This window comes from Muscardinus avellanarius, assembly GCF_963383645.1.
Source record: "Muscardinus avellanarius genome assembly, chromosome: 8".
NCBI classification, from domain to species: domain Eukaryota; kingdom Metazoa; phylum Chordata; class Mammalia; order Rodentia; family Gliridae; genus Muscardinus; species Muscardinus avellanarius.
In genome coordinates, this window is record NC_137794.1 from 3,573,270 (window position 1) to 3,643,031 (window position 69,762).

A 69,762-nucleotide genomic window follows, 5' to 3' on the forward strand; every position below is an offset into this window, starting at 1 on the left:
GAAAACCCCTGTAAAGGCCTCATGTGCTGAGGTCAGGACCACTGGGACAACTTCTCGTTGTTATTCAACTATGCCAGAGAACAGAACCCAATCACAGGAGTGCAATCTATGCAGTCCTAGTCCTAGTCCTGGTAGGGAGACCATATTAGAATTCCACCTGCCATGCTTACAATTAAACATTGTTCCACGGTGTCCTATAAGACGTGACGTGTTCTGGCCGCTAGCTACCATCTCCCTAGCCATTTACACCTGCTTAATTTTTCTCAAAATGACGAATGTGTCCCAGCACCAGAGACTTTGCCCTGGGTGCTGGCTCAGCCCGGAGTGCTCTCTCCTAAGATATGCACATGGCATTTCCCTTTGTTGACTCTTTCTAAAATAGAAACGGTTCCTCCCTGACCTGTTCAGTGTCTTCCCCTCCTGGCTTTATTTATTCTGTATAGCATGTATCATCACTATCTGATATACTCATCTGTCTACTGCTTATTGTCCGTGTCCTCTGATTAGGACGTGGACTCAGTGAGGACAGGGCTTTGCTTATTCGCTATCTGATCTTAGGTCCCTAGAGTAGTCACTCGGTACATAGTAGGCAGTGCACAGAATGATCGGCAGTGCTTTTAGACCTACTAAGAAAAGGTGAAACGGAAGGTTTATTTTGGAGTACAAACTAGATGAAAGATTATTTCTGTATTCTTTTTTTTTATAGTTTTTTTTTTTTTTTTTGCGGTACTGGGCATGGAACCCAGGGGCATTCTACCTCCGAGCTACACCCCAACCCTATTTTTTATTTTGAAACAGGGTCTCACTGAGTTGCAAAGGGCCTCACTAAGTAGTAGCTGAGGCTGGCCACGAACCGTGATCCTTGTGTCTCCACCTCCCAAATCCTGGGATTCCAAGCATGAGTCACCATGCCTGGCTTAGCTTAATTTTTTAATGAATTTAAAACCTCTGATTAAAGCAAGTTAAACACAGAGTAAGCAGAAAAAAAAAAAAGGCAGTAATAAAGATCAGAGAAAAATTAATGAAGTAGAAAACAGAAAAACATTAAAGAAAATCAATGAGCCAAAAAGCTATTTGCTCCAGAAAATAAATAAAACTGATAAAATTAAACTGAGGTTTATCTGGCTGATAAACCTCCAGCCAGACTGATGAGGAAAAAGAGAGAAGATGCAAGTTACCAGACTAAGAATGAAAGATTATAAAGGAATATTGTCAACATTTTTTTTTTTTTTTTTTTTGGTACTGGAAACTGAACCCAGAGGCATTTTACCTCCAAGCTACACCTCTAGCCCAATTTTATTTCTTATTTGGAAACAGGGTCTCACTAGATTGCTGAGAGCCTCACAAAGTTGCGGAGGGTAGATTTGAACCTGCGATCCTTCTGTCTCAACCCCGCAAGTACTGGGATTACAGACATGTGCTGGCTTATCATGATCAATTTTATTCCAACAAAATCTGTAACTATGATGAAATAAATGAATTCCTTGAAAGATGCAACCTATGAAAGTTTACTCGAGAAGAAATAGATAACCTGAATGGGCCTCTATCTATTTTTCAAAAATTGAATTTGAGCCGGGCGTGGTGGCGCACGCTTGTAATCCCCGCGCTTGGGAGGCAGAGACAGGAGGATCGCGCAGGTTTGAAGCCAGCCGCGTGCGCTGGCTTAGGAGACCCTGTTTCCAAATAAAAATGTAAAAATAGATCTGGGAGTGTAGCCCGGAGGTAGAAGGGCTTCCAGGAACCCCAGTCCCACCCCCACCCCCCAAAAATTGAATTTGTAGTTAAAAGCCTACAAAGAAAACTCCAGGGTCAGATGGCTTTACTGATGAATACTGCCAAACATTTAAGCAAGAAATTTTCTTTTTTTCACGTTACAGGGATCAAACTCAGGCCCCGGGGCCTCGGGGAAGGCTAGGAAAGTGCTCTTGCATTGAGCTGTACCTCCAGCCTATATCATAGCAACTCTGCACAAACTTTTCTAGAAAATTATAGGAGAGGGAATACTTCCCAACTCACTAGATAAGGCCAGCATTTTTCTGATACCAAAATCAGACAAAGATCATAAGAACAAAAAATGGAAGACCAACATCCCTTGTGAGCATAGATGCAAAATTCTAAACACAATTCTGTCAACTGAATCTAACTTTGTTTCTCTATGTATGTGTATTAAAATATATAAATACATATAGTACATATATATACATGTATATATACATGCAAATATATCAAGACCCAGTAGAATTTATCCTAGAAATGCAAGATTAGTAGAACATTTCAAAAATCAGTCAGTATAGTTTCTCATGGTAACAAATTTAGAAAGAAAGAAAAAACTAGCTGGGCGTGGCGGCATGCGCCTCTAGTCCCAGCCACTCAGGAGGCTGCTAGCGTATCGATAAATCAAGACCCTGTCTCAAGAAAGAAAGAAAAAGAAAGAACGCGAAAAGAAGAGAAAAACCACGTGCGTATCCCAATAGATGTAGAAAAAGCATTCGACAAAATCCAACATTCATTCTTGATTTTAAAAACTTCAGTGAAGTAGGAATACAGGGTAACTTCCACGAGGCTGAGATAGGAGGGTCGCAGATTTGGGTAATTTAGCAAGACCCTGCCTGTTCCAAAATAAAAGGGGCTGGGGGCATAGCTCAGTGGCAGGACCCCTCTGGGTTCAGTCTCTGGTACCATACACACAGAAAGGAAGGAAGGAAGGAAGGAAGGGAGGAAGGAAGGAAGGGGAGAGAAAGAAAGAAAGAAAGAAACTTCTATAACTTAATAAACACCCTCTAGCCTTCCTTCCTTCCTTTCTTCCTTTTTTGCAGCAGTGGGGATGAAACCCAGAGGCATTCTATCTCCGTGCTACATCCCCAGCCCTATTTTTTATTCTTTATTTTTTTAATTCTTTATTTTTTATTTTTTGCAGGTCTGGGGATGGAACCCAGAAGCATTTGACCTCCAAGATACACCCCCTATCCAATTTTTTATTCTTTATTTTGGAACAGGGTCTCACTGAATTGCAGAGGGCCTCACTAAGTAGCTGAGGCTGTCCGCGAACCGCGATCCTCAGGTCTCAGCCTCCCGTTGCTGGGATGACAAGCGTGCGCCACCACGCCCAGTTCTTTTATTCTCTATTTTGAAACAAGATCTTACTAAGTTGCGGAGAGCCTCACTAAGTAGCTGAGTCTGTCCATGAACCATGATCCTCCTGTCTCAGCCTCCCAAATGCTGGGATCACAAGCATGTGCCAAAAGCTGGCTGGGCATGGCGGCACACACTTAGTACTTGGGAGGCTGAGACATGAGAATCACAGGTCCAAGGACAGCCTCTGCAACATAGCAAGACCCTTCTTGCAAACAACTACAACAAAAATAAATAAATAAATAAATAAATAAATAAATAAATAAATAAAAGGCCTGGGGTGTAGCTTTGACATAGAATGCCTTTGAGTTCAATCCCCAGTACCACCAAAAAAAGAAAATAAAAATAAATAACTAAAAAAAAAAATAAACACCCTCTACAAAAAATCTCACAAGGTCAGGAGTAAGACAAGGATGTCCATTCTTACTGCTTCTCTTCGGCATCACATCAAAGGTTTCAACCAGTGCAATAAAGTAAGAAAAATAAATACAAGGGGTTCAGATGGGAGAGGAAGATGTAAAATCGTTATTATTTGCAGTTGATAGGATGATGTAGAAAATCTGCTAGGATCTATAAAGAAGCTACTAGAACTAATAAATAAATTTACTAAGGTTATAAGACATAAAATTAATATACAAAAGCCAATTATATTTCTATATATGAACAATGAACACTTGGAAATTAAACAATATTTATTTATTTATTTATTTATTTATTTATTTATTATTTATGGTGGTAGAGATGGAACCCAGGGGCATTCAACCTTTGAGCTGCACCCCTAGCCCTATTTTTATTCTTTATTTTGAAACAGAGTCTCACTAAGTTGCAGAGGGCTTTACTAAGTTGCTGAGCCTGGCTGAGAACCTGGGACCCTCCTGTCTCAGCCTCCCAAGTACTGGGATGACAAGTGTGTGCCATCCCGCCCAGATCTTTAGTTTTCATTTTGAAACAGGGTCTTGATAAGATGATGAGGGTCTCACTAAGTTGCTGAGGCTGGCCTTGAACCTGAGATTCTGCTGTCTCTTTCTCCCAAGTATCATTTGCAGGCATGCGCCGTCATGCACGGTTAAATTTCTAACTTTTAAAATTCTGCCATCGCATTTGATTTTTCAGGGTCTCTCTGTTGTTCTCTAGTCCAAAAATTTACTATTCTGTTTTTGTCTCATTTTTGCAGCGTTTCCCTTCACCATTCTCAAGATATGTTAATGTGTTGTTATTTTTACGCTTTCTTCTTGCTGTGCAGACTCAACGTCTAAGTCACGTTTGGTTTGTTTTGCTCTGTGGCTTCTGCATTAGGAGATTTCTGCAGGCGTCTCGCAATCCTTAGTTGTTTCCAAAGCTGGTTGGAAGGTGTGTGTGTGTGTGTGTGTGTGTGTGTGTGTGTGTGTGCGTGTGTGTGCATGTGTGTGCGTGCGTGTGTGTATGTGTGCATCCCGCGTGGCCTGTAATCTATGAACTTCATACTAGCATAACATTTTGAAGCCTCCAATGTTAGTGTCTTTGGGTCTTTTTTTGTTTTTTAATTCAGTCTGCTAAGATTCCTTAGCACCTTCCAGTTTCCTGCCCGAAGGACAAAAGCCAGCATCCTGGGAGAAGGGCTGGACCGCAGCATCCACTATGTGGACATTTTCAATAAGGTCCCCGCCTTTAGTGCCCTGGATCCAGGTCCCTTACCCAGAGACCTCTGCTTCTCCCTTGTCAGAGAATAAACCCCTGGTCATTTTCTGGCTGTGAGGATAGGAGGGGGTTTACCTAGGCTCAGACTGCTTTCCTCTTTCCTTTCTTTTCTTTTTTTCTCTTCTCTTTCTCCCTTCTTCTTTCTTTTTGCAGTACTGGGGATGGAACCAGTACTGGATTCTACCTCCGAGCTACACCTTCAGCCCATTTTTTTTATTCTTTATTTTGAAACAGGGTCTCACTAAGTTGCAGAGGGCTTCATTAAGTAGTTGAGGCTGTCAGCAAACTGAGATCCTCCTGTCTCAGCCTCCCAAGTACTGGAATTACAAGCATGTGCCACCACGCCCAACTACCTTCCTTCCTTCCTTCCTTCCTTCCTTCCTTCCTTCCTGTAGTACTAGGGATTGAACCCACGGTCATTCTACCTCTGAGCTACATTGCTAGCCTATTTAATTTCATTAAAAAATTTTTTTTGTGTGTGTGGTACTGGGGATGGAACCCAGGGGCCTTCTACCTCTGGGCTACACTCCCAGACCTATTTTATATATTATTTGGAAACAGGGTCTCTTAAGCCAGCTGAGGCTGGCTTCGAACCTGCACGATCCTCCTGTCTCCGCCTCCCAAGAGCAGGGATTACAAGCCTGCACCACCACGCCTGGCTTTCATTTTTAATTTTGAAACACAGTCTGGCTAAGCTGCCCAGGCTGGCCTCAGACCTGGGATCCTCCTGTCTCGGCCTCCCACGTACTGGGGTTCCAGGTGGCCACACACCTGGCCCCACCTGGCTTCTGCGTTTGCTCTGTCCTCTTCGGCTCCACTTCTGAGGCGGCTGGTGTCCCTGATCCCTGGGCTCTCGGGAGTCTGGGGCTGTAAAGGAGCCGGCTGTGGATTCCCACTGTGGCGCTGCTGGCTGAACCTTTCCTTGAGGCAATATTTTATCATAACTGCTGGCGATGGGGAAGTGCGAGCCCGGCCAGCGAGGGCTTCTTACTCTCTGTCACCTGCTTTCTACTCTCCAGAATTCCGCCGGCTCCTGTTTACCCTGTCCTTCCCATTCTACCTTTACACACAAAACCAAAACAAAAGAAAATTTTAGTAACATTTCAACTCTGCTGCGGTGGAGTTTCAGGAAGGAACAAGAGCAGATGTGGGTGCTCAGACTGCCATCTTTTCCTGGAGTCCTTTATTATTAGAGGCTTTTACTATTACCAGTTAGATGTAGTCATACCAAAACAGAAACAAAACCAAGCCGGGTGTGGTGGCGCACGCTTGTAATCCCCGCGCTTGGGAGGCGGAGACAGGAGGATCGTGTAGGTTTGAAGCCAGCCGCGCTGGCATAAGAGACTCTGTTTCCAAATTTTAAAGAAGTATAAAAATAGGGAGTGTAGCTCTGAGGTAGAAGGGTTTCCAGGAACCCCAGTACCACCACCAAAAAAAAAGAAAAAAAAAAAAAAAAAAGAAGTCAGGCGTGGTGGCGCATGCTTGTAATCCCAGTATTTGGGAGGCTGAGATAGGAGGATCACAGTTTGCAGACAGCCTCAGCTACTTAGTGAGGCCCTCCGCAAGTCAGTGAGACCCGGTTTCAAAATAAAGAATACAAAATAGGGCAGGAGGTATAGCTCTGAGGTCAAATGCCCCTGGGTTCCATCCCCAGACCCGCAAAAAAAAAAAAAAAAAAAAAAAAAAAAAGTATAAAATAGGTCTAGGAGTGTAGCCTGGAGGTAGACAGGCTTCCAGGAACCCCAGTGCCACCAAAAAAAAAAAAAACAAAACAACAAAAAAAAAATAGGACTGAGGGTATAGCCCGGAGGTAGAAGGCCTTTGGGTTCAATTCCTAGTACTGCAAAAAGAAAAAATTATGAATCAATAAATGATCTGCCTCTGATTCTTTATTACATGAAAAAAGTCATCTTCGATGCTGTCAAATGCCTCCTCCTTGGGAACTAAATAGCATGTGGAATGACCCAAAGTTGTGCAGTGCTAAACCACGTGACCCAGGGCAGCGAGCACACCAAACAGGTAATAATAGCACTTTTTCTTTTCTTTTTGTCTTAAACAAGGTGTGGCACCAAATTATGAGATTGATTTCCTTGTTTGGTGTAAAACGAAGTCTGAGGTCAAGTCCCAGAAAGAAGTAAAGTTAGAAAAGGTTTCCAGCCAACCTGGTTTTATCAGCCTGGCTGTAGCGGGTTCATTTTTTTTCCCCCCTAGTACTGAGGATGGAACCCAGGGGCATTCTACCTCTGAGTTACATCCCCAGCCCTATTTTTTATTCTTTATTTGGAAACAGGGTCTCACTGAGTTGCAAAGGGCCTCACTAAGTAGCCGAGGCTGTCTGTGAGCCGAGATCCTCCTGTCTCAGTCTCCCGAGTGCTGGGATTACAAGCATGTGCCACCACACCTGGCTGCGGGCTCACTTTTTGATGGTGTGGGATTTCTCAGGTGATCTGGGGCCTGCCCTTCCCTCTCACCGCCGGATCCACTCCCCTGCCTTCCGGGCTGTGATGTGTGATGGTTTTGTGCCTCTGAGTCGCTGTGTGGGGACGGGGGTCGAGAGGATGGGCATCCCAGGGGGCAGGAGGGACGGGCCCTGGGAGAAGCAGCTCCCGTGTGGCCATCATGGGCTCGGGCACCTCTGCCAGGCTGGACAGGATGGACCCATAGCCCTGACATCTATCACAGCCACGCTGCTGTGTGTTGGTCACCTCTGCCAGTCACGCACACCCCTGAGGCCTCCCACGGCACCCACGGCCGCCGCCCTGTCTCCCTCGTTTTCCACACAAGACGCCAAGTCATGGAGAGACAAGCACGCTGTGGAGATCCCACGCCAGTTTATTCCCGGAGCGACACACAGAGGGCAATGAAGGAAGGTAAGGGGGGCATCCCCATGGCAGAGTTCATTATGACAGCTGGGTACTGGAGGGGCCAAGTGTGGAAACCAGCCAGGGAGGGCTTTTCTGCTAGTTATTCCATTTATAGCAGTACCTCTTTGTGTGTGTGTGTGTGTGTGTGTGTGTGTGTGTGTGTGTAACTGGGTTGGAACCCAGGGGCTTTCCTACCTCCAGGCTATACTCCCAGCCCTATTTTATACTTTATTTTTTATTTTATTTTATTTTTTGGTGGTACTGGGGATGGAACCCAGGGGCCATCTACCTCTGGGCTACACTCCCAGACCTATTTTATATTTTATTTGGAAACAGGGTCTCTTCAACCAGCTGAGGCTGGCTTCGAACCTGCGCAGTCCTCCTGTCTCAGCCTCCCAAGCAGGGGGGGATTACAAGCATGTGCCACCACGCCTGGCTCCTCCTCCTCCTCCTCCTCCTCTTTCGCCTCCTCCGCCTCCGCCTCCGCCTCTGCCTCCTCCTCCTCCTCTTCCTCCTTCTCCTTTTTTAATCAACAATTTAGCAGTGTGTGTGTCTGTTGTCACTGGGGATTGAACCCAGAGGCATTCAACCTCCAAGCTACACCCCAACCCTGTTTTATTTTTTATTTGGAACAGAGTCTCACTAAGTTGCTGAGGCTGTCCTCCAGCCTGTGATCCTCTTGTGTCAGCCTCCCAAGTACAAGGATGATAGGTGCCTGTCATGGCGCCAGGCTCCACATCCCTCTTTAACCTGCAGTTCGCCTCTGGGTTTCTTCAGTTAGCCAGCATTGTTACTAGAGATGGTGTCCTTCCGTGTGGTGTCAGAGGTCGCCAGTAGCTAACACGTGTTACAGTATCTCTATAGATGCCCACCTGCTCCAAGGCTGGGGATGTGGCTTGGTGGCAGAGTGCTTACCTAGCACTCCTGAGGCCCTGGCTTCAATCTTCAGTACTGCAAAAAAAAAAAAAAAAAAAAAAAAGTATATTAGCTGGGTGTGGTGGGCACGCTTGTAATCCCAGCATTCAGGAGGCGGAGACAGGAGGATCGTGGTTCGTGGACAGCCTCAGCAACTTAGTGAGGCCCTCTGCAACTTAGTGAGACCCTGTTTCAAAAATAAAGAATAGAGCCTGGCGTGGTGGTGCACGCTTGTAATCCCCGCGCTTGGGAGGCAGAGACAGGAGGATCGTGCAGGTTCGAAGCCAGCCGCGCGTGCTGGCTTGGGAGACCCTGTTTTCAAACAAAAATGTAAAAGTAGGTCTGGGAGTGTAGCCCGGAGGTAGAAGGGCTTCCAGGAACCCCAGTACCACCAAAAAAAAAAAAAAAAAAAAAGAATAAAAAATAGGGCAGGGGGTGGAGCTCGAAGGTTAATGCCCCTGGATTCCATCCCCAGTACTACAAAAAAAAAAAAAAAAAAAAAAAAGTACAGCGAGGGGCTGGGAGAGACCACACTCGCCTAACTTGTATTACAACAATTATAATTGCTCTAGCTCTTCATTAGTTAGCGTTTATTTCTTACCGTGCCTAATTTATGTTACACTTCAGCACGGCATGAATGCCTAGGACAGAGCACTGTCTACATGGACAGGGTTAAGGCACCCACTGTGGGTCAGGGAATGTGCCCTCTATGGATAAGGGGGGCCACTGTCATACTGCTGACTCCATTTAATTATTACAAAAATTGCCAACTGGGCTGGGTGTGGTGGCACACACCTGCAATCCTAGTACTTGGGAGCTTGAGACCCGAGGCTTGTAGGCTGAGGCCAGTCTCAGCAACTTAGTGAGACTCTGTTTCAAAATAAAAAATAAAGCCAGGCGTGGTGGTGGCACATGCTTGCATCCCAGCATTTGGGAGGCCGAGACAGGAGGATCGTGGTTCTTGGCCAGCCTCAGCTACTTAGTGAGGCCCTTTGCAACTCAGTGAGACCCTGTTTCCAAATAAAGAATAAAAATAGGGCTGGGAGCCGGGCGTGGTGGCGCACGCTTGTAATCCCAGCATTTGGGAGGCTGAGACCCGGAGGATCGCGGTTCGCCGACAGCCTCAGCTACTTAGTGAGGCCCTCCGCAACTCAGTGAGACCCTGTTTCAAAATAAAGAATGAAAAATTGCGCAGGGGATGTAGCTCGGAGGTAGAATGCCCCTGGGTTCCATCCCAGACCCGCAAAAAAAAAAAAAAAAAATAGGGCTGGGGTATAACTCTGAGGTAGAATGCCCCTGGGTTCCCTCCCCAGTAACACAAAAAACAAAACAAAACAAAACAAATAGGGCTGGAGGTGTAGCTCAGGTAAAACATCCCTGGGTTTAATCTCCAGTGCGACACACACACACACACACACACACACACACACACCTAAATTGTTGATCAACAAAGGGAAGAGAAAATAAAAGCTTCTCCTATAGACAATTAAAGTAAAGCTAGGGTTGGCAGGAACGTTGTGGGGATTGAATACTCAAAGTTTCTGACTCACTCTGGGATGAGCGCTTTCCCGACCATTTGTTAGAAACCGTACAAAGCCCAGTGAGTAAGCAAGACCACCCGGGCGACGGAGGCGCTGGCTTGTCTGGAGCAGCGAGGGACGGGATTCCAGCCCCAACAGTCTAGATTTGAAATCTTGAAAGCGTTCAGGCAAAGTTCTGCTGTTTGCTTACTTTATTGTTATTTCCTTCTTTGAGTACAGAAAAGAAGTCCCGTGGAGTTGATGGTCCCTTCCTTTCTTTAAACCGCAGTGGCTAAGGGTGCCAGCTTTGGGCCAGACAGCCGTGTGTGCAGGCCCTGCCCTGGTGCCCGTTTGCCCAATGACTTCGGGCAGGTTCCTGGACTCTCCTCCCCATGGTTTGCGGCTGTGATCGACCTCACAGGGCTGGCACACAGACTCACCAGGCAGCGCAAGGCAGCATAGCAGCCATGATTGTCAGGACCACTCACAGAGAGTCTATGGGACCGGGGTGGAGCTCAGTGTAGGATGCTTGCCTTGGGAGCCTTCTACAAAAGCAAAAACACCACCCAAACCCGCCACAAACAAGGAGTCGAATGTGGATGTCTACACTGCGGGCCTCTATCAGTACTTAGGCCGGTGAAAGGATAGAAAAATACACAGGTTTCTATGTGAAAGTGCTCAGAGTGCTCACACGTGCACGCACACATGCACGTGCACGCGCGTGCACATGCACATATGCACACACACGCGCACGCTCAATTTCACAAAATTAGATACATCAGACACAGTTTCAGGCCACAGGGACTTTGGGGAGATTCCTGATCAGAAGAAATCCCAGATGGCTCCTTTTTTTTTAATCTCTCTCTCTTCTTTTGTGGTACTGGGGATTGAACCCAGGGATGTCCTACCTCCGAGCTACATCCCCCAGCCCTTTTCTTATTGTTAATTTTGAAACAGGGTCTTGCTAAGTTGTTAAAGCTGGCCTTTATCAGCAGGCCTCCTGTCTCACCCTCCTAAGTATTGGGATTACAGGTGTGTGCCATCATACCCATCTCATTTCTTGTTTTATTTATTTATTTATTTATTTATTTATTTATTTATGTACTGGGGATGGAACCCAGGGCCCGTCTATCTCTGAGCTACATCTCCAGACCCATTTTTATATATTATTTGGAAACAGGGTCTCACTAAGTTGCCAATAGCCTCACTAAGCTGCTGAAACTGGCTTTGAACCTGTGTTCCTCCTGTCTCAGCCTCCCAAGTACTGGGATTACAAGCCTGCACCCCCAAGTCCAGCTTGGCTTCTTGTTTTATTTTATTTATTTATTATTTGTTTATTTTGCGGTTCTAGGGGTGGAACCCAGGGGCTTTTCTACCTCTGGGCTATACTCCCAGACCTATTTTATATTTTATTTGAAGACAGGGTCTCACTAACTTGCTGAGAGCCTCACTAAGTAGCTGAGACTGGCTTTGAACCTGTGTGATCCTCCTGTCTCAGCCTCCCAAGTGTTGGGATTACAAGCGTGTGCCACTATGCCCAGCGTGGCTTCTTGTTTTAAAAGACAAGTTTTCAGCCGGGGTGGTGGCGCACGATTGTAATCCCAGCATTAGGGAGGCTGAGACAGGAGGATCGCGGTTCGTGAACAGCCTCAGCTACTTAGTGAGGCCCTCTGCAACTCAGTGAGACCCTGTTTCCAAATAAAGTATAAAAAATAGGTTTGTGAGTATAGCCTGGAGGTAGAAAAGACCCTGGGTTCCACAATGAGAGAGGGAGGGAGAGAGAGAGAGAGAGCAAGAGAGAGAAAGCAAGAGAGGTTTTAACAGCTGGCCGTGCAAAGATCAGAGTGAAGAAATGAGATCAATGTATTTGGGGTGCTTTCCGAAGGCGGGACTTGGCTGGAGAGGGTGGGTGTGTAGGCAGCATTGAGAGAGGAGGGTGTAAGGTCAGCCAGGGCCACACACTGGCAATACTGTTCACGATAAGAGCAGAGAAAGTACCCCTTTTGCTTTTTTACCCCTACTGTGTAAAATCAGGTGTGTACAGCTGAACCCTTTCTATATACACCGCATCAAATTTTTACAATAACCCCATGGCACGGGTAGTGTCACAGTTCCCCATAGAAACTGAGGTCCAGGGAGGTTGAGTCATGCGCCCAAGGGCACGCAGCCGGAAATGGGCCCATCCAGAGTTTGAATGCGCGAGTACAGGAACTGCCACAGAAAGACTCATGTACTCAAGCGCAGGGCCCCAGGTTCGGGACACGGGGAGTTAGCTGACTGTCCGCATCCCTGGCTCCTCCCCCCAAGTTGAATTGGGTGCTAGTTCTCCCCTTTGAGGGTCCAGTGTGGAAGGGCGGCCTCCTCCCCCAACCTTGCCCCGGGTATTCCTGTGACTCAGGATGGGGGCCCAGGGCAGGGCCAGGCCACTCTGGCTGCGGAGATTCCCATCAGTACAACCCCCAAGACAGCGGGTGCCCTCCTCCACCTCACTCTCCCTCTCCACGCCATCTGCCTTGCTTTACTCTCCGTATTTTTGTTCTTGTTACTTGTTTTTTTTTTTTTTTAACATTTAGTTGAAGCATAAGAATTGTACTAATGTATGAGGCGCACTGTGGTCTTTCAATACACGTGGCCCATGTATAGTGGCCAGACCAGGGTCATCGGTATGTCCATCACCTCGAGCGTCAATCATTTTTTGGGGGTTGAAAACATTCAAAATCCTCTTTTCGAGATATTTTAAAATATATGATTACATGCTGTCAATAGCAATGGTCCGATGTGTTGTGACGATTAAGTGGCTCTTCCCAGCCAATGGCTCACCCTAGTACTGATCCTGCATGGGATGGGGCAGAGCTCTGCTGAGAGGACCCCAAGCCCCTTCTTCTTCCAAGGCCAGGCATAAATTCCTGGGGCCCAAGGTACAGCTGCCTGTCTGTTCCCGAGTGAAGAGCAGGGCACTTTACAGTGTCAGATAATCTTTCCCTGACTCAAATGCACTCCTCTGTGGGGGTCCCCCGGAGCCCAGGCTGCCTCTCTTGTCCCTGTATCCTCAAGGAACCTCTGGCCCAGCCCTGGCCCATTTCCCCACACTTTTGCACTCCCGGAGGGCAAGCCTGGCTGGGTAGTGCCCGCCCCCCATGGTGTGTGGTCCCCCGGAACCAGAGCCTGTTCACAGAATCTCCTGGGTATGCCCCTGGGGCTAAGCCCAACACTGCTCTCCTGTGCCCTCTAGAGGTCTGGGGTGGCACCGGGCAAGGCGGCGGGGGGGGGGGGGGGGGTGTCTGATGGGGGAGGGTAGCGCAGGGTTCCAGAGACAGTGTGGAAGGTGTTCTTGCTTAGCCAACAGCTGAGGCACCCAGCAGGGTGGTCCCGAAACTCAGGTGTGGGGCTGGGGGCCCTCACCTCTGTAGGGTGGTGGAGCCAGCCAAGGAGCGCTAGCTGGTGCCAGCTGGCCCGCAGCACAGCCCCTCTCTGGTTGCCCCCTTCCCCTTGGGCAGCTTCCAGGAGGCCAGGGGTGCCCCTGCCAGCCCTGGGGAGTCCCAGGACAGGAGAGAGGAGGAGTGAGGGTGTGTCCTGAAGATGGGAGGGGAAGCCTTTGATACCAGCTGGGGGACAGCAGAGAACACAATGGTACCAACAGAGGCTGTGCAGTCGCTTACCAGTCCTTTCTGGGCTGGGAGATTGAGTCCGTGGCCAGACTCAGCTCCCCCATTATACATAAGCATGAGCTCATTTGCAATCCCCCAGGAACTGGCCTTGCCTCAAATTCTCCAGCATGGGTGGGGAGGTTGACCCATTCTCTTGTTCAACCTTTTCCTAACCTGGGTGCAGCAAAAGGAAGATGGAGCTGGGCGTGGTGGCGCACACTGGTGATCCCAGCTTTCGGGAGGCTGAGACAGGAGGACTGAGGTTCGGAGACAGCCTCAGCTACTTAGTGAGGCTCTTTGCAATTCAGTGAGACTCTGTTTCAAAATAAAGAATAAAAAACAAGACTGATGGTATAGCTCAGAGGTAGAATGCCCCTGGGTTCTGTCCCCAGTACTGCAAATAAAGGAGGAGGAGGAGGAGGAGGAGGAGGAGGAGGAGGAGGAGGATAGAGGGAAGGGAAGACTGCTTTCCTGCTCAGCTTCTCAGGCTCACTGGGTCTGGCCAGAGGAGGACTATGGAGTAAGTCACGAAACCATCCCCCTGCCCCAGGGCCAGGCCAGGAGGAAGACAAGCACACACGGATCCTCACCAGCTTTCCCCAGAGGAAGCAGGAGTGGCCAGGCCATCCCAGCAGTCCTGGGAAGGGAGCTCCCCTGCTCCCCACAGCAGACTCCCCCAGCCATCCCTGTCCCAGAGCCAGGGGCCTGGCCTCGCTTGGGTGTCATCTCTGCTCCCAAAGTAGTGTCTCTGGATCCTCTGCCCAATCCTGTCCGAGGGGGCCCTGTGTACCCACGAGTGGGCTGGGAGCCCGGGCTGAGGTCCCCTCTCCCTTGCTCTGCCCAGGAAGGGTCTTTCTCTGCCCTTCCCGTGCCACTTGACGGCCTTCTCATTCCGTTCCCCTGCCTGCCACCCCGGCCCCACCACACCCCTCAGAACATTCCTTCCCCACTTGAGCTCCCGGCTTGGAGACAGGGCACCCCGCCTACCACCTCTCCCAAAGGGGGCCCAGGGAGGTGGCAGTCCATTTGCCCTCCTTCTTCGTCTCCCCCTCCGCTCCCCCACTCCCTGGCATTTCATCCAGCCCAGGAGTGGGCTGAGAAGTCTCTAGAAAACATCCCAATGTTATCATCCCACAACCCCCAGAGAAAATGACTAGGCAGGCCTTTGCTTATCTAACTTAAACCCTGCTTGCTGCGATCTCTTCTGGTTGGTGGCAAGAGGCAAAGTCAGGCTGTCGGTCAGAGGATGGGCTAAAGCTGTATCTTTGCTCTGACCCCCCACCCCTGCCGGTCCTGGGGTGATGCTCCTGGTCCTCCCTCCTCGCCCTGCAGTCAGGAGGCCGGGTCAGAGGGCCCAGGGATGAGGCGGCAAGGCAGAAGAGAGGGAGAGAGAGAAAGGAGGGAGCTATCCAAGGAAAGAGAGAGGAGGAAGGGACAGGAAAATGTCTTGATTACTCCTAACTCTCCGTGGCCTGGTACTCGGTTTGGAATTCCAGCCCAGGGCTGGGGCTGATCTTGTACAGTGCCTGTTTTCAACCACGGTTGGAACTCACCAAGCTATCGCCCTGGGCCTGCCCTGAACTGAGGTTCGACGACCTGGTGGGACCTGGTATGGGGAAGTCCTGGCCTGATCTTTCCAAGAGTGGTGAGACACCGGGGCATGCAGACCAGGGCCCCAGATTGGCCCCTTCCTAGCAGAGAACTTGCCTTCCAGCCCATGGCGGATGGTGGCCTGGGCCAGGACGGTCACAGCGGGTACACCCAGGCACAGTTCCCCATTGGGCAAAGCAGTGTTCTTCTTGGTCCCGGCCTCCCTACAGTTAGGAAATGGAGATGTTTACGCCTGGCCCAGCTGACACCCGGCTGTATGTCGTGTTTAATGTTTGGGCTGTCTTCCTCAGCAGGGTGGAGCGGGGAATGGGATGGGGGTTCCCCACAGAGACTTCGGGAGACGGTAGCAGGTAGGGCAGCCTTGGTGCACCCTGCCGGCCTCTCCTGTGCTTCCAGCTGGGTTCTGGAAGGGCCTGAGCTGGTATGCAGGGAAAGGGAGGCAGGCCTGTCTCTTCAGGTAGATGGAACCGGGACGGAGTGGGGCATAGTTCAGACTAGCCTCGTGTGCGCGCTCTGCAGGGCGCAGCCTGGAGCGAGGGAGTGAGGGAGGAGGAGGAGGAGGAGAGAGGCATCCAGGGCCCAGCTGCTGTCCTCTCCAGTGTGTGTGACACCTCGTTCCAGCACCCCTCCGGGCCGGCCGCAGGCTGTGAGCCCAGAGGTGTGAGCTTCGGCCACTGGGTGGGTTCCACTCGTCTGGCCCAGAAGGGGATTCTGAACTTCTCTAACAAGAAGTAGAGCTTTTACTTTAAATGAAATTCCAGGCAAAACTCCAATAGACGAGGCAGAAAAAACCAAGGATTCTGTGTCTTCCTGCCCCTACCTCATCTCCGAGGACCCCGAGGCTCCTAGGACACAGCTAATGCTCTCCTGGTACAGATATCCTCTGACTAACAGCTTCACTGTTTCTCTTGAGGCTATGAGGCCAGGAAGTTTCTGGAAGCAGAATAAAGGTCTCCCCGTTTCCCTTCTCCCCCACACTCCTGGGTCTGGGAAGGCAGACAGAATGGAGGGGTGACCCCGGTGGCAGACACTGTGTGATTTCTTTCTTTTTTTTTTTTTTAACTGGGGGGGTGGGCTGGGCTAAGCCCATTTCCCTAGCTCTTTCTGTTTGACTGTAGCCAGATGATTGTGGGTTCTGCATTCTCTAAGAGTTTGCAGCTGCAGGGACAGGAGAAAGGAAAGAAAGTAACATTAGCGTTACCCCTACTTTGGGCTAGCAGCTTAGCTAGTATTTATTGTCCCCACCTACCTCCCTACAGGTGAGCATATGACCCCCGCATTACAGATGAGACACGGGCTCAGACATACAGGCTGAGGCTCCTAGCTCAGAAGTAGTGAGCCAGCTTTGAACCCAGCCCCTCTGGCTCTGTCCAGAACCTGAGGTGGGGGTCACAGAGGAGAATCAAGCCTTTTCACAGAGAGGCTCCACCGAGCAGTGCCTTCCAAAAGGACAGAAATCCTGTCCTCCCAGGTAGGGGAACAAGCCCTGCCTGCTGGGACTTGAGGGGCATCTCCCTGCCGTCACAGCTGAGCCCCAGATATTATGCCCCATGCTAGACTTCTGTGAGTTAAGCACTGTCCCCTTCGAGAGCCTTGTAAGATCTGATCATGGTGGTGCACGCCTATGATCCCAGTACTTGGGAGGCTGACAGGAGAATCACAGGTCCCAAAGCCAGCCTCGACAACTTAGCGAGACCCTGTTTCAAAATCAAAAATAAAAAGGGCTGGGACGGGTGTGGCTTGGAGAACTCTGGGCTTGTGGAATTTGTGCTCTACCTGGGAGAAGCTGGGGTCCAGAAAGGGGTGCTGTCTTGGCCAGGGTCACGCAGCACGCGGCGGTCTCTGGACTGGTTGCCCAGGGCTGTTTCTGGTTCCTCCCCTGTCTGAGAGGCAGACAGGAGGCTCTGGGGATTTGTGGACGCAGAGAGGAGGTAAATGTCTTCCTGTCTTCTGCCCTGCTCCAGCTGAATGGCCCTGTGCTCCCTAGCCGGGTGTCCCTCCCCTCCCCTCCCCCCTGGGGCAAACAACAGTGGGACTCAATGTATGAGCCCAGTCTACCTCTGCTGTCTCCTTGTTTGTTCAATTCTCTGGCTGAGACAGGCTGTCCCAGAGGGCGGGGAAGACCTGCGGGGCTCAGGCCCCAGGAAGAAGCCTGGTCCCTGTAGGCTCTGCTTGGGAATATTTGGGAAGTCCTAATGTCCTGCCTTGCCTAGCCTCAAAGGCTCTCTTTCCTGGAGGAGCACCGGGATGGCTCTGTGTGAGCCTTCTGAACCTTCCAGAATCCCCGGGCACAGCTGGCAAAAGCCCTGCCCTTGCGGAGACCCAGCTCAAGGCCATCTCAGAAGCCTTCGCCCATGCCCAGCAACTCTGAGCCCCATCGGAGACCTCCTAGTCTCTGTGTACCCTTCAGGTTCTCTCCAGACGGGAAGCCCAGGGCGAGCAGAGCTCACGGGCCAAGTTTAATAATGACTTGTGTAATCAGTGGCCCAGGCCACCTCCTGCGGAAGCCCTGCCCGATGTCCACTCTGGCCAGCCTGGCTGCCCCGCTCCACACCTCTGTGACACTCCGTGACACCCTGTGTCTCTCTCCTATCTGGCCTTCTGGGCCAGCAGTGTGCGCGCTGGTCTGTGAGCAGCAACTCTGCGAGGCGGGCCTCTTCACTTTCTGTTTTACAAAGGACGCCGTGGCTCAGAGAGGTTGAGTAACCTATAGAAAGCTGCACCAGGGATGCCAGTTGGGTGCCTTTGGCTCCAACCCCCACCCTGCTGTCAACTGTCTTATTCCAGCGCCCTGGAGTAGCCCTTAAAGCATCGGCACAGAGCCTGGTGCCTGGTAAACCTTGGCAGATACTCTGGAAGCGGCGTGCGTGAACTCGGTTCCTGGGCAGGTCAGGATGGCGGTCACAGCTTTGGAGCCTCAGCACCCAACACGTTCTTCCTGGCAGAGGGACTCCAAGTGTGGATGGGCTTGGAGCTGGGAACGGGGCCACCAGCCGGCACCTGGGGCAGACTGTGGGAGGTGGCAAAGGCTGGGACGTCGGGCAGTGGACTGCCTGGGCGTTGGGGAGAGCCATCCCAGTTACCTTTCCTTCCTTTCAGCAGGTTTATCTCGCTGTCTTTCTCGCAGATGCGTGTCCTGCCAAGAGCCTGGGGGTCTGGGAATGGAGGCGCAGGGGAAGCGCCTCAGTCACCACTTGGATAACCGTGAAGGCAGCAGCGAGGCCTAGTGAGCCCCGGCTCATCCTCCCCCAGCACGGGAGGGGCTCTTCCCGCTCACCTGCAGGCCTCCCGATGGACTGGCCTTCTCAGACAGCTCGAGCCCTGCAGGTGACGGGACTCAGGACAAAGCATAACTGGGACACCGTGGGCCGCACTGCTGCCTCTGTCTGGAAGGCTCCTGGATGCCTTTCACGCTCTTCCCCACCCCCACCCATCCCTCACTCTCCTCCCCCTCCCTTGGGACAGTTTCCCCTTCCTCTTTGGCACCCCAAGAACTGCGCCAGAGCCCCGGCTGTGGCCACCGAGGCCCGAACAGGGGGCCTTTGAGTGAGGCTGCCAGTGGCCCTCAACGGGGTCTCTGCAGACTGCTTTCGGCTCCAGCCCTTCCCCAACCTGCAGGGTGACCGCGGGGCCCTGGGTGCTCTCTCTGGACCTATGGGGGATTCTCTGGAAGACCATTTGCCCTGACACCCTCTGATCTGCAGTGATCTAGGGAAGGAACCGAGCTGTAGGAAAAGACAGTGCTAGAAGAGATACCACGTGGTCTTAGGACTCTGTGTCCCTTCCCCTCCCCGCCCCCCTGTCCTTTAACAACATCTCGGTGAGCCAGGCAGGCATGGTGGCACACACCTGTAGTCCCGGTACATGGGAGGCTGAGACAGGAGGATTGCAGGTTGAGGCCAGCCTCAACAACTTAGGGAGACCCCCAATAACTTAGCGAGATCCTGTTCCAAAAAATAAAAATAGAGCCGGGTGTGGTGGCGCACGCTTGTAATCCCAGCATTTGGGAGGCTGAGACAGAAGGATCATGGTTCGTGGCCAGCCTCAGCTACTTAGTGAGACCCTTTGCCACTCAGGAAGACCCTGTTTCAAAATAAAGAATTAAAAATATAGGGTTGGGGTATAGCTCGGAGGTGGGATGCCCCTGGGTTCCATCCCCAGTACTGAAAAAAATAAATTAATTAAAAAATTAATAAAGAGCTAGAGGTGTACCTCCGAAGTAAAATGCCCCTGGGCGGCTTGAGCTTTTTAATTTGGTGGCGGTCTGGGCAATGGCTGCGTCCATGCAAGCACAGCAGGTGAGAGCTGTGGCACCACACCGGAGCCTGGGATGCAGAGCGGACCCCTCCCCTGACTCATCAGCAGGCTGTCTCCAAAAGGCAGGGAGACCCACCCCTATCTCCCGTAGGTTGCTCAAACCCCTCAGGCCAACGTGCAATCCTACCTCTCCGGAAAGGGAGTTGTGCGGAGTCACTGCCAGTGGGCAGAACCCACACGGGGAACCGCAATAGGTCGTTGGAACACACCTTGCTGTCTACACTCGCGGGGCACCACTGGCTCGGGCTGGGGAGGGGGCGAGGGGCTGTGGAGTAAGAATTGCTCCAGCCTGGTCCCAACTTCAAGGGCTCTTCCTGAGACTGAAGAAGTCTGAGATGAGAGGGGCTCGGGGAGGGGGCAGAGTGAGTCTTGGGCCTCTGTCCTGCCCTGGGGTACAGCTTGGTGGTGGTGGGGTACTCACATTTCTGCCTGCATCCCGGATGCTAGAGGCAGGTCCGGAGGACGTGCGGTGGCTTCCCTTCCCCATTTTACTCAGCAGCTAGAAACCTGGACCAAGGTGATGGGAAGCCTGCCGGGGAGGGGCCCAGAGCCAAAGACCTTGTCCCCGCCGCTGGGGCGCCGGCCAGGAGGTGGAGACGAGGCCGAACCGTGAATGACAAGTAGAAAGGGTGGGATGGGGCTGGAGAAGCCAGCCCCTCTGCTCACAGGGCTCTCCGCAGTCCACGCCTGAGAAGCTGGTACCCAGGGGACGGCCTAGCACCCCTGCCAAACCACAGCACTGTGTGCAGAAGGAGGGGTGCTGAGTAACCTCCTTGGCTGGTTTTGGGAAAATGGGGGGGGGGGGAGCCTGCAGGGGGACTCCTGCAGTTCCAGTCTCAGCCTGGGCCCTCACGGAGGCGACTGCAGCCCTGGGCCAGATCTGGGTGGGTAATGAGACTGGTTGGTCCCTCTCTTCCCACAGGTATCGGAGCCCCCTCTGTGTTCCCTGGGGGAGCCCAGAAACAGCTGGGCCAAAGCCCAACCAGGAATTTTTCCAGGCTGGTTCCTATATCCAAGGGTGGGGTGGGGGCCTTGGGGAGCACTTAGGGAAGATGTGGGGAGTTGGAGGAGAAGGGGGCTTTGAGGGAAAGGAAGGGAAGGGGAAGGAAGAGGGGAGAGGCTGGAGCTGGAGAGGGGCCAAGGGATGCGGAGGAGATGGGGAGGGCTGAGGGACCCCCAATTCTGCTCTGAAGATGAGCTGTGAGCCGGGCGGGGCTGATAGAACCTTGGCCCCCAGCCTGGTGGGAGCTCTGGGCAGCAGGCCTAGGACCACGTTCCCGAGTGCTGGGGGGTAGGTTTGAATCATCACTCGAGCCGGGCCTTCATCCGCCCCCACCAGCCCCCTGGCCTCGGTTCCCTGGCAACATGGGGGGGCACGGGAACAAGGGCCTCTGTCTGCCCAGCTGCCCTTCCCTGTGGGCTCCGCCAGACTGCACAGAGCATACGTGGGCTCCGCCAGGTCCTCTTCCCTCCGGATCCCTGACTAATCCCACAGACACCACACTTTTGGTGCCAAATTCTTCTCCCCAGGAAGCCTCCCCGGACACTTCCTGAAGAGCCCCGTTCACCCCAGGGCCCCAGCTCCCTCTGATGTCTTCAGGCCAGATAAGAGTCCCAGATAAGTTCACTGTCCCCCGCCCCCTGCGCACAGAACTGGGCCTTCTGCCCACGAAGCCATTCCAGTCCCCAACACGCAACAGTTTGGGAGGTCAGAACGTGGTGGTGGTGGTGGGGGGGGTGTGTGGAAACTCCTCCCGCCCGCGCTCCCAGCCGGCTCCCTCCGGAGCCAGAGCTGGGGTGCGCGCACCGTGGTCACTAGGGGGCGCTCGGCCACCACAGGGAGCGCGTGAACTTAGGCGAGCCGCGTCTGCGTGAGGACGCGTGTGTCAGTGTGTGAGCGCGCGAGTCTGTGTGTGCGTACGCGTGTGTGCGCGCAGCGGGGCACGGCCAGGGGTCACCCCAGGATCCCAACAGCTCTGTGGCCCTCTCCCCACCCGTCCCGGGCCGCCCCCTGCCCCGCCCCCCCAGCCTTCCCAGCAAAGGCTCGCTCTGGGGCCCTGACCGCGCGTAACCCCACTTTCGCGCTCCCTGCGCGCTCGGCCCCCGCGGGCGCGCGCGTCTCTGGACGGAGCTGCAGGGGGCGCCCGGACGGATTCCGGGCGGCGGCGCGGGCCGGGGTCTGGGGTCCGCTCCTCCGCGGTGGGCTCGGTCAGGGTCCCGACTTCGCCGGGAGTCCCTGGGGAGGGCGGGGCCGGGCCGGCCCGGGGGCGGAGCTCGGGCCGGCCCCGCCCCGGCGGGCTGGGGGCGGGGCCGGGCCGGGGCGGGGCCTGGCCCTTTTTCTCGGTGGGCCGGCAGCGGAGCGGAGCGCAGAGGCTTGGGGCAGCCGCGCCGCGAGGAGGCCGCGGCGCCGGGCGAGCGGAGCGGGGCGGCCAGGCGGACGGTCCAGCGGACTCACCGGCGGCGGCGGCCCCGCGCCGGGTTGGCCATTCATCCGCCCGGGGTTGACTCCCTCCTTTTTTTCCCCCCCTTAAACATCTTTGAACTGCATTGTTTCCCGTTTTAATTTATTTTTTGCTGCCCACTCTGCACTTGCGCCGGGCCGACGGCTCGGGGAGGCTCGCTGCCCCGCGCCCCCCAATCGCTGCGGATTTCGGCAGCCGGCGGAGAGCGGCGGAGAGGCGGCGGGACGCGGCGCGCAAGTCGCGGCAGAGACGCGGGCGGACCGGCAGAGCGGCCCGCGCGGGGTGACCGCCGGGCGCGGCCGAGCCCTCCTCCCCCGGGACCCCGCGCCCGGCCCGCGGCGCCGCCGGACGGCCCGACCGACGCCGCCGCCCGCGCCCGCCCCGCGGCCGGCGCCCCGCGAGCCCGAGCCCGCGCCGGAGCCCGCGCCGGGCGGCGGCGTGGAGGGCGGCGGGGCCCGCGGCGCCGCGCGCAAACTTTTCGCCCAACTCCGGGCCGGCCCTCGCGGCGGCGCGGCGCCGAGCCCGGGCCGCGGGGCGCCGGAGGACGCGGCGGCGGCGGCGGCGGCGGCGCGCGGGCCGCGGGGCGCGCGGGGCCCATGGCCGGCTGAGGCGGCCCCCGGCGCACTCCGAGCCCCCGCCGCGCGCGCGCCCCCGGCCCCCGCCGCGCCCCGCCCGAGCCGCCGAGGGGGCGCCCGCCGCGCCGGCCCCGGCCGCGCCCGCGAAGCCATGAACTTTCTGCTCTCGTGGGCGCACTGGAGCCTCGCGCTGCTGCTCTACCTGCACCACGCCGAGGTGAGCGGGGCGGGCGGGGCGCGCCGTCAGCGCCGGGCGCCACTCGGGGAAAAGTTTGGGAGCCAGGGCCGCGGGGCCACCTGCGCCGCCGCCCGCGCTCCGGCGCGCCCTCCCCCGCCCGGCCGGCCGGGCGCGCGCGGCGCGGGGCCGATTACATCAGCCCGGCTGGCCGCCTCGTGTTCCGAGCCGCGGCCGCCGGAGCCGGGCCGCGGGCGGCGCCCCTCCCCCCCCGCGGGAAGGTGACCTCCCGAGGTGGCCGGGCCCGCGCCCCGCTCTTCGCCCCCGGCCCCGGCCCCGGCCCCGGCCCCGCTGCCCCCCCCCCCCCCCGGCACCCTGTTTTGGTTTCCACTTGCCTTGGCGGAGAGGATCCTTCCGATCCTCTGGGCCCCAGCGCCCGGGGCCGGGAGGGGAGCTGTCAGGAGTCGGGGTGCCAGAGCCCACCGGGCGCTTTGTTGAAACTCTGCCCAAAGTCCGGACTTGGCGACGCTGTGCTTCCCTCGCCTCCCCTCCCCTCCCCGAGAGCTCCGAGCGAACGGTGGGGTGGGCGGAGGGAGGACACGCAGGCTGTCAGCACCCCACTTTACCCTTTTGGGGAGCATGGTTGGAGATGCGCCTGACTCCCGGCGAGCGTGGGAATGGCCCCTCTCGGCCTCGGGCTCCTGCCCGGCCGGCTCGCACACACACTTTTGTCCTGGCAGAACTGGCCGTTGGAGCAGGTGGTTGGTTCTTGGGAACTCCAAACTTGCCCACCCAACTCGCCTCTCAGAGCTGCCTTGGGGCCTTTTCTACTTTTCCGGAGCCCAAGAGTCCCCTTGGGGGAGAGGAGGGTGGAAACCGGCAGGGGTCTCCGCCACCACCCTGAGTTCCTCAGACCCTGGCACAAAGGCCTTGGCTCTGGGCCCCCAAGTGGGGAGGAGGGGGAGGAGTGGCTGCCTGGCCACAGGGTGACCTTCAGAGGCCCCCAGAGAAGGGCACCTGGCCCCTCCCTGCCTAGAACTGCCCCTCAGATGCCCCCTGGCTCTGGGGGGGGGGTTCAGAATTTCTGTTCCCTTGCCTTATGGGGGTCAGGAGGAGTAGAGGGCTTAGGGAGAATGTCAGGGGTGTTATGGGGCTGAGGTGCCAGATCCAGGGTGTCCCTGAAGGGGGCTGCAGTGGGAGGTGTCCAGCCGGGGGCCTAGGAACTAGTATCTTCCTTGGTGGGGGGGCTTCTTGTGACCTTGGCCCTGGGGAAAGGCCTGGGAACCTGGGGTGGGTGTGTGGGTCAGAGACAGTGGGATTCCCTCCCAGAGGGGTCTGGAGCTGCAGGCTGGCTGGGTGCAGCTCCGCTGCCTGGGACCCGATCCGTAGGGGGCAGCTGGGCCAGGAGTTGGTAGGACCTGTCAGGTCCACATGGCCTGGTGACCTTCACAGCTCTGGGAAGGCCGATCTGGAGATCTCAGGCTGGGCTAGAGTGGGGGACCCCTGGGGGCCGGGCCCTGCTAAGGAAGCAGAGGCCTCCCTGGGTGCAGGTGAGGAAGGTGGCCCAGAAGAGAGGGCCTTGGGGACAGCGCGTGAGACTCGGGAAATACCCTCAGGCGAGATTGTACGAGGAAGAAACCGGGCCTCTCTTCCCCCAGGGCTCCCTCCCAGGTGTTTACCCTTTAAGCAGCCTGTGGGTATGCTGAGGACTCTGATTTGGAAGGGCTGGAGGGGTACCCTTGGTCCTCTGCACTCCCCCAGCTCACCCTGGTATCTTGTGTTAGCAGGAGAAGGTCACCATGTTGTTTTATCACCCCAGTCCTTCCTTCCTGCCCCAGTCCAAATTTGTCCTCCCATTTGACCTTAATACTTACCCATGGCTTGGGACCAGGGAGCCAGGGGCGTCCAGAGTGCAAGGAGCAGGCAGCGTGGGGAAGGCACAGGGACCTGGCCAGCTCGGCCTCTGCCTTCCTGCCTACCTGGAGAGCTCCCCACTCTAGCACCCGGTGGTCTTTCAGGCCCGTGGGTTCCTAATGGGAGCAGGCCGGGGTGGTGGGCACTCCCCGGGCCTGTGGGGACCCCGCTTATCCTCTGGTCCACGCAGGAGCTTCGGAATAGGAAAGCGGAGGGGGGGGGACGGGGGCAGCTGCTGGGGCCCTGCACCCCTGCCAACGCCGCCTCCTTTGTTTCGTCCTCAGTGGTCCCAGGCTGCACCCATGGCCGAAGGAGAGCAGAAACCCCACGAAGGTGAGTCCCTCTGGCTCTTGGGCGGTGCTCCCTGTCGTCCCAAGAGGTGGGTGAGCAGGTCCAAGTCCTTCTCTTCAGACCTGGTGGGGAGGGGTGCGGGATCTGAGGACCAAGACCCTGCAAGGTGGGCACCACGAGGTTAACCCTTCAGTTTCTTAAGGTCTTTTCTCTGTTCAAGTCTTGGCCAGGAATAGGACTTACTGCTTTAAATTTTTTCCCCCTGTTCTTTCCCGTAAGATTTTATTTGGAGAGGGCGCTGTGGGCATAGACAGGGAGGTAGAGTTAGGTTGTCCTAATATCCAGGGAGGTGTCCCTGGACTCCTGCTCCAGGGGAAGATAGATATTCAGTGCTGCTTTCCACGCAGCCGTGGCCCACTTGTGGGTGCTGTGGCCCTTCCTGTTTGAGCTGGGGGTGCGGCCAACAGCAGCCGGGGACCCCCAGTGCAGCCTGCATTCCTCCAGGGGTGGAGCTAGCCGGGTGCCCTGGGCCTGGGTGCTGTGAACTTCCCTCCCAGGCCAGCAGAGGGCGCTGCAGCTCCCAGGCGCCCCGCCCCCGCCCGCCTTTTGTTCACTGGGGTTTGGGTACCGTGATCCTCTCCTTTCTCCAGCGACACCCGGGCTCTCCCCACCACAAGCGAGCGCAGCCTCTGCCCCGGCCTGATGCCAGTCCCCTGCCTCCTCTCCTCTGAGGAGGCAAGGCCCTCGGCGCGTCCTGCAGTGGTCTTTAACCCAAATCCAGTGTGGCCCCAGTGGCCTCCGGTGGGTTCTGCCTCCTCCTTCCCCACCCAGGAGCCCTTTGCCTGGCCACTGCGGCCGCCGCTCCCAGCGCCACCAGCCCCTTAGGCTTCCCAGTGGTCTCTGTGGTCTGGGAGAGACAGGACAAATGGTCTTTGTTTGCTGGAGAAAAGGTTGTGTGCCATAAATGAGGAAAACCACGAAAGCCCGATGGTGGAGCAGAGTGTGTGTGTGTGTGTGTGTGTGTGTGTGTGTGTGTGTGTGTGTGTGTACGTACGTACGCCTGTAGTGCAAAAGGAAGATAGCTCTCCTCGTGGGCCTTCATGGCTGGGCTACAAAGGGTGGCGCTCTCCGCCTTCCTAGCCTCGGGCCTGGGGAGTCTGAGGAACAGCTGTTGGAAGCAGTTCCCAGCCCAGGTCTTCACCTTCAGCTCCCAGCTCCGGGACCCAGGCTGGACCTTCCTGCTGTCCCCTCCTGGGTGGGGCTGTGAGCGTGGGCCACCTCTGGCCCGGCGTGATGGCCCCTTAACAATACTGGATTAACCATCTTCTTCGGTATAGATGTGGCTTACAAAGTGACCCCCCCCCCACCTCTGGTCTCTTGCTGTTTTTGACCATGTTTTCCTTAATCCTTTGGGGGCGGGGAAGACTTCTGTGCCTGTCATCTGGTGGGGAAGGTAGCAGCTTCAGGGAGGGCAAGGGACAGTCTCGCCCCCCTTCCCCTTTGGTTTTCCCACCTGTGGCCTTGCCCCTCCCTTCACCCCCCACTTTAGGTTCTCCCCCGTCCAGCCTGTTATATGCATACCCCGTCTCATCTTCTTCACCTTCCTGGTGTACAGGCTTGGAGGGAGCAGATGGAGGAGGCCCTGCTCCGGTCCCTGGGTGGGGCGGTAGCCTACTGAGTATGCACTTAAAATGCTGGGATGAAGTCCCAAACTTTATGTCACTCGAAACGAGAGAAGAGCAGTTGTTCTTTGTGTGAAGTGGGAGACCAGACTCCCCATTTCAGCCTCTGTTGCTGTGTGCTTAGAGATGGGGCCAACACACTTCCACAGAGGCCGGGGAGGGGAGGGGAAGGAGGGATGGGCCAAGGTCACACCGAGTTGTCCTAGTCCTAACTGGGGAGGGGACAGGCTCGCTCTGTGGTGGTAGTGGGGGCGTGACAGGGAGTGGCCACGGTTTGGAGTAGTCACGCCAGAGTCCTGCATTTATTTTTTGTCAAGGGCCCCGCCCCTATGGCCCAGAATTACCTCTTCATGCTTCGATGCACCTCGGGCTCTGTGGTCAGCCTGGGAAACTGTCTTTACCCTGGTCTCCCTCCAGATCGGCCTCGAGAAGCGCTCTGTGTCCACAGCAGCAGCGTGTTTTCCATGATGCAAGCAGTTTGCGGGGCCCCTGGCCTGCACAGTGGGCCTGCCCACGGCCACCTGCCAAGGCCTCCGCAGCCCAGGGCTGGGGAGGGGACTGGCAGGTGACAAGGTGCCTCTCCAAGCGTTCCCTTTGTTTTCCTTCCGGAAAGCTTTGACGTCAGAGCCAGCCATTCTGGCCCGTTGCTTACTAGCCGTGTGGCCTTGAGGCAAATTTCACAGCCTCTCTGAACCTTCTCCATTTGCAAAGTGCGGTCTCAGGAGCCTTTAGTAATCTCATGGCTAGAGGACTGTGTGAGATGGTAACCATGGATGACTGTCCCCAAGAACCCAGCATGTAATAGGTGCTCAGAAAACAGTCTGGTTGATGTTACAGCAGCGACCAGGGAGAGGTTGTAGGAAAACGGAAACCAGCTGGGCCGGCCAAGCCAGCTGCTCCGCCTTGCAGGTAAAGCTTAGCGCACCCCTGACGGGCGAATCCATGCTCAGCCTGGCTCTGGCATCAAAGTTGGTCGAGGAGTTGGCTGCGTTGGGCAGGCAGGGGACCGGATGTGGCAAGCCATCTCCCCTGGCCCAGGACAGCACGTCTGATCAGCGGAATGAAAATAAACCTTTGCCAGTGTTGGTGGAGGAAGCCTAGGGGGAAGGGCCTTCAACCCAGCCCGGGTGACTTAAGTTAGACTTTGGCAGGACTTTCCTGATACAGGCGCCTCTCGGCGAAGGCCTTGCAGAGCTGGTGGGCTGGGGACTGGCCGTCTTCCGTGCTACTTCTGAGCTCACGTGTCCCTTCCTCCCATGCAGTGGTGAAGTTCATGGAGGTCTACCAGCGTAGCTACTGCCGTCCAATCGAGACCCTGGTGGACATATTCCAGGAGTACCCGGACGAGATTGAGTACATCTTCAAGCCGTCCTGTGTGCCCCTCATGCGGTGCGGGGGCTGCTGTAACGACGAGAGGCTGGAGTGTGTGCCCTCGGAGGAGTTCAATATCACCATGCAGGTGGGTGCCTGCGGGGCGGGTGAGGCCTGGGGAGGGCCGTTAGTCTTTGGCGCAGGCGGTCAGGGCCTTTCCTGAGAAGCTCTTGGCAGGAAGAGCTCGACTTTCCCGGCTCCTGAGCCAGGGTGTGGGTAGGTGGGTGTGGTGGGGTCCCTCCTGAGAGGGAAGAGGATGCCTGCATTTCTGAGCCCAGGTCCCAGTAAGCACCCCACCCCCCATCCCGCCTCCTGACCTTTGCCTCCTAGGCTCAGGGGGCTGATGCCTCCGAAAGGAGCCCTCTCTTCCTTGGACAGAGCCCTCCTTCCTTGGGGGCTCTGTTTGGGAAGCTGGACGGGCCTGGTCTGTGAAGAGTTAAAAGCCAGTATTTGGGTGCTGTCTGGTGACGGGTGCATCTCAGTCCAGACAGAGTGGCGAGCGGGAGGGATTGTGAGACACGGCGCGCGTGGCTCTGAGGGATGGGACAACATAGAAGAGAGCGCGGGAGGGAGGGGCGGGCACGACAAGAACCCAGGACCTGAATTCCCAGCCTGGCCAACCCTTGCAGCTGTGTCTGCGCCCAGGAGGAGCAGAGATCCCAGGAGGCCGGCAGGGTTGGGGGAGCCGGGTGGCCTAAGGCTCTTTCTTGCCGGAGCCGGTGGCCCCCCGCCTCCACCACCCGTCCCTGCTCCATAGAAGCCCTGGGTGCCGAGCATCAGGAGCCCCAGGGGTCCCGCCTGGGTCTGGCTGGCTGGGTCGCTAACCTCTGATCTGTTTCCTTCCCCTCCAGATCATGCGGATCAAACCTCACCAAGGCCAGCACATAGGGGAGATGAGCTTCCTACAGCACGGCAAATGTGAATGCAGGTGAGGGCCGAGCCCCAGTCCCCACAGCCGAGAGCGGGCCGCGTTGAGCACGCCGCGCTCCCTCGCCCATGCGGACTCTCCAGCTGTGAGAGCCATGCGTGCGCCTTCAGCAGGCCTCGGTCTCCACATCTGTAAAATGGGCGCACTCACTGACTGTACCCCGTAGCATGGTCTGAGGAGTGCATGAGTTGTTATCCGCAAAGGGATTTACACTACTTTACGCTACGTTTACTTTTTACCACCTTAACTCTCACCCCCCCCCCCTTTTTTTTCTTCTCTTTCCGCTGCAGAGAAAAGAATGACAAAGCACGACAAGAAAAGTAAGTGGTCGCGACTCCGGCACCCTTCCCGCCTCGGCTGTCGCCTGGGTTGGGGCTTCCGGCTTTCTCTGGTGGGGGCTCTGCTGGCCTCACTGGCCAGTGGTCAGCGAGTTGGTCTTGTGGGGGACTTACGCGGCCATGGGGTGGAGCCAGCTCCGGGCTTGTGCCCCAGGGTCAGTGAGAAAACCCAGCCTGGAGCCTGATGGGTTGAAGGAGATGGCGCCTGCCAGGCCCAGGCCCCTCCTGGCCAGTCCCGGCTGTCTGATGCGTCGGGGTGCGGTGTGGATGCCGGCCAGCCTCTGTGTGTCAGAGGAAGTGGCCTCCTGGTGGCTAGGTGGTGATGCTGTTGAGCTTGGCTCCCCGAGGAGTCCGGTGTGCGTCCCCTCCTGCAGGAGCAGGTCTGGCAGCAGACACCGGCCCTTTTGGCCAGGCAGGAAAAGTGGCAGGTTGGCCCTTTTCTGAGGCATCCAGTTGCTCAGTGTGGTGGGTCGGGGTGGGATGGGGGGCGAGGTCTGGGAGCCTTGGGGGGGCGGGAGGGGGTTGGGACTGATGTGCCGAGGCAGGCAGGGGAGGAGAGGTTGAGAGAGAGCTCCTGTGCCCTGTCCCCTCTGCCTTCTGGGCCTCCGTCCCCTGCCTCTTCCTAAGCTCCCAGCTTCCAGGATTGCTGTGCTGTGGCTGCCTGAGCAGGAGACTAGGGGTGGGAGAGAGAGAGAGAGAGACAGACAGACAGACAGACACCAAGACACTCTCCTTCCATCCTTCCAGTGCTTTCTCTCAAGGGGAACAGACGGCCTCTCCTCTGGCTTGTCTCCCCTGCCTTCTTCCCCTGTGACAGACGCTGAGCTGTGTTCCCTAGGGCCCGGCAGGAGTGGAGGACGCTGGTTCCCTTGAGGGGCACAGGCCAGGGAGAGCACACCTACCCGCCAGGCCCGGCCCTCCTCTCACCCAGGTTGCGGCCGCCCTGCCCGCCCGCCCCCTGCCTTTCACGACCGCCCTGGGTTTAGTGCCGGCTCCCAAAGCAGCTGCCCCCCAGCAGGATTCGCAGGAGCGGGGCCCTCAGAGGGAACCCCCTCCCTATTGCTTTAGAAAGGACGGCAGAAGGTGCCAGAGCACAGCCCGGCCCATCCCTCTAATAGGGGAATCTGACCTTCAGAGTTCTGCCTGCCTATAGCCCCCGACCTGGGTAGCATCTCCAAGAGCCTTCCCTCTGGGCTGTGTGGTCTCCATAGTCTCTGAGCCCTGCCCAGAGCCTCGCCAGGGGCCGAGGCTGCCCTCTGGGGCTGGGAAAGCGAGGGGCGGCAGCAGCAGCAGCCATGGGGTCGTGCTGCCCCTCCCCACCTCCCGGAGGTACAAGACCTCTCCTTCCCTGCCCCCACCTCTCCCCTGTCCCTCCTTGCGCTCTCTCTGTCTGTCTCTGTTTTTTTATTTTCCAGAAAATCAGTTCGAGGAAAGGGAAAGGGGCAAAAACGAAAGCTCAAGAAATCCCGGTATAAATCCTGGAGCGTGTACGTTGGTGCCCGCTGCTAATTCCATGGGCCCCACCCCGGCCCCCAATCAGAGCTGCAGTGCCCCGTAACCCGCTTCCATCCCGGCCCTCCTGGCGCTCAGCCCCCTCTCCTGCCCCAGTCTCTCTCACTCCCTCCCTCCACTAATTGGCACCCTGGGTAGGACTCGGTGGTGGCCCTGTGGTCCAGGGTTGGGGCCGGGCGGGTGGGCCGAGTGGGCCCGGAGGACTCGGGAGTGGACTGTGGCTTGGCTGGGCACCGCCTTGCTCTCACACACCGGGCACTGGTGGTGGGCCCCTGCTGGCGCAGGTGCTGGGCTCAGGGGCCGCTCGCCCCCCAGATCCCCGCGGCCCTGGGCTTCTGTACCTGTCGGAAGCTGAGGGTGGCAGGGAGGGCGGTAAGGCAGGAGGAAGGGGCGCGACGGCAGAGTGTGTTGTGTTGTGGGCCGAAGGAGGAGCTCGGGGCGAGGACCGCGGCAGCCTCTTCTCATCGGCGGAAGGGTCTCGGCCCCTCGTGGACTTCAGCCCAAACCATGGTGCCCACGAGGCTTTCTGTGGGGCGGCCTCCTCCTCCGGGTTGGAGGCTCGAGGGGGCCCTGTGGCCCCTGCTGGCCTAGCTGTGGACAGTGCCTCTGGACTTGGCCTCCCATCATGGCCTGTATTAGCCCCACCTTTGGAGGCGGGGCCTGGAGCCAGGTGCCCCTGAGCAGCGAAGAGTCAAAGTGTGTTCTGGGGGCGGCAGCAGCGGGCCCCGGGCCTCCGACGCACGCCGCGTCCCTTAGGCAGCCCTCTCCCTGCGCTCTCTGCGGCCGGGCCCTCTTCCTGCGGGCCGGTGTCCTAGCCACAGCTGCCTTTCCGCCTCTCTCTCTTCTGCTGCAGCGCTCAGATCCTTCCAGGGCACAGAGGGCTTGGGCCAGCGAGCGGGTGGGGCGCCACCGTGGACCTTAGCGTGTTGCATTTTTTTTCTCTCTCTCTGCTGATGCTGTAGCTTAGATGTCTTTCCTTTTGCCTTTTTGCAGTCCCTGTGGGCCTTGCTCAGAGCGGAGAAAGCATTTGTATGTACAAGATCCGCAGACGTGTAAATGTTCCTGCAAAAACACAGACTCGCGTTGCAAGGCGAGGCAGCTTGAGTTAAACGAACGTACTTGCAGGTTGGTTCCCAGAGGGCGGGCGAGCGAGCGAGGCAGGAAGGGCTTGGCGGCCGTGGGGAGACTTGCTTGGTGTCCAGCTGCCTGCTGCCTGTCTGCCTGGCCCTCCGCCTTCCCCGTGCTTGAGGCCCTGCGGGCCGGCTGCCGAGGGGTAGGCTGGTGTGCCTCCTGTGGAGCGTGGTGCAAGCTGTGTGTCGTGTCGTGGTCCTGCCGCTCGCAGTGGCTGTCGTTCCTGACGCTGCCGTTAGCCCTTCCTCTAGCGCAGACCAGGTGTGGGGTGCTGTCCACGGAGTGCGGGCGCGCTCGGGCCCGGCTGCTGTCCTCAAGTCTGTGTGGCCGGCCTCCTCCCCGGTGCTTCTCCCTGGGGCCAGGGATGAGTCTTCCTCCCAGATGGGGGCTCCCCGAGGATGGGCTTTGTTGTTGGTTTAGGACAGAGGCAGTTCTTCCTGCACATTGTAGATTAGCATCTAAGTACACCAGATACCCCCTCTGCGCCAGCCACGCTGACCCCAAACAGCCTACATACTTACTTACTTACTTATTTATTTATTTATTCATTCATTCATTCATTCATTCATTCATTCATTCATTTATTTAGTGGTGCTGGGAATGGAACCCAGGGGCATTCTACTTCTGAGGTTCAATCCAGCCCTATTTTTTATTTTCTTTCTTTTTTTTTTTTTTTTGGTGGGTCTGGGAATGGAACCCAGGGGCATTCAATCTCCAACCTACATCCCCAGCCCTAATTTTTATTCTTTATTTTGAAACCGGGTCTCGCTGAGTTGCAGTGGGCTTCACTAAGTAGCTGAGGCTGGCTGCGAACCACAATCCTCCGTTCTCAGCCTCCCAAAGGCTGGGATGACAAGAGTGTGCCACCACGCCTGGCTTTATTCTTTATTTTGAAACAGGGTCTTGCCGAGTTGCAGAGGGCCTCACTAAGTAGCTGAGGCTGGCCGCTAACCGTGATCTCCTGTCTCAGCCTCCCGAATGCTGGGTTACGAGTATGTGCCCCCACGCCCGGCTGCCTACACAGTTTTAAATGCCCCGTGGGTGGGCAGAGGGGCCTTGCCCACTCCTGGCATGAGACTGTGGGATGCCTAAGCCTGGGCCTGGTTTATTTGCCTTGGGGACCCCCAGGTGTCTGTACCTCTGGTTAGTGGGGACCAGAGAAATATCAAGTCCAGAGAGGACGTTGTACATAGCCCCGGTCAAGGGGTAAGGCCAGGACCACAGGGCCGTGACAGAGCTAAGGGCTGAGGCTCTTGATACCCAGACTGGCATTCGTTTTTTTGTTTTTTTTTTTCCTTTGATAGAGCTCAGAGGCATTCTACATCTGAGTTACACCCGCAGCCCTTTCTATTTTTTTAAAATTTACTTTTATTTATTTTCTTTGTGGTACTGGGGGTTGAACCTAGAGGCATTCTACTTCGGAGCCACACCCCCGGCCCTATTTTATTCTTATTTGGAAGCAGAATCTCACTGACGAGAGTCTCACTACTTGCTGAGGCTGTCCTTGAACCTGCGATCCTCTTGTCTTAGCCTCCCGTGTACTAGGGTTACAAGCATGCGCCACCATGCTCGGCTTTCTATTTTTTATTTTGAAGCAGGGTTTTGCTAGGTTTCTGAGGCTGACCTCCAACCCGTTACCCCTGTTTCATCTTCCCAAGTACTGGGATTACAGGCACGTCTGGCATGGACTGGTATTCTTTATACTAGTGAGGCCTGTGCTCAGAACAAGACTCACCCAGGTACCAGGTGGCCCAGGTGGGCCTGGCTCAGCTTGTGCTGAGGCTGCTCGGAGCAGGCCCCTTCTCCGGTCTGTGTTCTTGTGGCCTGTGTCTGCTCAGGGCATGTGGGAGTCTCAGGCCTGGGCTGATGGTGTGGGCTTCTGTCTGTTTTGGTGCTGTGTAAAGACACGACTGGCGTGTCAGTGTTGGGGTACGGGTTTTGCCTGACTCCAGGGCTGGATGAGGGGCTCGGTTCCCCAGAGTCTTGGGGCTAGATAAGGGCCTGGACATTGGAGGGTTTCTGTGATTTCCGCAGAGGGACTGTCTGGGAGGAGGATGTGTGGGTGACCCAGGAGCTAACTGAAATTGCCCAGCCCCCAGAGACCTGACCCCACCTGCGAGCTGGCCGTGCCTGGGGATTTCAGCTCCAGGACTGGAGGCGGCTCTCCTTCAGTGCAGAGCCTGGTCTGCTTCTGTGGGAAGAGCACAGGCCGAGCCGCCTCTCTGCGGTCTCAGACAGCAGGTGGGAAGGGCACCTGGGGCTGCAGCTGCTGGCCAGCTCGAGAGGGACGAGGCCTGCGGCCTAGCCGCCAGGGCTCGGGAGGGCGCTCGGGGCCCAGAGGTCCTTTGACCCTTCCCGGGGCCCTTTTGCCCCTGCGTCCTCCTTTCCCCAGGGGCAGAGTCCTCCTCTGACCTCCCCATTCCCCAGCTCAGGGTGTCTCTTCAGGTGTGTCTTATCCACCAGCCCCTAGAGACCAAGCGGAGAGCCTCCTGCAGGGCCCTCCTGGTCTCTTTTCCAGCTGTCCCCCGCTGTGGACGTGTCAGATCGGGCTGCTCTGGTTCTCGTTCATCTGTTGCTTCGTGAAGTGTTTCTGTGTCTTTGTCTTGTCTCTCACATGGGTCACAAAGCGGAGTGGGCAGATGGGGGGCCCGGCTGCTGCTTGGACCGGGCTCCCTGAGGCAGGGCCGGGTCTCTCCCTCCTGTGGGGGTTTCCCGTGCAAGGACCGCTGTCATGATGCGGGGACCCAGGGGCTCCCAGAAACGAGGAGGCTGCGGGCCTCGTGGCTTGGCCTCCGCTGCAGCCCTAACGTGCAGCCTGTTTGCCGTTCCCCTTAGATGTGACAAGCCGAGGCGGTGAGCCAGGCTGGGAGAAGGAGCCGTTCTCAGCGTTTCGGGCACCAGACCTCTCACCAGGAAAGACTCAAACAGAGCTACCGAGACTGACCACGCCGCCACCACCACACTGTCACCATCGACAGGACAGTCCTTAATCCAGAAACCTGAAATGAAGGAAGAGGAGACTGCGCAGAGCACTTTGGGTCCGGAGGGCGACTCCGGCAGAAGCATTCCCGGGCGGGTGACCGAGCACGGTCTCTCTTGGAATCGGATTTGTCATTTTTATTTTTCTTGCTGCTAAATCACCAAGCCCGGAAGATTCGAGAGTTTTATTTCTGGGATTCCTGTAGACACACCCACCCACATACATACGTTTATATATATATATATATTATATATATAAAAATAAGTATATATATTTTATATATATAAAATATATATATTCTTTTTTTAAATTAACTTTGCTAATGTTATTGGTGTCTTCACTGGATGTATTTGACTGCTGTGGACTTGAGAGGGAGGAGAATGTCCCTATCCAGATGCTGACAGGGAAGAGAACGGGATGAGGGCTCTGGCGTGATCTTCTGTTCCTTTCGGGGAGGCCAGGGTCCCTCTTCTGCCTGGGAACGTGCATGGCCAGGGTGCGGGGGCAAATCCGACTCACTTCTGGGAACACCGACAAACCCAGCCCTGGCCCCAAGCCCCCCCGAGTCAGACTGACAGAGACTGATGGGTGATAGGTGGGGTCAGGCCGCCGGCTCTCAGGAGGAGTTTGGGGCCCAGGAGGCGCGCGGTTTGTGGATCCCCACTCCATGCTGCAGAGGCATCTTGGCCCCAGGGCCCTGCCCGGAAGATGCAGGAGCCCCGGCAGCCTTCACCACCTCCCGGATCGCCCAGGAGGCCACCGACGGGTGTCCTCGCGCAGAGGAGACGCTGGTGGGAGAAGGCCATGGTGGCCCTTCCTCTGGGACTCCCTCACCCCCGCCCCGCCCCTTCCCGGTGCAGCCCGGAGGACCTCGTGTCCTCAGACCATTGAAACCACTAGCCCCCAGGTGACCTGGCTGTGTGTGTGAGTGGTTGACCCTCCCCGTCCCGAGGCACAGAGACCGGGCAGGCTCCATGTGCCCACACGGAGGCAGAGGAAAGAGAAAGTGTTTTATATACGGTACTTATTTAATATCCCTTTTTAATTAGAAATTAAAAGTTAATTTAATTAAAGAGTAGGGTTTTTTTTTTCAGTATTCTTGGATAATATTTAATTTCAACTATTTATGAGATGTATCTCGTGCTCTTTCGCTCTCTTGTTTGTACTGGTTTTTGTGTATAAAATCCATGTTTCCAGCCGCTCTCTCCCTGATGGGGACAGTCACTAGCTTGTCCTGAACAGATATTTAATTTTGCTAACGTTCAGCTCTGCCCTTCCTTCTTCCCCGGCTCCCCACCACACATTCCTTGGAAATAAGGTTTCAATATACATCTACATACTATATATATATTTGGCAACTTGTGTTTGTGTATATAAATATATATATATATGTTTATGTATATATGTGATTCTGATAAAATAGACATTGCTATTCTGTTTTTTATATGTAAAGACAAAACAAGAAAAAATAGAGAATTCTACATACTAAATCTCTCTCCTTTTTTAATTTTAATATTTGTTATCATTTATTTATTGGTGCTACTGTTTATCCGTAATAATTGTGGGGGGAAAAAGATATTAACACCACGTCTTTGTCTCTAGTGCAGTTTTTTGAGATATTCCGTAGTACATATTTATTTTTAAACAACAACAAAGAAATACAGATATATCTTAAAAAAAAGCATTTTGTATTAAAGAATTTAATTCTGGTCTCAAAGTTCCTCTGGTCTCTCCTTCTCCATTGAGTCTTTGTTCTAGGCCTTCCTTCCTCCCCGGGGGAACATGGCCTCTGTCTTAGGTCTAGGAAGGGGGTCCCTGGTGTGGGTTATGGGTGACCCACCTCCTTGTGCCGGCGGCCAGTTCTCTTCTGGCAAGGCTGGCCCTTGGGGGCCATGTTCGTCCACTGTCTTGCTATGGAAGGTGAGGAGCTGTGGTGACGGTGGAGGGGCTCTGCTCCCTTGCAATGGACAGAGGTGACCCAGTGTCCTGTTCCTTGTGAAAGAAGGAACTGGCCATGTCTCCACACTGGCTGCCCAGGAGACAGAAGAGGGCTGTTTGGCTGTGGGGTCTCACTGGCTGCGGCTGCCTAGGAGTGAGAAGGGTATAATTTAGCAGTGTGTCTCGGGAGTTCCTTGAGCCTCAGCGCCCTGCGGTCCGCTGAGGGGCCTCCCTGCCCCCTCCTTGCTGCACAAGCCCTTCTCTGCCCTCCTGGTCCTGGGGCGGGCGGAACTGCCTGGGTCTTTGCCAGTGTTGAGCCAAACCCCCAAATCCTCTTCTAGCTTCTCATTTCTGCTCTCAAACAACAGATAATAGTTTGGATAAATGTTGGGCCAGCTATTGTGTTTCGGCACTGGATGCTATTGCCAGTAAGACGATTCCACCCCTCAAAGATGTGGTAAGGGAGAGAGGGTACAACCCAGGCAGGCACTGGCCCTGGGGCAGTCTGAAGAGCCCTGCCCAGCGGGGAGCAGCAGCTCTTGGAGGGCCTTAACCAGAGAGCATCCCAGTCAGGGAAGCTCTTCATGGGGCTTGGCAGCAGTGTGGGAGGTAGGTCAATGGAAGGCTGTTGTGGTCCTCCAGGTAGGGGGTCCTCCGGGGGTTTCAAGGCCTGGTGGGGACCAGCAGAGTGGACAGACTTTGGCCCCTCCGGAGGAGGACAGGAGGTGTGGGCTACCCTCAGAGGACGCTCCTCCCAGTCCGGTACGATGGGTCTTGGGTAGGTAGATGCCGCCGACGTGAGGACTCTTGCCGGACGCTCAACCTGCCTCCCAGTTCTCCTCTGCCGGCTAAAATGGGAGCCAAGTCGAGAAACCTTTTGGCTCTAAAGCCTCCACTCAGAGAAAAAGTCAAATGGCCTTTAGAGGCCCGCACCAAGCAGATCTACCTCCCGACTGCTCCGAGGCTCCAGACCCTCCTGGCCACTGGCTTCTGTGTCCTCGGACACTGAGTGTGCCCTCTCCTCGGGGTCTGCCACCCTGTGGCCCTTTCTGGTGCGCTCCTCCACAGCCATCGTGCCGTGGCCCCTGCCTTGGATCTTGCTAGCTTACTTCGACCGCCCGGCTTTGCACTCGGGCTTCTCCTTTATGACCCCTTCTTTCCCTCCATAGCACACACCACCTTCTAATACACTCCAGGACAGCGCTGGCTGGGAGGAATAACATGTGGGCTACATGTGTAATTTATTTGTTTTTCATGATGTTGGGGATTAAATCCGGGGCTTTGCATGTGCTAAGCATGTAGACTGTATCACTAAGCTGCGTCCCTGACCCGTGCACATGTAATTTGCATTTTCTGAGAGCCAGATTTTAAAAAGGTAAAGAGAAACATGTGAAATGAATATACTTTATTTAACCCAGACAGATCTAAGCTATCATTTAAACTTTTAACGAATATGAAAATTACCGAGAGACCTTACTTTTGGGGGGAGTACTCAAATCTTTGACTCTGGGATATAGTTTATACTTAACACACATCTCAATTGGCTTAGGCGCATTTCAAGAGCTCAGTATACTCATGTGGGTAGTGGCTTCCATCTTGGACAGTGAAGCTCTGAACTTGACTCTTTTTATCTGTCTCTCCCCACTGGGATGCAAGTCCTGTGAAGGTAGGATTTTTGTCTTCTCTGTTCATCAAGTCTCCAACTGCCAGAACAGTGCTTGGCGTATAGTACATGGTCAATAAATATTTGTTAAATGATAGGCATTATTGAAACTGAGGCCCGAGCCTGTGGAGATGGTGCAGGATTTTTGCAGAGATGCCAGGAGAGGTTAGTGGTGGGCTTATTGGACCGTCGGGGGCTTGCAGAGTCCGTTGGTAGGGCTGAGGGCAGAGGATCCTTCTTTGGTACCAGGCACTGTCTCTTTTTAGCCATCCTCGAAATGGGGCTCATTATTATCGGATGAGAAGCAGGCGCTCCAGAGAAGGTAAATAACTTGCTTGAATTTATGCACAACCAGTAACGGGCCTGGCCAGAATTTAAACCAGCTTTCCTGACTCCATTTCGAGTGCTCTTTTTCTGCCACACTGCAGCTGCCGCGGGCTAGGGCAGGGTAATCAACAAAAATGAATTGTCTAGACTGAATACAAACAGAAGAAAAGTGGGACAGGGGAGGATGTAGTGGTGGCCAAACCCAGGGCTGAAATCCAGCGTCCCCGTGCGTGGTGAAGGCAAGCAATCGATGTCTCCGGGGACCGGAGCTCCTCAGTGGGAGATCGGAAACCTAAGCACGCAAGAGGTTGCAACATACAGCCGCGCGTGACAGAGACAGTCTTGAAATAGACCGGGAGGAGAAAATGAAAAGTCTGCATTTCCCCCCATTGTATAAAACCTGTGCAGACATCCCCTGAAGCCTTCCCAAGGATCGCTCAAGACCCAGAGAAGACCTGATCGTGGCCCAGAGTCTCACTTTGCCTAGCCTGGGAGCCTTTTACTTTGCTCTCAGGAACGACCCACCCTGGTCACAGCCCTTAAAGGCCTTACTGCTTCTCCAGGGAACCTGATGGCCCCAAAGCGTCCCTCCTCCAGTCCCTCCTGCAAGGGGAGGGTGGGCGGGTCATGCAGAACTTGATGATTTTGAGTCCATTCCACATGTTAGGACCATCGAGGTGGCCTGTGTGCAAGTTAAGTTGTCAACAGTCCTTCTTATCCCTGTCCCGCGCTCCTGACATGAAGCAGAGCCTATTTTTTCTCCTTTTGAATCTGGTTTGGCCTTATGACTTGCTTTGACCAAGAAAGACTCTGGACTTTCAAGCTGAGGCTTTAGGATTGCAGCTTTTATTTTTCCCTCTTGGAAGGCAGCTGCCATAGGATAAGGAAGCTCAACTACCCTTCTGGGGAGAGAGAGGAGGCTCAACCAGCCGCCAGCTGTGAGGACATTGGGAACTGGGATTCTCCAGTCCCCGGTCAGCCACATTAGCCAACAATATGTAGTGTAGAGAGAAGCAATCCTTGAACAAATATGTTGTTTGAGCAAAGAGTTGTGAGCAAAAGCATGGCCTGCTGCTGTTTAAAGCTACTAAGTTTCCGAGTGGTTGTTACCCAGCAGTCATAAATAACTGGGCCATCCACCAAACAGTCCCTTCCTAGCCACAAGGCTTTACCAGCATGCATGAAGGTTTCAGGGGTGAGGGGAATGTTCCAGGAGGAAGGACATGTTTTTTCTTTTGTTGTTGTTGTTGTTAATACTTTTATTGGTGCCTCCAATAGTCTCCCATTATAATGCAGCTCACAGGGATTGAGCACTCGGTGGGCTTCCCGCCTGGCTGGAAGGACATGTTTCTAAGCGAATCTGAGACCAGGGGTCTGCCCTGGTGGGAAAAATCGGGGCCAGGGCTGACCCAGGCAGGCAAAGTATTTTCCAAATTCTAGAATGAGGAGAGTGACTTAGTCTACTAGAACAGAGAAGAAGAACTGCCAGAGAGAGGGAGAGGGAGAGAGAGAGAGAGAGAGAGAGAGAGAGAGAGAGAGAGAGAGAGACAGGCAGAGAGAGGGATTTTCAGGAACAGGGTGTGGAATCCCTTTCTTCCCTGCCCCCTCCCATCATTGCTTATTTACTGCAACACCAGCCGCGCGTGCCGTGCCCTGGTGTAGCGCGTTCTCTCGTTGGCACAGGCCAGCCTAGGTGCAGAGGAGACGAGATGGCCCTCAGAAGGCCCCGCAGCCCAGCTCCAGGATCGCTGGAAGGGAGATAATTCATCTGCACCCACAGGACATTATCCGGAAGGAAACAGTAAATATTTATAATTTGCTTAGAAATGGGAAATGCGAGCCAGAGGCGGGGCCTGGCTGAGTGTGTGTGGCCACAGGGAGGGACAGAAGGGGCAACTTTGAAGGGGAAGAGCCAGAACTGGGGGACTGGTGATCGCAAGGGAAGGCGCATCAGGCAAGGCGGCCGGGAGAGCAAGACTGGTCTGGTTCTCCCCAGCCTGGTCAGAAAAGGGTTTTCAAAGGCTTTTGAGTTCGTTTCCTCATGGAGGATCCTGGGCACTGCCCCCAGAGAGCTCCAGACTAGGGCGCCTTGGCCTTCGGTTTCTAGTCTGAGGGTTGAGAAGCTCCGACATCTCTTTGTTGATTAAGATGAAAGCCAGCCTTCCCTTCATTTGGCTGTTACATGTTCCAGCTAGGGACCCCCAGACGTTGGCACTGGGTGCTCAGCCCTTTCAGGGCCCCTACCCCATCCTTCCGTCTCCCCCCAGCACACAGCCACGGCCCCCACTGGGCTGATTCCATGTATCAAGAGCCATGCCCTGGCTCACCAGCCTGGCCTTGCTATTTCCCCACACTGCCCCTGCCGCCTTTCTGTCTGGCTCCAAGTGGGGCAGACGCCAACACGTGCCCATTTCCTGGCGCTCCTGCTCTCCCCCTGGAGGTCTGAGAACCCTCTTCACCTTCTCAGACCTCCTGCCGGAAGACTGAGTCCCCGCTGCCCACCCCATTTGCAGCTGGTCCAGCCCTGGGGAAGGCCCCCCAGGAAACATGTGAGATCTGCCTCAGACTCTCCTCAGGCTGCTCCAGAGTCCAATCTGGGCCGCTCCGAGTCCCCCTGAGACTTCCGGCAGGCTGGAGCCTCGGGCCTGCCACTGGGGAATTACTTCCCCGGGTCTCGACTCTCTTGTCTCTAAAATGGGCATAAAAACATCGGTGTGGCGGTGCTCCGGAGACACCATGATGTAGCCGTGGAGAATAAATAAATAATAAATAAATAGCAGTGACAGGGGCCTGGTGACACTCCTTACAATTATGGTGTTGTTTTATTCCTGGTGATTGATGCTGTTTTTTTTTTTTTCTCTTGAGTCTTACTTTATTCCAAAATTTTGGCTGTTTTTCTCCCTTTTTTTGTTAAAACTGATACACTCTGGCTGGTGTGTGTGTGTGTGTGTGTGTGTGTGTGTGTGTGTGTGTGTGTGTGTATGCCCATGCACGCGTGTGTGTTATGGGGATTACACAAAGGAATGCTCTACCATTAAGCCACACCCTTTGCCCTTTTAATCTTTTATTTTGAGAGAAGGTCTCACTAAGTTGCCCAGGCTGATCTTGAGCCTGTGATGCCCCTGTGCTCTTTTTTTTTTTTCGGGTCTGGGGATAGAATCCAGGGGCATTCTACCTCTGAGCGACACCCCCAGTCCTATTTTTGATTCTTTATTTTGAAACAGGGTCTCACTGAGTTGAAATGGATCTCACTGTAGCCGGGCGTGGTGGCGCACCCTTGTAATCCCTGTGCTTGGGGCTGAGATAGGAGGATCTCACAGGTTCAGAGCCAGCCTCAGCTACTTAGTGAGGTTCTCAGCAACTTAGTGAGACCCTGTTTCCAAATAAAGTATAAAATAGGGCTGGGAGTGTAGCCTGGAGGTAGAAGAGCCCCTGGATTCCACCCCCAGTACCACAAAAAGAAAAAAAGAAAAGGACCTCACTAATAGCTGAGGCTGTCCACAAACCGCGACCCTCCTGCCTTGGCCTCCCAAATACTGGGATTACAAACATGCGCCAGCCAAATGCCCGGCTGACAGGCATCTTCTGAGTACATCCTTCTTCTCCTGTGGAGAAGCAAGGCAAGCCAGGGAAAGGTCAGCTGTGGAGCCCAGGAGTGAGGACCGGATGGGCTGGGAGGAGGTATGGGGAGGTCCTTCCTGGGAGGGAGGCCAACCATGACTGAGCCCAGGGCCTGGCCCGAGGTGGGCTGGCATGAGCATTTGTGGAATTAATAAGCAAGGACACAAGACGAGACCTCTCTCCCTGTCCCCAAACACATCAGAGTGTCCCTCTGATGGAGGAGGCCTGGCCTCACACACGGCCGGGCTCTGGGCAGGGCTGCCCGGCCAGCTGGCCTCCAACGCTGTCAGTTTCAGAAGCTCTCTTGAGACGAGAGCAGTTGTTTGAGGCTCTTTGTGGGGCAGGTTTGTGGGAACTGAGGCTGGGCAAAGACCCTCCCTGGACCCCGAATGCTAGAAGCTGCCAACTCTGGAGGAGGACGTCTCCCTCTGGGGTATACGTGCAGAGCGGGGCTTCACTTCGATACCCAGAGGAAAGTCCAGCCTCGCCCCGGGTCTCCTCCTCGCCCCTCCCAGGGCTCCTCTCCCATCCAGCTTGAGAAAGAGAGGGGGTAGTCGGGTGAATAAGAGACCTGCTGGCCCCTGAACCTGGGCCTTCGGGGGGGCAGGAAAGCTGGCCCCCAGCATCCTCCCTCCTGGAGCAGGATGCCTGCTTACAGATCTGCTCCGCCTGAGCACATCCACATGGGCTCACAAACAGGCAAGTGTGACAGGGGGCACGGGGCGGCCGCCTGGTTGGGTAAGGCTCCCCAGGGGCAGGGTGAGGCCCAGCTCCAGGAGCCAGTTTCTTGGGACAGGGTCCCCTGGGTCTGGGGGTGTGGGGCACTGACCTGGCTGAGGTCCTGTGACCCCAAGCTGCCCTCTGGGAGCTACTGACGGTTCAGCAATAAACACCTCGTGGCTATTAATAACCCTCTATCTGGCAGCCATAGAGTTGATAATACTAGGTCAAACTGACTCTGAGAGCTGACTGCTAGGGTTCAAATCCCGGCTGCTACTTCTGGGCCCCCCAAATCTCCAAACATAGCCCCTGACCCCGACCCTTAATGGCCTTTTTCTGAGTTTTGGTCGTTGGCTGTAAAACAGGCACCATGACACCTCTTTCTCAGGTTTTCTGTGCAGAGCACAGAGCATCATTCTGCCCGGATGAGCGATGGAGCGCAGTATCCTCGTCGTAGAGACGATTAATGATGCTCGGAGAAATGTGTGGGCCTAGGATGGTCCAGTAAAGGTTCGCTTTCATCATGGGATTGGGCACAGAGTAGTGAGAAGAGAGAATTTGAAATCAGACTGAGCTGAACTCTACTTTTTAAAAATTTTCATTTTTGTGGTACTGGGGATGGAACCCAAGGACATTCAACCTCCGAGCTACACCCCCAGCACTATTTTTGATTCTTTATTTCGAAACAGGGTCTCACTGAGTTGCTTAGGGCCTCACTAAGTAGCTGAGGCTGTCCGCGAACCACGATCCTCCTGTCTCAGCCTCCTAAATTCTAGGATTGCAAGTGTGCGCCACCACGCCCGGCTCTGAGCTCTACTTTGACACCTGTGGTTTCCTGGCTCTGTGGCCACAGGCAAGTTGCTTGACCTCTCTGAGCCTCACAGTTTTAATCTGTAATATGGGTTTGGTCCTATCTACCTTCTAGGCATTGGTGGAGATTAAATTAGATGATGGTGATAAAGTGATGGCCACTTGAGGGGCTCAGTGGGGCTGGGTGTGTAGCTCATTGACCCGGTGCTGGCCGAGGGAGAGCAAGGTTCTGAGTCCGATTCCCAGCACTGCAAGAAAGCAGGGTGATGGGGTATGCTCAGTAGACACAGCATATGTTGAGCGAACCAGTGGGCAAGTAGACATTAGCTGCCTTGCTCTGTCAGGCCCACAAGCGCAGGCAGGGTCCGGCTGCTCGGCCGTGAGCTTTCTGAGGCGAGGGTAAGTGAGCCTGTGTACGCTCCCTCGAGGCTGACCTGCAGACATGAACAGGCTCAGTATTCTAGTTGTTTATGCCTTGGACGCGCAGACGTACCTAAGCAAAAGTGCAAATGTTTCCTCTTTGTGGTGGGGGCCCAGAATCCCCGCTCTACGGTTAGACCCCTCCCCACATGGGGGGTACAGGGGGGCACAGAGAGGGAGGAAGGCAGGATGGCCGGCTCTGGGCTGCTGAGCGCCCCCGCCCCTAGCTTCAGAGAAGCTGACGGTTGGCCTAAGAGGAAGTTTCCCGAACACTGGCTTATCTCAAATGGCCTGCTGTGGCTGCCGGGACTTGGCAGAGGAAGCCACTGGCCCCCCATCCTCGGCCATGTTTCCTCCACTCTGGAGCCAGGGCAGCTGCTCCAGTTGAGGGGGTCAATCTGAGGATGGCCTGCTGGAGGCTGGGGTCCTAGGCCTGGAATCTGCCCCCTCCTACCCTGAATCAACCTGGAAAGTTCTCTCTCAGGTGGGACCTGAGTTTTGGCTAGCTGTGGGTCACAGAGCCGAGCTCAGCCTGGCTCTGCCCGGCCGAAATCATACTGGATTGGGAAACCAAAGCTCAGGCCAGATGGAGAAACACTTTCCCAACCGCCTGGGCACCTTAACCCCTTCCTGGGGCCCCGGGAGGCAGCACTCACCGGCTTCTGGGGCCTGGGGGGCGGACCTGGACAGAGAGAGGGTGAGGAGATCGCCACCCTCAGCGACGCGGCTCTCCATCTCTGGCTCTCAGGACCTCTCTGCCTGGACTTTCCCCTGCAGAATCAGCCCAGGTTGTGACTACATTAACCTGGACGGTCTGAGGAAGGAACGGACCCGAAATGAGAGGGACCTGGTAAAGACTGCGGCTTAGATGGCGTCACCAGCACGCTCCCGTCTGGCCATGCTGCTGGCCAGGGTCCAGGTCAAAAGCGGAACTGGCCTCAAGTGGGGTCACGGTCATTCAATAAAAAGGTGCGGCCAAAGCTCTCAGTCTGAGAGGCTGAGAGAAACAATATCCTCAGAGAGCCCAGGATGAGGAGACGCGGCCCCGTCCTCGGGGACCCCCACTCTCTGGGGGGCTCATCTTGGCCCTCCCACAGGGGTGTTGGCTTCCATGGGCCTGGTCTGGGGAACGTGCTCATTTGTCATCTCCCGGGATGCAGAGGCTGCTGTCGCCGGGCGTCAGGCCCCTGCCTTCCTGCAGCCCCGCACCTCAGCCCGTCTCGTCACTGAAGGGCCGGGTGTGTAGACTGTCTCCTCGCACGCAGGCTAGAAAGGGTCTTGCTGACCTGCGCGTGCCAGGCCAAAGGAGGACACTGGGCCCAGAGGAGGACTGGAGGGGCCTCGTTGGTGGAGCCTCGGGGGGATGCGGGTTCCCTGGCACGCATGTGAGGGCGTGTGTGGTTGCCTGTGCACATGTATGTGGGCTGGGGCCCTCCAGGAGCCGCCGAGTACACATGGGTGTCCTCTGTGAGGCCTCTGGCGATTCCCACTGTTCAGCACGGGCGGAGTGGGGGAGGGACAGGCCAGGGCCGGGGACGTTAGACTGGCCTTATCCCACTCAGGGCCGAGTCCACTGGCCCATCCCTCTCGGGCCGAGGGCAGTGAGTCACGGATGACTCAGGTGCTGGAGGCCACAGCCACGCGTGCACGTGACCGCCGCAGGCAGCCAGGTCTAGCCAAGCAGACCGGCGGCCCGGGACCCGGAGCCTGCTTTGCTAGAGTGAGGAGGGGTCCCATCCGCAGGTGGGAGCTGCAATGTGCCCACCCGTGGAGCCTGCAATCCAGGGATCCCCAGGTGCCGCGGGAGGGTCACCCTAACTGGGAAGCCGGCGCCCAGCTGCAAACCAGCCCTGCCCCTGCCCGTCACACTGTGTCAGGACCGCCGAGGCCTGGACTCGCCACTTCATCCCAAGGCCTGGACTTGAAGATGGAGCGATATGGGGTGTGGGCAGCATCCCGGGTTCAGATCCTACTCCTGTGTCCTGGCCCGGCCTGTCTGCCTGAGTCTGTCCTGTGCAGCCGGGCACCCTTCCAGCTTGCCCCACATCTGGCTCCGAGCCAGGCAAAGGGGGATCCTGGGCCATGCCCCTGCCCCCTTGGTTTGAGGGAAGGGTTGGCTGAGGATAGGAAGTCCTGGCCTGGCAGGGGCATGCCCCAAGGTCCACCTGAGCTGCTGTGATGATTACAGGGTGACCTGCCAGGACCAGACACTGTAATCTTTTGTGTGTGTGTGTGTGTGTGTGTGTGTGTGTGTGTGTGTGTGATACTGGGGATGGAACCCAGAGGCTTTCTACCTCTGGGCTACACTCTCAGACCTATTTTATATTTTATTTGGAAACAGGGTCTCACTAAGTTGCTGAGAGCCTCACTAAATAGCTGAGGCTGAGGCTGGCCTCGAACCTGTGCGATCCTCCTGTCTCAGCCTCCCCAGCGCGGGGATTACAAGCATGTGCCACTGTGTCTGGCCAAGGCACTGTAATCATCAACCCGCCTGCCTGCGCCCCCCGGGGGACAGGGCTGGAGGAAAGGGAGGAGAGGGGAGGGGGCAGATGCAGAGGGAGGCAGCTGGATAGGCGGAGGCGAAGAGGAAGGAGGCCAGAGTGGCTGTGTCCAGCCCTGCCCGCAGCTCCCAGCCCCGCAGCGCCTCCTCAGGTGTCTAGACCCCTGGCCTCATTCCCTCCAGTTGTCTTCTGTCAGTCACCCCCTTACATGACCCGGTCACTTTCATCTCAGATCCCTGCAGTGGCTCCTGATTTCCCTCCGAGTAAAAGCCAAAGTCCTCGGGATGCCTTTCAAGGTCTGGCAGTATTCCTTTCCAAGAATAGCCAAGTGTGTTCTTCAAACACAGCCGGCATGCCCCTGCCTCAGGGCCTTTGCACAGCCGTTCCCTTCGATCTGGAATGTTCTGTCTCCAGATACCTGCCGGACTCACTCTCTCATCTTCTGCAAGACTTTGCTTAGGCATCAGCGTCTCGAGAAAGCCTACCGGGAGCATTCTGTTTCAATGGCAATACCTTCCCCCTGCTTTCCAATTGCCCTTAATATATTGCTCTCTCTCTCTCTCTCTCTCTCTCTCTCTCTCTCTCTCTCTCTCTCTCTCTTTCTCTCTCTCTCTCTCTTTGGTGGTACTGGGGGGTTCCTGGAAGCCCTTCTACCTCCGGGCTACACTCCCAGACCTATTTTTACATTTTTATTTGGAAACAGGGTCTCCTAAGCCAGCGCGCGCGGCTGGCTTCGAACCTGCGCGATCCTCCTGTCTGCCTCCGAAGGGCGGGGATGACAAGCGTGCCCACCACGCCCGGCTCTCTCTTTTAACCTAACCATGTCAGTTCCTCGTATTCTCACAGTATAGAATGTGCCTACTGGTGACGTGCACGGTGTCCTGTCCATCTCTCCCCCTCAGAAGGTAAGTTGCACAGTTGTGGTTTCTCTCGTTCACCTGTGTATCTTAATTCCTGGGCACCTGACGCAGCGTAGACTCCATCTTCCTCTCTGTCTCGGCCTTTACCCTGTTCCGAGGAGCCGATTCCCCACCCTCAATGGCAGATCCATGAGCGCTGGTTGGGGCCATGCCTGTCCTGCACATGGGAAGGTGCTGGGTGAGTATTTGCGGCTTGGAGGAGGGGGAAGGTACCGGAGGCAGAGGGGAGGAGCAGCGGGAGGACTGCACAGTGACTCAGAACAGGCCTGTTCCAGGGGCAGTATGGAGGATGAGAATGGAAAGGCCCGCTGGTCCTCTGAGTCCTGTTAAGGTCCTCCAGCTGAATAGATGTGTTCCTTCAGTTCAGTCACACGCACGCAGGCACGCACGCACACAGCAGGAAGATCACACATCAGTTGTATAGAGCAGAGGGGGACAGGGAGGTCGGGAGGGAAGGCCAGCAACTGCTACAAATCGGGGAATGGCTTCAGGCTTATCCCTGAGGGGCCTCCCGGAGGAGGTGGCCACGTGCCAGAGCAGCACAGGGGGAGAAAGTTCAGGCCATCGGCGGCACATGCCTGAGATCCCAGTACTTGGGAGGCTGAGACAGGAGGGTTACAGGTTTGAGGCCAGCACGCATGGTAACTTAGTGAGGCCCTGTTTTAAAATTAAAATTAAGAAGGGCTGCAGGTGTGGCTCAGAGGTTGGGCTCCCCTGGGTTCAATCCTGGGTACCACACACAAAATGGATGAATGAATGAATGGTTAAAAAAAAAGAAAAGAAAGAGGACAATGGAGGGACTCAGGTGGGGAGAGGAAGAGGGGGGGTGTAGTATTGGTTGAGGAGGCCCAGAAGAGAGGCAGGGCTGAGGCTGGGGGCTGAAATTGGATCCAAGCCTCGGGCTTGGGGTGTGCTGAGATCCCGCAGGAGCTGGGGCTGGAGGAAGAGGCTGGCTTTGCCCAGCTGGAGTCCCTAGAGCCCCGCAGCGGCAGGGTCTCCCTCTGAAGTTTGTGCGGCAGGTGCAGGGCAGAGGGTCAGTGCTGGCCAATCACTGGAGGTTCCTGGTGGGAGCTCCAGCTACAGGGCCGAGTGCCTGCGGTTCCCACAGAGTGTGGCGCTGGGAACGGGGTTTCACATACGACTCTGAATGAAACTTCCCTCCCGTATAAAGGAGCTCGACTTAGTGTGCTCAAACCCAACGGCCACGGCTCCCGTACAGTGAAGATGGCGTGAGAGACAGCTTATGAGTCCCAGATCCTAAACCCCAGTGCCTCACCTGGCCCTCTCTCCCTAGCTGCTGCTGTTCCCCCTGTCCAGCGGGGGAAGAGGCCTTGCCGGCTGCCACAGTGTGAAAAACTGAGCAAAAGCTCTTCAGAAATTTGACTTGTGATTGATATATTTGTGGCCATTTTCAGAGCCCGGCTCCCTATCATCTGTCACAGGCTCCTTTGAATTTTTTTTTTTTTGTACTGGGGACTGAACTCAGGGGCATTTTACCTCTGAGCTACACCCTCAGCCGTATTTTTTTTTTTTTTTGTTTTTTTTGTGGTACTGGGGTTCCTGGAAGCCCTTCTACCTCCAGGCTACACTCCCAGACCTATATTTTTACATTTTTAAAATTTGGAAACAGGGTCTCCTAAGCCAGCACGGCTGGCTTCGAACCTGCGCGATCCTCCTGTCTCTGCCTCCCAAGCGCGGGGATTACAAACGTGTGCCACCACGCCCGGCCTCAGCCCTATTTTTTATTCTTCATTTTGAAACAGGGTCTCACTAAGTTGTGGAGGGCCTCACTGAGTAGCTGAGGCTGGCTGAGAACCTGCGATCCTCCGGTCTCACCTCCAAGCCCTGGGATTACAAGCGTGCGCCACCATGCCCGGCTCCTTTGAATTCAAGTGGCTCTATCTTTTGTTGCCAAGGGGACAGAAGAGGTTTAATGAACAAAGGATATTGAGCTTTCCCCCCCAATTTGCAAACCATGCGTCAGAAACCGAAGTTGTGTTTTTCCTGTAGCCTCACGGCTTTCCTCTAACTGCGAAGGGCGCCGCATCCGCGCAGCAGCTGGAGGCCGAGCCCAGAAACCACCTTGGATCACCCAGAAACCACCTTGGATCACCCAGAAACCACCTTGGATCACGCCTGCTTGTCTCCCGCGTGCAAAATCATTAGCCGCCGCGGGGCCTGTTCTGCTTTGAAGATTTTCCCATCTCTCTTTCCCCTCTCTCCTCTCCAGGCCTGGGGAGGAACATTGTCTTGATTGCGGAGTATTTGGGATTTGATAAATATTTGTTGAATGAAGGAAGAAAGGAAGGAAGGAAGGAAGGAAGGAAGGCAGGCTCCAACTCTGCCTTTGCTGAACTCCGAGAGATTTTGCAACTTTTCTTACACAATCAGGAGCTCGATGGCCCTGTTTGTACTTTCATTCCAAGGATTTTAGACGTGCTTGGCCAATCTTGGCAGCCCCTCCCTTCCCAGCAGGGCACGGAACACACAGTAGGTCCTCAGCGGACTCCTGTGGGACTGAGTTGGTTCTTGCAGCCTGGATCCTGTCCTGATTATCTGGAAAACTTCAAGCAAGTCAGCATAGCTTTGGTTGCTTACAGTTCTCATCTGTAAAGATAAAGAGGTTTGTACAGATGGACTCCAAGATTCTGTTTGACTTTCAAAGGCCAGGATGGAATTCACCAGTTCAGGAAAAAACTGTGGGCAGGAGTGTCAGATGGACTGGGGAGGATGGGTGGGGAAAGGGACTTTAATGAAGAGTCTGGGCCAGGGGGTTACATGGGACTTTCCTCCCTGGATTTTGGGGACTGGGCTTGGGGATTCCTCTGGTGCTCTCTGAAATTCAGGCCTCACTCCTTGTATTTTCCTGCTTCCCTGGGATAGGGCCCTGTGCCCTATCCCAGATAGGGACTGTGCTATGAAGACTTTCTTTTCTACTTGCCACAGCACCAGGGTCCTCAGCCTGGGGCGCATGTATTCGCTGAAGTAGCCTGCGTGGTATTTGGGGTGTACAAGGGAAGGACTTTGGGGGCCAGGAGTCTGTAGTTTTCATCAGATTCCCTAGGGGATCGGTGCCCCCCAGAGTTTAGGAATCCAGGTGTAGAAACAGGCTAAGAAGATGAGTGATAAGAGGAAGAGAAGGAGGAGGAGGAGGAGGAAGAGGAAGGGAGAGGTACCCAGTTCCCCACCATCTTAGGTCTTTTCTGAGTCTTTGTTTCCTCATCAGCAAAATTAGAGCCTCCAAAACCGTGGCCAGCGTTTAGAATAATGGTGCCTAATTTTATTTCACACACAGGCTCTCCTTTTCAAAGCCCCGCGAAGATGTTCCTTGCGTGCACCTCCGTTTCACAGACGGCAACGCCGAGGTGCGGCGACTCCCTCAAGGTCACGCTGGAGGCCGGGAACTGGCTGAGGCTGAGGAATGTCAGGGCTTCTCCTTGTAGTGCCGCGGGCTGGCGCCCAGCAAGGCCTGGGTTCTCCTAGGGACAGTCTGGGCCGAGGCTGTGGTGGGAGGGACTGGAGAAGAGGGGGAGGGGCGGGAGGAGGCCTGGTGCCCAGGTAGAACTCAGCGACGACTTCCAGCCGACCTGGGCCTTCTGCACCAGGGGAGCTGGGGTCTGGGCTGCGGAGCGGGAAAGAGAGGCATTCACAGGCAGCCGGAGAATCCTTTCTGGGGGCAATGGAGGGGGGAATGGAGTATTCACAGCATTTTCGGTGGCTGGAATGCAGGTGTGGGTCCCTATTGGACTTTGGTCTGTGCTGCAGGTCTCGGGCTGGGGAGACTTTTTGGAATGTGCCCCTTGCCTTCCAGGGCTACCTTTGGCCCTTCTTGCTGTTTATCCTCCTCTTCCTCCCCCCTCTACCCCCCTTGGCAGACTGAGCCCGTGCCAGGAAATTGTTGGTCAAAGGTGAGGTCACCGAGAACCTGGAAAAACAACAGGTCGCTATTAACTACCAGCCAGATACCTGCTGCCTGATGGAGGTTCTCTGGCTCTGGCTCTCGGTACCTGCATCTCCTGCTTCCTTAGGAAGGCAGGTCGGCCGGGTTGTCAGCCCCGTTCCTACCCCACCGCCTTCTAACAAGCCTCCCTGCCTGCGCCATCAGCACCTGGAGCTCGGGGCAGATTTTGGAGAGGAATTCTTCCAAGAAGACCATCCCAAGATGGCCTTCCTTCCTTGGGTTTCTGGCATGAAGACTCTACCAGGTCTCATCTCTGTGGCTCCCTGAGTTTGGACACCAGCTACCCGGGCAGGCTGTGCCGTGCTCATTCATCGTGTGTTCCCCTGACCTCCCACTAATGTCTGTTTTTATGGCCGGCCGGCTGGCTGGGACAGCATCCTGGGTCTGTAGACCAGAGCCCACTTCCCGTGGGAAGCCTCCTGAGATCATTTCTGCCCTTTCTCTGGACCCTCTCATCCCTCCCACCTTTGGTCACTCCTTTGGTTCTCAGATGATTTCAGAAGGGCATGGCCAGCCATAACCAAAGGCAGAGACGGTGTCTCCTAATTCTCCCCCGTGGCCCTCTGATACCCGCCCCAGCGCTCTGCACCTAGTAGGTCCTCGCGTGGACGCTGGCCATCTCGCTAGCCTACAGGACCAGGGCCAAAGGAAGCCAGGAGGGGCAGGTCATTTCTCAAGGTCACCATTTCTTGGGGAAAAAGCTTGGGCCCATCCTTGGCTGGCCCCGTAGGTCATGCCTCAGACCTGGGGCTCCCTTCTGTGTCCACGCTGACAGTTGAACACGGTGGGCCCATTTACTTATCCATTTAAAAGCCATTTGCCGCTTGCCGTCGGGCCAGGCCCTGTGCTCCTCTGGCTCTGGGCCATAGGAGATACAGTTCCTGGCATCAGGTAGGGGGCCGACCCTTCCAGGAGGCAGATACTTATCAGGGCATTTCCCTAGCACCAGAGCCCAAGGTCCAAAGCCTCCTAGAGATGGTGCTACCTGAGGCCCCCTAATAGCTCCTCATGCAGCCATCTTATATGCTGTGTGAGAGAGCCAGGGCTCGCTTTGGGCCGCCAAAGCTAAGCCTGTGTCCGCCTCCGCTCACCGGGAGGAAGGAGAGGGCAGCCTGCATTGCCACCTGTTCCATCACTGCGTCCTGATGGCTGTGAGCAGCAAGGCAGACCCGTGCTGAGCGCTGAGCCCTGGCTGGTGACCCCCAACTCCGTGCTCTCCCCGGCGGAGCCCACTACTGCCCGCTGCCTCGGCTAGCCAGTGCCTCTCTGCTGGGTCAGCACTTTGGGCTGTGGGCTGGATGCTGGGCACATCCCATCCCACACAGTGACAGATGGTGGATGGAGGATGTCCCACTTGTCAAGAGGAGGTGGCTGTGCATAGCCTGGCAGTCGGGCAGAGAGGAGGGCATGCTCCCGGGCCCTCCGGGCACCGCAGCTCTGCCCATCGCAGGCAGGAAGCACAGAGCCTCGAGGTGCCGTCTGGGCGGGACCTCTCACCCAGCTCCCAGGCCTTGTTTGCCCTGCCAGCCTCGGGCGCAAAGTCCAGTGGGGTGATTGTGTCATTTCTTCCCAGGGCAGCCTTAAAGGGCCAGTGCCTTTCCCAGGGTTAATCATTACCAAAAGACCAGATGTCGGTGTGTGTGAAGATGGGGGGGGGTGAGTGGGTGCGAGGAGGTGACAGAGGGGTGGCCCGGCCCTGCAAGGAGGATGGAGGCTTCCTTTGAACGGTCCTGGCAGGGGCTGCCTCTCTCTGGAGCTCTCCTGGCTGGCCTCGGGCCATGAGGAGAAAGCTGTGTCTTTAATGGCAAGTGGCCCAGGGAGCTTGTGAGCCCAAGAGGGAGGGTAAAGTCTAGGGCACTGCCCCCTGCTCTGACAGGGGAGCAATTAGGGAGAAGAAAAGTCATGCCAGGCTTAGGATCCCCACTGGGGGGGGGGGCTCTCCTGGCTAGACGTATTCCTGGCGGGGTAGCCTTGGGCCAGGCTCTGGCTGGAGCGGGCCTCTGGGCACTCTCAGTACCAACACCCCCCCCCCCCATACGTCCTCCAGATACGTACGGTACCGCGTGCCCAGTCGCCGACTCGACACCAGACCCAATCTTTCTTCTGTCCTCCACTGGTGTCCTCCTTCCAGCCTCAGGGTGACAGTTACTAAAGATGACAAGACCCCTCGGTTGGGCCCTGGGCACCACCTGTAGACCCGTGCGTAATCCTTTCAGCAGTCCCGCGAGAAGGGTACACATTTTATCCTCGTTTTTACCAGAGTGCAATGGAAGCTCAGAAAGCTTACGTAACAACTGGGAGCTCAGAGCAAGAGCGGAGGGGACTCGGCCCTGCTGCGGGCGTGTGCCAAAGCCCTGTGCTTTTGGCCACCGAGTGATGGGCCGTGTCCCCACCGGACTGGCTCAGCTGGTCCTCCAGAAAGCTTTCAGTTTCCCCTGTCCATCCCTCATCCCTCCTCCTCCTCCCAGTCAGAATCTAGTGGCCGAGCTGGACCAGCCTGGGCCGTTGGCTGCCTGGGGCCGCAGCCTGGGGGATCCTGGGGTAGGAGATGGCTCTGTCAGGCCTGAGGAGGCAGAGGGGTGACGAGGTGACCCCCACAGGAAAGCTGCCGTACCTCGGGCTCTCACCCCTTGCTGCTTCTGCTTCACATTCAAGGGTTTCCTGAATGCTCGACGCTTCTGTCTGGACTCAGGTGCTCCCATCTGAGGACCTCCAGCTGGCTCCTGTCTGTGGCTTTGTAACAGTGCCACCTGTCTCACGATGACACTCAGGGCTCTGCCTTCTCCCGCTTTGGAGACGCCGATTCTTATGGGTTTGTCAGAGCAGGCTTACTGGATTCCCTGGACGGACGAGGAAGCTGAGCTCCCCAGCAGGGCAGCCGCAGCCGCAGCCGGCTTGGTGGCCGGCGCTGCCGGCTCCATCACCTCGGTACTGGCCCTGCCCCAGGAAGCTGTCTCCTCGGAGGCTGGCTGGCTTTGGAGTTACACTTTGCCTGTCGTTTCTTAAAAGCCTTTTTATTGCAGAAAAAACACACAACAAAATTTGCCATCTTAGCCACCTTTGAGTGTGCACAGCGCCAGCAACATTAACCACTGCACTGCCGCGGTCCAACTCCTGACCCCTCATCTCGCAGAACTGAAACTCCGAGCCCATGAAACGAACGGCCCGTCCCTCCCGGCTCTGGCAGCCGCCGGACTGCTTCCCGCCCGTGATCACAACGAAGCCGCTTCATTTAAGTTTTGCGATGGGCTGATTTCCCTTAGCGTACTGTCTTCAGGGTACATCTGTATTGCGTGGCCCGTGTCAGAAGTTTCTTGCTCTTTAAGGCCGAGCCGCATTCCATCGTACGGACAGGCCACCTTTTGTTCGCTCATTCATCTGTGTGTGTGTGTGTGTGTGTGTCCACTGGTATTGGGGATGGAGCCCAGGGGGCATTTTACCTCTAAGCGACACCCCCAGCCCTGTTTTTTATTCTTTATTTTGAAACAGGGTCTCACTGAATGGCAGAGGGCCTCACTAAGTAGCTGAGGCTGTCCGCGAACCGCGATCCTCCTGTCTCAACCTCCCAAGTCCTGGGGTTACAGACATGCACCATGTAACCGGATGGCCTGTTCTGGATGCTGTCGGTGTGGCTCCTTCACCCGGGGTTCCAGTGTTTCGTGCCTCTGACGCCTCTAGACCTGTCTCCTCTTAGGTGCCATCTGTTCAACTGGATTGTGTCACCTGCCAGAGTGCTCCCAGCGCCAGGAGTGCTCCCAGGCTGACAGCTGTGCCCCAGCTCCAGCACAGTCTGGCCCCCTCAGGTCTCGGGGCTCCCAGGGCTGTGCAGGATGGCATGCCAGGGCCTGCCGCTGGCCGGCCAGCAGGGGTGGGGACAAGAGGGCTGGAGCGCCAGCTGTGCAGCCTCAGGCGCTGCGTCTTTGAAGGGGACTGATAGTACATGACTGGTAAGGTGCTGCCGACGGCGCAGCCACTGCTAAACGCTGTAGGTGCTGGGCATGACTTCGCACTTCATTCTTGTGCCAGCTCCTTGGGGGCAGAGGATCCATTCCTGCATCTCTGTGGCCCTGGCAGTAGAGTCGTGCTGTCAGGACGTGTTCCTTGAATTTGGTTGTCTTCATCAAAGCAGGTGGTCCCTTCTCCCTCTACCCTGTGATTCTCCTCTGTGGGCTCTGCCACCAATGCCTGCTTCTCTGGCATCCCGCCGTATAGTCGGGAAAGGACACCGCTGGGCTCGGCCATTCACAGAGGGAGCGTGGTTTGGGGCTGCGATAGCCACTGGGCAGATGGTGGTGCACATCTTGACCTCGGATCGGGCCACACCTTGCCCATGTGAACAGTCATCTCTTCAGGTATGGGCTCAAGTGGACGTGGCGGGTCACGAGGGTGGGGGGCTCCGTCTCATTTTTCTGTCCTTTGGATCCCGCTGCCCCAAGTCGGGATCACAGGACCTCGGTGCTGTGTGGCTCCCACTGAGAGATGGCTGCCCTCCGTGTCTGGTCTCTTACAGCTGGCCAACTGCCTGGCTCTCTCTTGGTACCAGTGGGTCAGAGACAAGAGAAGATGCCTGGGCATTGTGGAAGGGTGTCGGCCTTGCCTTCGTCTGGAGACTCTGATGGGACTCTCGACTGGCTTGTTGATATCGTGGCTACTGCACAGGTGGCCAGCGGCCCAGCCCTAGAGCAAGGGCTGATGAATATCCTTCTCTCTCCTTGTGTCCAGCGGCAATGGCGGACACCTCTGTGGCCTGTCCCACTGCCCTCCAGCCACTGGCTACTGCTGCCAGGGCCAGCGTGCCTGGGGGCACCGGGCCGGCACCACCAGGCGGTCAGCTGTGGCCTCTGCCCAGGGCTCTGCCCCCTGCCCCGTTCCTGATGTCCCGAGACTTCTGACATCACCTCAGGTCCTATGACTTGCCCCGCCCCGCTCCGGAGGGACCTTGTCCTTCAAGACTTTGGCCTTCTCTCAGATGCTCTCGGTCAGTGTGGCAGGTGGCGTCAGGTGGCAATGGACTGTGGGAGGCGTGGGCCCGGGCGGGTGCAGCTCTGGCCGGCATGGCTGGCCCCGGTGTAGGCAGAGTGAGTCATGCCTTCGGGGAGTGGTGGGGAGAGAGGGCGGAGCGTGGCCACACCGTGTGGGTGTGGAGGGGGCTGGGAACCAGGGTTCACGCCCCAGCTGTTCCCAGCTTCCCAGAAGCTGGCGGCTGACCTGCACCAATGCGCACCGAGGGATGGGCTTGTGTGGGAGCGTGTGGCAGGGCCGTGCCGGAGGAGTGTGGTTTGGGTTGAATGTGAAGATGGGATTAAGTGCCGCGCGGGGAGGATGCGTGTGCGCTCTCGTGGCTTTCCGATGAGTCCATCCGTGTCGGATGTGAGGGGCCTGCATCTGCGGGGTGAGGGCCGGGGCTGGCGGGAGAGTGGGGTGAGCGGGCTGGGATATGGGGCTTGGGGCCTGGGGGGCGAGCAGAGGTCAGAGTAGAGGATGACCACAAAATTACAATGTGCTTCACCTCTCTATTTTAATTTAAGCTCAGCCTCTGCCAGGGCTCAGGTTGCTGGGTAACTGTTCGAAGTGGGGGCAGAACTTAGGGCCGTGGTTGCCACCCCAGCTGCTGCGGATGGGCGAGATGGTGATGCCCTGGGAGTGGGGAGGCCGGCCGCCTTCAGCAACGGCACCCACCTCTAGCAGGCAGGGGCAGGTCCTAGAAGGCGGGGGACAGTGCATGGGGTGGGATGTGGGGGGTCGCTGCCACCCTGGCTGCTTGTCATAGTGTGTGTGTATGTGTGTGTGTGTGAGAGAGAGAGGGAGAGAGAGAGAGAGAGAGAGGGAGAGAGACAGACAGACAGACAGACAGACAGAGACAGAGAGACAGAGCTGTTTCCTGTCTGGTATATCTCTGTGTACATATGTGAACCTAGGGCCAGCTCACCATGTCAGTTTTGAGGAGTGTGTTCATCTGTAAGCAGTGGAACTGTATTCTACTTTATTTTTTAATTTATTTTTATTTTTTGCGGTCAGTTCTGGGGATGGAACCCAGGGCATTCTATCTCTGAGGTACACCCCAGCCCTATTTTTATTCTTTATTTTGAAGCAGGGTCTCACTGAGTTGCAAAGGGCCTCACTAGGTAGCTGAGGTTGCCTGTGAACCATGATCCTCCTGTCTCAGCCTCCCAAGTGCTGGGATTACAAGTGTGCGCCATCACACCCGGCTTCTACTTTATTTTTAATAAGGAGAACATGTCAAGTCATGTTTTCAAGAATTACACAAACAAAAAAATTCTAGGACCATATTTCAATAGTCACTAGTATAAATGCATGCCTTTGATATACTGTTGAAACCTATTTTTTTAACAATTAAAAATATAAACTTAGGCCAGGCGTGGTGGCGCACGCTTGTAATCCCAGCATTCAGGAGGCTGAGACAGGAGGATCGCGGTTCTCGGACAGCCTCAGCTGCTTAGTGAGGCCCTCTGCAACTCAGTGAGACCCTGTTTCAAAATAAAGAATAAAAAATCGGACTGGAGGTGTACCTCGGAGGTAGAATGCCCCTGGGTTCCATCCCCAGATATATATATATACACACACATATACACAGAGAGAGAGAGTAATAATATTTTATTTTAATAATAATTATTAATATAATAATTTATAACAAAATAATTTATAATGTACTATATATAGTAATGATAATTGTTTTTGGTGGTACTGGGGTTCCTGGAAGCCCTTCTACCTCCGGGCTACACTCCCAGACCTATTTTATTTTTGGAAACAGGGTCTCTTAAGCCAGTGCGGCTGGCTTCCAACCTGCGCAGTCTTCCTGTCTCCGCCTCCCAAGTATCGGGATGACAAGCGTGCGCCACCACGCCCCGCCATGATCATTTATTTTTAATAATAATTTATTTTTCTAATGACCAAGTGAGTCATTTTGATCAGAGGTTTTATTACCACCATCTGAATACAGCACTTATTTACCATTTACTATCATTCTTCCCCACAAGATATAAGCTGTGTGTGTGTGTAGGTGTCCTGGGAATTGAACCCAGGGCCTTGTGCATGCCACACAAATTTTTAGCAGTGAACCACACCCCCAGCCTATAGGGAGTAATCTTTGTGAGGAGAGGGACTACGTCTCTGTTACTCACATTTGAATTCTCAGTGCCCACAGAACAATGCCTAGCACTGGGCACTGAATGTCTACACACACACACTATATATATCCATATATACACATGTATGTATATGCCTGTATATATATGTGTGGTTCTATACATACATGTGTGTGTATGCATGCATAAGTGAAAGGGAAAGCATCCCTGAGAAAAGGACATTGCAGTAGAGAGGCTCAGAGGACGAATGGGGATTAGTCGGGTCACAACTGGGCGAGGACTGTGTTCTGAGCAGCAGGAACAGCGTGTACAAAGGTCCTGAGGCAGGATGGGGCAGAGTGCATCCTGACAGGTGACTGCTGCGGCTGGAGTGATGTGCGTGTGTTTAGGGCTTTTTCAGTCACGTGAGGGAGTTTCAAAAGTGATTGAGTTTTAAGTAAAGGAGGCACTTGACCAGACCAGGACTTCCGGGGAGGGAGGTCGCCTGGGAATGGAGCTCCGAGGGCAGAGGCAGGAGAATTTGGGGCAGTGGACTTGGCGGGGTTTCAGTGATAGGCTGCAAGGAGTGGGAGGAGAGGGACGGAGGTGCTGCGGGTGGCCGTGAGAGTCGGGCTGGCTCCATGGGTGGATGGTGGTATCATTTGTGGAAATGGAGAACTGAGTAGTTACCAGTCTGGGCACTGCGCTGGCCCCTCCATGGCCCCCGAATCTTCACGGCCCTCCCAGCCGGGACCCAAGGTGATCCTCAAGGAAACGGGCTCAGAGTGAGCACACCTTTGCCGCAGGACGCCGCTTCCGCCTCGTCAGTGGCACCAAGGCGTCCAGTCATCTGGTTAGAAATGGGAACGTAAGGGCAGGGTGCGGCTCAGTGGTGGAGTGCTTGCCTAGCTGATACGTGCAAGGCCCCAGCTGACACCAGAAAATGGGGAAAAGTCATAAAGGCCATAAAGGTACTGAAGATGGAACCCAGGGCCATTTTACCTCTGAGCTCCACCCCGGCCCCCCTTTTATGGTACTAGGGATTGAACCCGGGGCATTCTTTCTCTGAGCCACACACCCACCCAGCCCTTTAATTTAACTTAATTTTAATTATTTACTTTTTGTTTTGAGACAGGGTATCACTAGGTTGCTGAGAGTCTTGTTAAATTGCTGAGAACTGGTCTCGAACCTGCAATCCTTCTGTCTCAGCCTGGGATTACAGGCGTGCACCACTGTACCCGGCTTAAATATTTTATTTTAGTTGGCGTCCGAGGGTGCGCGACTCCCGCCGGCCTTCTGAGACATGGCTGAGAGTGCCCCGCGCACAGGCCCTCCTGAGTCTTAACTGTTCCCCTTGCTTAAACCAATGTATGACATCGGCTTCTTTGGGCTCTGGTTTTGGTTTATTTACAGTGGACAAGATCTTTGGGGCTCTAAGAAGCAATCCGCGGAAACCTCCCACCCCGCCTGCAGCACCACGCCTTAGGGTCTGTCTCTTTTCTGCCTAACTCAGTTTTTTTTTGACAAAGGTGCCGGGGACAGATGCGATGGCTCTTGGGACACACTCGATGAGGGAGTGGGGGCCACACTGGCGAGCGTGTGGGTGGCCCCAAGGAGGCCTCGGTCTGTGGGCCTCAAGGGGCATCGAAGGGTTGTCCCCAGAGTTCTGGGCAAATGCAGTTACCAGATGATGGCGTGGGCAAGGCGGAGAGCGGCTCTGGGTGACAGCTGTGGGCCTTCATGCACTGCAAAGTACACACGTCCGGCTCAGTAGTCAATGAGAAATGCTACCGGAAGCGGAAGCCGGGCCTGGTGGCGTACACTGTAATCTCAGCATTCAGGAGGTGGAGACTGGAGGATCACAGTTCACAGACAGCCTCAGCTACTTAGTGAGGCCCTCTGCAACTCACGGAGACCCTGTTTCAAAAACTACAAAGACTATACTTCCCTGGCAGGGGAGATGCCATGATCACGAAGGTGGTTTTCCCAGGCTGAGGCTTATCCATGACACTCCGGATGTGCTGACCCCTGCGATGTCCCCAAATGTGGGAAACTCGACTGCATAATTTGTGGTAGTGGGGGACTGTGTGTGCTTTCACCTTAATAAAAAAAATAGAAAGACTAAAAAAATAGGGGTGGTGTGTAGCTTGGAGGAACAATGCCCTTGGGTTCCATCCCCAGTACCACAAAAAAAAAAAAAAGATTTTTTTTTTTATGTGTGTGTGTGTGGTACTGGGGATTGAACCCAGAGGCATTCTTCCTTCAAGCTGTACCCCCAACCTGATTTTATTTCTTATTTTGAAACAGGGTTTTGTTAGGTTGAAGAGAAGAGTCTCACTACTTGCTGAGGCTGTCCTCGAACCTGTGATCCTCTTGTCTTACCTTCCCAAGTATAGGGATTACATGTGTGTGTCACCATGCCCGACTTAGATCTATTCTTTAATAAGCAAGAGTAGGGAACCGGGTGGCCATTCATTCTGGACCTTGACATTTTCTCAAGTCCAGCCCTAGCAAGGTAGTTGGCGGACAGGTGGGCGGCTGGCCCAGATGCCCTCTTGGTAAACTGGGAGTCTGTACTTGTTGTGGCCCAAAGGCTAAATTTTTACCTTCTAGGAACTTCTATTCGTGTGTGTGTGTGTGTGTGTGTGTGTGTGTGTGTGTGTGTTACTGAGGATTCAACCCAGGGGCATTCTACCTCCGAGCTTCACCCCCAACCCTATTTTTTATTCTTTATTTTAAAACAGGGTCTCACTGAGTTGCAAAGGGCCACACTAAGTAGCTGAGGCTGGCCATGAACTGCGATCCTCCTGCCTCAGCCTCCCAAATGCCAGGATTACAAGCGTGAGCCACCACGCCCAGCTGGAACTTGTATTCTTAAAGACAGTGAAGTTGAGAGTCCCTGGAGCGGTAGAAATCTAGATCCAGATGTGGCTGAGCAGTGACCTCAGGGTGCGTTAGCATCTGGCGGCAGGGGTGGCACGCCGGCTCGACGGGCAGAGCGCCTGATTGCCTGCTACCTAGCGTTGGGAAAACTTCCTGTCTCAGTGGGCAGGAAAGCGGGCCAAGGAAGGAGGGACGGGTGGGCAGAGCGGCAGGGGTGGTGCACTGGGCTAAAAGGGACCCGGTCCCCTTACTGTCAAGGCCCGGGAAGGGAAGCTGTCGCTCTGGTCCTCTGGAATCGCCATGGCTAAGCGTTGCGTTGGGTTCTGGGGAGGAGGACCAAGAGGCCCTTCCAGTCCCCGCGAGCGCGTGGCCCAGCCTGGAGGCGGCTCCCAGGCAGCTCAGAGGACCTGCCCCTCAGGCGGGAGCCTGAGTATGGAGACAGCCATCGTGCGCGCGGCAGGAAGTCTGGAGGCTCAGATTTTGGGAGAGGATAACATCTCTCATGTTCCCCCAAGCCAGGCCTTCCCTTCCGCTCCTCCTCAGCACTTTCTCCTCTCTGAGCCCGTCGCCCCACCTTCTCAAGATGGGTGCTGCAGTGCCTCCCGTGGTTTTATTGAAGACAGAAAAGAGGAAGGCCAAGGAGAAGCTGGGAGCAGTGGTGCACACCTTTAGTTCCCGTTCTCGGAAGGCTGAGACAGGAAGAGCATAGGTTCGAGGACAGCCTCAGCAAGGTAGTGAGGCCCTCAGCAACCTAGTGAGAGTCTCTTTTTACTTTTTTATTTTATTTATTAAGTTTTTGTGGTACTGGTGATGGAACCCAGGGGCATTGTACCTCTGAGCTATACCCACAGCCCTATATTTAATTAATTATCTTATTTATTTATTTATTTATTTATTTATTTATTTTTGCAGTACTGGGGATAGAACACAGGGGTATTCTACCTCCAAGCTATACCCCCATCCCGATTTTTTATTCTTTATTTGGAAACAGGGTCTCACTGAGTTGCAAAGGGCCTCACTAAGTAGTAGCTGAGGCTGCCCGTGAGCCACGATCCTCCCATCTCAGCCTCCTGAATGCTGAGATTACAAGCGTGTGACACCACGGCCGGCTTAATCTTTTCATTTGTGAAACAGGGTCTCCCTGAGTTAGGAAGGGCCTCACTAAGTAGCTGAGGTTGTCCATGAACCATGGTCCTCCAGTCCCAGCCCCCCGAATGCTGAGATTACAAGTGTGCGCTACTATACCTGGCTTTTTTCTTTTTTTGGTAAAAATGTAAAATAGGCTGGGGGTATAGCTGGAGGGTAGGACATTCCTGGATTCAATCCCTACTAAACACACACATGCGTGGACACACACACACTACTTCCCAGAAGCCCCTCAGAAAACTACCTCGCGTGTGTCATACCAGACAGAGAGGGAGGCTGGAGTCAGAGGACCAGCAGGTGAAAACAGGATGTGCAGGGACCTCGAGGAATCTTGAAGTTCCCTTTGGCCCACAAGGTAGGAGCTCAGGAGGCAAGGGGGAGGGGTGGGTGGGACAGAATGGCCGTTGGGTAGAATGAGAAGCATCTGCCATGAGCCATGAGACCTAAGAGAGACTTGGGCGTCAGGGAAGGCTTCAGAGTGACCCCGCGTGAGGTCTAGGAAGGTCATCCCAGGTGGGTGGACATCAGGAGAAAAACAGAAAGACCCAAAATGACCCCGAGAATGTGTGTCCAGAGCAAGCATAATATCTGTGGACGAAAGAGAGTCTTGGAGAGGCGGACGACCCGGCCTGCGATGGGCTCGGGCAGCTATGCTGTGGATCCTTGGGCTGACCCCCTAGGGTCTTCCCGGCTTCCAGCCGTGGAGGGCTCAGCCAGGGGTGTCTTTCAGACATCGCTCACTGCGGATGCAGAGAAGGCGGAGAGGCCTCACGAGGTGCAGGCCGGAGCAACGAGCCCTCCACACGCGGCTGAGGGCCAGGTGTCACTTCCCAAGGTCAGGCTGCCAATGTTTGGGTGACAGGACAGGCAGAATTCCATGGCACAGATCTCTGGGAGGGACGGGTGTCTCAAGAAAGCTGGGAAGATCGAAAAAAGATGTACATTGGGCTGTGCAATTGCACCCAGGGTATTCTGTGTCCCAGCCTGGGGAAAGAGGGTGGTGCCGAGGAAGTCCACGTGTGGTGGGGAGCTCTCTGCCAGGAGGCTGGGGCAGAAAAGGGAAGATGACAGGATCTGGCTGCAGGCCTGCAAAGATGGTACCTGGGAGAGAAGCAGGGGCCGAGATTCGTGAGAGCTCCCAACCCAAGCGTGGCTCGGCTTGCTGCGATCAGAGCAGCTGACCTCAGGGCAGCTTGGAAGAGGCTGCGGCTGGGCCTGCTGGCCAACATGCTAGCGGGCACAGAAAGAGGGGCTCCTTGCTGCCCCACGACCCAGAGCGCAGGGCCACAGCAGTAGAGGAAAGAGAGGCCAGGGGAGCCCAGAGGAGCCCCAGTTGTGCCTGGGGTGAGTGAGGCCGCCAGGTCCATGTGGTGTCCTCAAAGCAAACTCAGGACACCAGGGCTGATAAAACCGGAAGATATGGCACAGATGTCCAAGAAGAGGAGGTGGTTAGAACAGGCAGCCGTGCAGCCGGGGGCCACCCGGGCAGGAGCCTGTGGGTGGCCACAGAAATGGCCAGTGGAAGGGGCCCGGGAGCTGGCATGAAGTGGCCATGACTAGGGTGTCAGGCAAGCTAAAGAGGAGTGGAGAAACGGGTAAGAAATGCCCACGGGAGCCCACTAACAAGACAGCGAAAGACGCAGAGGCCCCTCTAGCTCATCTCCGAAAATGAAAACTGGAGTCAGTCTCTATCTCTCACTCTTTCTCTCTCTCCCTCTTTCCTTCCTCCCCTTCCTTTTTGTACTGGGGACTGAACCCAGAGGCGTTCTTCCTCCATTCCACACCTCCGGCGCTCTTTCAAGTTTCTATCTTGAAACAAGTTCTAAGTTGCTGAGGCTGGCCTCGAACCTGCGATCCACCTGTCTCAGCTTCCCAAGGACTGGGATTTCAGGCGTGTGCCACCATGCCTGGCCTCGAGTTCTCATTCCTCGTGAATATTTTTTCTCTTGCATCCACCTACCTACCTATGCTTTGTGTGTGTGTGTGTGTGTGTGTGTTACTGGGGATGGAACCCAGGGGCATTCTACCTACACCCCCAGCCCTACTTTTTATTCTTTATTTTGAAACAGGGTCTCATTGAGTGGCCTCACTAAGTAGTAGCTGAATCTGTCCCCGAACTCAGATCCTCCCGTCTCAGCCTCCGAGTGCTGGGATTACAAGCGTGCGCCACCACGTCCAGCACTCTACCTGTGCTTTTAAAAAGGCAAACCGCCACATATGGTACATCTAACTTTCTTCTCCAGTCTATCTGAGGATTCTGACATAGCCGGGCTCGCGCAGCTGCCACACCGTTGCCGTCTGTGGAGCGTGGTGCCAGAGGTGTCCCCTCAGCTAGTCAGACTTCTAACAGTCTCCAGCCTTTATCAAGGTTCCCAGAAAGAACAACCACGTGCACGTCACCTCCTGCGTGTTTGCCAACATGTGATGTGTGTTTCTATAGAACAAATATTCAGAGATAGACCTGTTGAGCCAAAGGGTAGGTGCGGGTGAGCTTTGGCAGGTAGGGCCAGGTGCCGCAGAATTCGCCCATTTCTGCCTTCATCTGGGATGCCTGAGAGGGCCTCCTTCCTATATTTGTGCTTAATGGCATTTCACCAAGGGAGTGACGGAAGACAGGGAGGAGACGGGGTCGTGGAGGAGCTGTGGGGCATTCCGATGTTAGAGAGAAAGAACCGCCAGGGGGCTGGAAAGGAGTGGCCGGAGGTGAGGATGTGGCGACTTGGAATCCAGGCTAGAACGGTTGGTTGGGTAAGAGGAGCTGCTCGATGTGGCCAGTGGCGCGCGAGGCCACGTGGAGGGGCCGAGGCTCGGCTCCCATGCGGAGTCCGGACCCAGAGCCGCGGAGCTAATGATGCAGATGAGGACCTCGGTGTCATGCTGACCCCGTGGGGAGGAAGTGGGCTTCCAGTGAGAGGATTAGGGCCCAGGAGAATGGCGGAGGCTGCGGTGGCCGTGAGGAGACAAGATGACCTCCTCCAGGCCCCACACTGGGGGCCTGGATGCCAAGGCGGCAGAGGTGCCTCAGGCCAACGCCTTGGAGACTTGCTGACCTCTCTGCGTGTCAGCGGTGATGTGTGGCAATCTGGAGAACGAGGTAATTATAGGCGGGGTTAATGGCCGTGTCGTATCCAGAGCCAGGGAGGTGGCTGATCTGCTGGGCTCAGCAGCGAGCGAGCGGTGCCTGCGGGAGCGGGTTCAGCTGAGGAGGAGGGAGAGGCCCAGCAGAGACTGCGCAGGGAGCACGCCATTGGTGCAGAACTGGGAAGGAGGCTTCCTGAGGACCAGATGGAGTCGGGATGTTGGGCTTGGGAAAGAATTGACCTGGCTGATGTCTTAGGGTCAGGGGTCTCCTGGGGAGGAGGCGCCAGTGTGGTTTGCCATCTAAAATGGTGGAACAGCCGGGCGTGGTGCTGCACACTTGCAATCCTAGCGTTTAGGAGGCTGAGACAGGAGGATCGTGGTTCACAGCCAGTCGCAGCTACTTAGTGAGGCCCTTAGTAGCTTGGAGGTAGGATGTCTCCAGGTTCCATCCTCAGGACTGGAAAAAAAAAAAAGCAAAACATAGGGCTGGGGAGAGGGCTTAGCATGCACGAGGCTCTGGGCTCAACCAGCAAAAGTTATGTAAAATAGCTAAACGATCTTAGCATTAATAACATTTGATACATCTATTTCACCGACTGTGTGCGGAATAACCGCCACTTCACCAGGTGGCCGGATAGGAGGACTTGTCGAGATAATCTGTGCTAACGTTCCGTGAGGTGCTCCCAACCGGCGTGCACCCTACAGCCACAGCCCAGCTCGCTCTGGGCCAGCCTTGTCCCGAGGGCTCGGCGGCCACCGGTGTCCGGTGGGGTCTTGGCTGTTGTCTTCCTCCTCGTTCTTCCCTGTGCCTGTGGGTGCTCAGGGCCTTGGTGCCTGCGGTCGGCACCCTCAGTGCCTGCCAGCCATGGGAGCAGCCGAGATCTGCTGCGTCTGCGCTTCCGTGTGGGGAGGCAGTTGAAACCGAGTGTGCCTGCTGTCTCCGGCTGCAGTAAATATTAACGAAGCAGCGGGCCCTCCGGGAGACTTGGGCTCCCAGTGGAGAGGAACGGAGATAACGCTTTGTACCTGAGATAGGGCTGTCAGCCTGGCCTCTGAGGCTGCAGCCCAAGCTGCCCGGGAGCCAGGAGCATGGCTCTTGTCCCAGCACCAGGACGCCTCACGGGGAGAGGGTCAGGACGCACAGGACTCAGAAGTGCCACTTACCCCTGCATCGCGATGCCTCAGCCCACTTCTGCCCGTCCCCGCCGCACAGCCCGCCCCTCCACTCCAGAGCCCTTCTCTTCTGATCCACCCGCCCACAGAGCGGCTCGGCCACCTTCGAAGGCAGAGAAAAAGACTGAGTTCAGTTGACGCCTGGCGTGTGCCTGCAATCCTGGTACTTGGGAGGCTGAGACAGGAGGGTCACCGGTTGGAGGACAGCCTCAGCAATTTAGGGAAAGAAAAAGTAAAATAGGGCTGGGTGTGTAGCTCAGTAGTACAGAGAATATCCCCCTAGTACCAGAAGGAGAGAGAGAGAGAGAGAGAGAGAGAGAGAGAGAGAGAGAGACAGACAGACAGACAGACAGACAGACAGACAGACACCAAACCAATAAGTACTATAACTCTGCCGCCTCCTTCCACAGTGGGCAGCGTTGAGGTCGTCACCCCCCAGCCAGGGGAGTGATGTGAGGGTTGAAGGGGTCCCCACCACTACTTGGGTACAAACCTGTGCTTTTTAAAATTCACGTTTTATTTGGATTGAAATAATTTATACAAAGTTGATCTGCTTTACCAGAAACAACAGCAATATTTTCTGTATTATTTCTAGATAAGCTGAAAACAAACCTGGGCTTTTGATTGGACCTGTTCCAGCTGTCAGAAAGTTCTGTCCGGGGAAAGTAGGAATGTTATTTATATTTGCATAAATATTTGCATAAACAAACACTGGGAAGCCCAGTGTGACTCCATATGACAGAGGAACCGGGGATAGAGCAGGGATGGAAATTCTCCAGGCTTATCACCTTGATATTTGAACTATGTGATATGTTATCTAACTTTAAAAACAGGCAAGATGAAATTTTCACTGTTTATTTCTCTTTTCCTGGTAGACCGAGATATGTCTTTCAGAGTATATGAGTTTGAACATCTAAGTGAAATTTATTTGGGGCTGGGCGTGGTGGTGCACGTTTATAATCCCAGCACTCGGGAGGCTGAGACCTGAGGATCGCGGTTCACGGCCGGCCTCAGCTACTTAGTGAGGCCCTCGGCAACTCAGTGAGACCGTTTCAAAATAAAGAATCAAAAATAGGGCTGGGGTTGGAGCTCAGAGGTCGAATGCCAGTGGGTTCCATCCCCGGTACTGGGAAAAAAGAAAAGAAAAGAAAGAAAGAAAGAAAGAAAGAAAGAAAGAAAGAAAGATTTATTTGGTATCCAGAATGTGTGTGTCGGCTTTACTTTCTATGAAGATCACTTGAGTGAGTGAGCTCTTTGTGGTCGTGACTAGGAATTGGCCTTGATTTCAACCCTGTCATTGCCTCCTGGTTTCTAGTCGGATGAAGAAAATGACATTTGATTATTAGACCCGCCCCAGGCCGAGGGAGACAGGGTCCCGTCTCCAGGCCATCCCCCATGTCTGAGGGGAGCCGTGGCCTGTCCGTCAGGATCCCAGGTCTGAGGAGGGTTGCAGGGTGGTCCCCAGTGAGACGGCGGGGGCATTCCCTGTGTCCTGAAGCCGCCGCCTCCGTCGCAGGACTGAGTTCTCAGGCTGGCTGGTGAGTCAGTGCTTGCGCCTGGTCCCTAGGACCTCCCTTGCCTCCTCCATCCTCTCCTGGAGCCAGAGGATTGTGAGGCCCTGGGGAGCTGGGCGCTTCCTTGATGGTGCGTGAGGCCCTGTCCTTAGAGCAGCCTGGGCCAGGCCGGGAGAGGGGCCAGCGGGAGGGTGCACCTTCCCCGGGGATGGTGTCCAGGGATTCTATAGAGACAGGGCGAGGGGTGAATGGCAGGCCTCCCATTCTCCTTGGAGTTCCTGCGGTCACTGACCCCGGAAGGCCAGGGTGTGCGGGATGGAACGGACTAACGGACTGGAGCATCTTGGGCTGTTTCTATTCTTTCTTTCTTTCTTTCTTTCTTTCTTTCTTTCTTTCTTTCTTTCTTTCTTTCTTTCTTTCTTCTTTCGTCGTACTGGGAATGGAAGCCAGGGACATTCTACCTCCAAGCTACACCCCTAGCTCTATTTTTTCTTCTTTATTTTGAAACAGGGTCTCACCAAGTAGCTGAGGCTGTCCTTGAACTGCAATCCTCCCGTCTCAGCCTCCCAAATGCTGGGGTTACAAGTGTGCACCACCACGCCCGGCTCTTAGGCTGTGTTTCTGTCTGAGTCCAGCCCCTGGCCACAGCTAGGGCGACCCGGCAGCCTTGAGGGGAAGCTGGGGTGGGGGGGCTGCAGGCGCCCCTCCCAGGGAAGACTGTCCACACCTGCCACCCAGCCCTGTTCCCTTTTCATTCCACAGGTGGATGAGGGCCCCTAGGGGGCTGGAGCATGCCCTGGGGGCTGGATCAGTGGCCCCCACCCACCGAGGCACCCTGGCCCGAGGCAGGCTAGAGATAGGGGAGCTGCGAGGCGTGCTGAGGAGGGCTTTGGCGAGGCTGCCCAGGTGAGGGTCAATATTTGCTCAGCTCTCGGGCTGGCACGGCGTCCCTGCCCG

The 69,762-nt window shown here is 55.4% G+C and overlaps 1 protein-coding gene across 5 annotated transcripts; it reads left to right on the forward strand.

Moving 5' to 3' along the window:
* Positions 1–22,817: 22,817 nt before the first annotated feature.
* On the forward strand, positions 22,818–34,919 carry VEGFA (vascular endothelial growth factor A; the record flags this gene model as incomplete). 5 transcript variants are annotated; one of them, XM_080699791.1, is made up of 8 exons in its annotated part: positions 22,818–22,937; positions 25,094–25,142; positions 28,045–28,241; positions 29,005–29,081; positions 29,372–29,401; positions 30,835–30,906; positions 31,925–32,056; positions 34,898–34,919. In XM_080699791.1, the coding sequence occupies 8 exons, from the start codon at positions 22,872–22,874 to the stop codon at positions 34,917–34,919; spliced, it is 645 nt and encodes a 214-aa protein (XP_080555917.1). The 5 variants fall into 5 exon arrangements, with proteins under 5 accessions (XP_080555917.1, XP_080555919.1, XP_080555918.1 ...); XM_080699793.1 differs by lacking the exon at positions 31,925–32,056; XM_080699792.1 differs by lacking the exon at positions 30,835–30,906.
* Positions 34,920–69,762: the final 34,843 nt, after the last annotated feature.